This window comes from Strigops habroptila, chromosome 1 (assembly GCF_004027225.2).
Source record: "Strigops habroptila isolate Jane chromosome 1, bStrHab1.2.pri, whole genome shotgun sequence".
Lineage (NCBI taxonomy): Eukaryota > Metazoa > Chordata > Aves > Psittaciformes > Psittacidae > Strigops > Strigops habroptila.
The window spans coordinates 138,497,166-138,569,254 of NC_044277.2; the positions used below are offsets into that span (position 1 = coordinate 138,497,166).

Below are 72,089 nucleotides of genomic sequence, written 5' to 3' on the forward strand. Positions count from 1 at the left end.
CGCGGGAGCCGGAATTCAATCGAGCTGCTGGGAGGGGCTTTCTCCCAAGATAAGCGGGCAGGGGCATTTCTGACTCGGTTCCGGGAAACGGCGGGGACGGCCCCGCTGCAGCTGGGGGAGGCGAGCTGAGCTCCCAGGGCACTGCCCGGGGCAAGGGCTGAGCTCACACCTCACCCACAATCCCGCTGGGTGGCAGGGGAAAAGAGTCACCGTCAGACTTCGAACCAACCCGGGGGCTCAGAGCTTGGGGGAGGGGGGGACAGACCATGAGAAGAGAAACTTTGCAAGGGATGGCTAGATTTAGAGACAACTCAGGCATTATGCTCCCCCCTTCACCCAGCTGGGACACATGGTAGAAGCAAAGAAGAGGCAGCCAGCCACCCTTGCTACTATCCCTGGCACCAACCACATTTATTAAAAATTACTACTATGTACATAGAAAAAGAAAACATAAGGATGCTTTGTTGGGGGAAGTTTGTGTGCCAGTGCTGTAGGGCTGATCAGTTTAAACCAGCTGAAACCATATGCAAGAGGAGTAGGTTAAGTTACATCACTTCCAGTTTTGTACAAGGCAGCTGAAAAAGTCACTTCACATACACATAAATAGAAATCTCAATGTTCTTTGCAACACTTCATATGCTAGGTTTGATTAACCAAAAGAAAAAAGCATTTTGAACTTCAAAGCACCACTGGAGGTCCTTCTGACTAAACAGCTATAGATCAACTATTTATACATTATTCCACAATATTCTACAGTGTACCTAGACAAACCAACTGTACACTTGATTTTTGGCCACCTCAGTAAAGGTTAGGCTTTTGGGATGGAGGCTTTTTTTTTTTAATGCAAGTTCTAAACTAAGAAAAGTCAGATTTGTTCATTGTAACCCCATCATTGGCAACAAGTCCTTTAAGTTAAAATCCTGGCAAGCAAGCCTTATTTTCGTCACCTTCTGCCAAAGCAAGCCTTAGCTGAGCTAAGCTCCAGCTCAGCCAACTGTGCTACAGACAAGGATTGAAGAAGCCAGCTCAGTCTAAAGCAGAACATAGCATTTGTGCAGCTCCCTGCACCCAGCCCCCCTTTTATGAGAGAGGCAGGCAGGGAAGAAAAATTTGGGATCCTACGCCCCTATTCCCTTGCTCAGGAGTGCATAGATTTGATCGGGCCTCTGAGCCAAGCCAAACAGTACACTTTAGTGTCTCCAATAAATAAGCCACATTGTAAAAATCTAGACTTCTGCTTACAGCTTCTGCATGTGGTTCCTTCTAAAAGAGGGGAAGAATTTTACCATAGTTAGCTCTTTCCCTGCTTTGTTACCTGCAACAAGTCAAAAAGCTTTGGCACCTTCTTTAGAATTGCACACAATTCAAGGTGGAAGGCAAGAGTCTTTTCTGCAATTGTAATGCAAAAAACACCCAAGGCCACCCTGGAAAAAAAAAAACCAACAACTTAGCCAATTGGAATAACAGGATGCTTTAAGAACTAGTATAGAATGCATAGTAGCCCATGCCTTTTGAAGCGTCTTTGCTATAGTCCTCAGCACTAATGTCCTCACATTTCATAGTTGGGGAATTTTCATTGCTGGAAGTGCTAGGGGAGAGTCGTCTTCTCTTACAAGCACCCGTGTAGACTCCAGAATCATTTGAATCTAGAGACTTTATGGAGGGTGGAGTCTCTATCCAGGATGAGCCAAGTTCTTCTTTCACCTTCTCCTTGGAAAGTTGGTCTTCAGAGAAGCCTGGAGGACTTGTTCTGGAGGTCCAGGATAATCCTGTTGTCATTTTTCGCTGGTAAGAGCCCCTGCTCCCCCAGCCTGCCATGGATGGAAATGTCGGGTCAGGGTAGTACCCCAGAGCATGGGATGTCTGAAGGGGAAGGGATTTAATGCTGTAAGGGAGCAAGGTGCTAGAAGAATACTCTGTCTCATAGGAGTTCATGTCCAACTTGTTGGCACTGGGCTGCTGTACAGGCGTAACAAACCACCGCTGAGGAGGGCTGGCCACCTCTTCATTCTGCTGTGGTGAGAGCAAGCCATTTGTCTGAGGGACTGTTCTCTCACCATTGTAAAACCTGGCTGGGGGCAAGTTGTTGACAAACTGTTCTTGAAAGAATGGTTGCACGCTGTACCGAGCACCAGGGACAATCTGGTGGGATCTAGGAGAATCCGTGGGAGATGGAGTTAATCTGTCATTTTCTGAAGCTGTGTACATGCTACAACATAAAAGAGAAACACTGAGCATTGGTTCTTTACGATTCCAGTATGATAGCAAGACAACACAGAAACACAAACAGGAAATTAATTCTTGATTAGAATCACAACTACATCTAACTGGATGACTGTTCATTTTTTGTCCAGTTTAGGAGTTGCTTGATTTTCTTAGACTGGTATGAAAATTCTACTGTTACTGCTACAAGCATACACTAGCCAGCACATTTTACATGAGGCACAGCAGCTTCCTCCCAGAAACCACACTTCTATAATGTACAGATCCAGGTTTTCAAAGGCCATTTGATGCAGTGAGCATCAAGCCAGTCTGCTGCTGACAATTTAGAAAAGCTGCCTACTCTGTGGAGAAACATGGTACACTACTGACAATCCACAGGCCAAGTTTCCTAGCAAAGCTCAGAAGTCTGTTAGAAGACACATCATCAAGACAATATGGAAGCTATTCAGACAGGCATTTAACAGTTTAGACATTTAACATCTTTGAAAGCAGCAGATCAGCTAACAAAGCTGCCAGAAATATTACTACTCCTAACTCAAGTAGCATCTAAACAAAAACATCTCTCACACATTTTGGGCCAGAATCATGCCTCCTAGGCAGAGGTAGCAGCAAGAGAAGACACAAGCATACTTACGAGTCATAGTTGTCTCTGAAGCCTTTTGCAAAGGGATTATGGTCGATTTTGAGCTGGGTAATCTAAAAGTGAAAGCAGAATATAGTAAGAGAAAATGTTGAACCCACAAGAAAAATGCATTCTTAATGGTCATCTTTTTTACATCCATGCTTACATCAGTGTTTTGATACGCTGTAACTGCTATGAACTGTGTTTCAGGAAAAATAAATGTTTGAGTCTTTGAGGAATCATTCACATCTTCAACACCATCTTCAGTCACTTCCACAATGTGAAGTCGTGGCTGGTACTTGTGTAGAGATTGCAGTACTATCATCTAAAAGGAACCACGGAAGAGACAAGATTTTTAGACAAACTAGGTCTAAGATTTTATAGCCTAACATTTTCTTCCTACAACTTTGGCATAGGTAATTGAGTAATTTTAACTGTTCACAGGAGGAAATGATTCACAGCTTTTAGCCCCATTTCACTAGGTTACTGATATGCTAAAATCTGTGAATGCAGGAAATCAATAGCTACCAGCTACACTCCCACTTTTTGAGCAATTCCAGGGATAGATATATTGGCTAAAACCAAAGAAATTGATTCATCTATTTCTGATAATTAAAATTGCCTGAAGAAGCAGAAAAAAATCTATGATCCAGCTCAAGAAGGGTACAAGTCACAAGAACAATGATCTAGCAGCCCAATTAAATGCTGTAAAGCCCCCAAAAGCCAGGGATCCCCCTAGAGCCACCAAAAGCCTCTCCAGACTGACTCCCTCCCCACAACCCATTTACCTGCGCATTGTTGTTGTTAGCACCTTTGTTGTTCGTTAGCTTGAGCTTCCCAAAAGAAATCTCCTGCCTCATCCAGTGAGCCCCGGTGTTAGGCGACTCGGGGTGCACGTACACTTTGTTGCCTGGGGAAGACAAGTCCATAAGGCTCCGGCCGGGTACAGCCGCTGTTCCAAGCGCCTGAGAGGCAGCACCTCAGCTCTCTCAATGCCCCCTCTCCCGCACAGCCTCACCCACCGCGGTACGGAAACAGAGTTCCAAGGCGCCCCCAAAAGTACAGCTCTTCCCGCAGCCGGATGCCTGGGGTGGGGGAGACTCCGCAAAAGGGGAGCGAAACGGGAACCCTTTATGGGAAGCCGACCTGCTGAGACTCCGCACTTACCTTGCATGTTGTTGTCAGCTTTGCCGCAGGTAACCCACTTGCCCCCCTGGAAACGCCAGTGGTTGGGGTCTGCCAACACCACCTCCACGAAGACGTTGTAGTGGGCCGTGGGGTTGAGGCCGGTGATGTTAAAGCTCAGGAAAGGAAACATCCGCCTGGACAGGGAAGGAAAAACATACGGCGTGTGAGGCGGGTCGGGAAAGGCGCAAGCTCCGGCGTCAGCTGCAGGCGGAGTGCCCCGGCCGTTTCGGCACCGAGGAGGCCAAGAAGGCGAGCACGAACCCAAACCAACCCCCAGGCATCCTCGAGCCGGAGGCACCTCCTCCCCAGGGGAGCGGGCAAGCGCTCCCCGGCACAGAGCAGCCCCAGCCGGGCCCCCACATCTCTCCGTTTCGACCCACTCGCTGAGCACTTACCGGCCCTGTTTGGTGATGATCATCTCCGTCTGGTGCCGGTGGAACTTGAGCCAAAGAGGGCGGTTGCAGAGGAAGACCTGCGCCCGCAGCCCGGGGCCGGCGGCCGGCACCCCCAGCGCCCCTAGCCCGCCGCAGGAGCCCGGCGCCGCCGGGTAAGGCCCGTAAAGGGGTGTGCCGGCCGCCGGCTGCCCGTACTGGTAACCGCCGCCGCTGCCGAATTGCGCCCGGCCACCGGGAGGACAAACGGTGCCGGCGAAGCCGCCCGGCGATAATACCGAGCCGTAGGGGTAGCGCGGCCCGCCGGGCGGCTGGTAGACGGCGCCGTGCTGAGCCGCCGGCGGGTAAGGGAAAAGTGCGCAGGGGCCCCCTAGCTCGGCCCCGGGAGGCCCGGGGGACTGCAGGTAGTACCGCTCGGGGCTGAGGCTGTCCATGGAATAGCGGGCAGCGGCGGCTGGGGGCAGCTCCTCCTCCCCGCAGGGGGTGGCCTTGCGGCCGTCCGGCTTCGGGGCGGCGAAGGGCGGCTCGCCCGCGTCCGCCTCGCCCAGCATGGCGGGGGCCGCGCCGAACTTCTTGGGTGTCTTATCCATGTCGAGTCGTTGCGGCGAGCCCGGCTGGGGCGGCCCGCGGGACGCACCGCCCGCCCCAGTCCCGGCTCCGGTCCCACCGCCGCGCCCGCCGCCTTCCAGCGGGTAGAAGGGGGCTCCCGGCAGGGTCGCCGCTGCCGCCGCCAGCAGCGGCTCGCCCAGCTGCATCCTCGGTGGGCGGTCCGGCGAAGAGCCCTCTGTGGTCCAAAGCCGACCCCAAACCCGACCCGCGGCCGCGCAGCGCCGTGGCGAGGCTCCGCCGAGGCAATTTATACCGGCGCGCCGGGCTCCTCGGGCCGTCGGGGAGGGGCTTGCGCCGGGCTGTCTCATCGCCGCCCTCCACCCCTGCCGGCCCATTGGCTGGGCCGCGTGACATTAATTTAATTAGACAGCTACTAATTGGAACAAGTCACCTGTGACTCTGCGTGTGCCCTCCCTCCGCGGCCCCCCTTCCCGCGGCCGGCTACAGGAGGGGCTCCGGCCCGCCCCGCGCCGCTCCGAGCGAGGGGAGACCCCGCACACCCCGCGGTGGCCGCAGCGAAGGGACCGAATTCCCTTCCCGCCCAAAAAGACATCTCGCCGAGGTGGCACCGTCCTCCCGGGCACACTGTAGCTCGGAGGGGCACGAAGGGGAGGGAGGATCTCGGCGAGGAGCGAGGGACGGGGACGAAAGGGAAAATGGAGGGGAGAGCGGGTGCCAGCACCGGTACCCGACCGGGAGGGAGGGCGGTGATATGCCGGGACGGTGCGGGTGGCACTAAGCCCCCGCCACCCCCCCGCCGTTCAAACAATTCCTCTTGTGGCTCAGCTGCGCACAACAGCCGCCTTGCCCCGTCTCCGCTCCCCGGGCAGCATCGTTATCGTGGGGAGGGTTCACGTTTCACCTTATCGGGGACGCTTCTGTGGGAAGCTGCGGGTTTGATTCGCGTTTTCGGTTTTCAGGAACTCGGCAGTCGGTTTCTCGCAACCCGCGTTTCCTTTCGGCATCTCCCACCAGGAAGGCAGATTTATAATTCAGGGCCAGATCCGTCTGGCACTTTCTGTCAGGGCAATATAACCCGGAGCCTTTTGCGCCAGAGGATAAGGGGACAGCGCTCCGTAGGTGTCCGTGCGATTTTGCGGAGCGGACAGAGCCTTCCCGAACGATTTGCGGCTACAAATCCGCAGCCCCTCGCCCTCTGCTCGCCGTCAGCCCGCTCGCAGGGACCGCGGCAAAAACCTGCCTCCTCCTCACGGTTACATCTTGAACCAGACCCGCCGAGCGGGCAGGATTTCGTTGCCTGACGGAAGGACCAGGCCGGGCCGGAGCAGCTCCGCTGCTGGCCCCCTCGGTCCCGCCGCATCGGGGCAACTGAAAGAAATCGCGAACAACTGACGGAGGCAGCCAGCGCCGGGGCAGGGGCGCAGGCGGAGCGCGGCGGGACGAGGCTCTTGCGCACATTGGGTGCTGGTACGGTGATGGTGGGTGCCCGCAGAGGCAGGGGACGGGCACGGGCGGCTCAGGGGTCGGGGGGGGCTCAGTCCTTACACCCGAGCCGAGAGACAGAGGAACCGGCTCCTGCTGTGCCCACCTCTGGCCGCGGCCACACAGGCAGGAGCCTAGGAAAGGTTGATCACATTCTGTATCGAAATACCACCGCCAGCCCTAACCACCCGTTCTTTTCGGGATAACAGTTGGCCCAATATTTGAGTCGATCTCGACCGACCGAGGAAGACAACCAAAATGTGCCAGAGAAGCCAGGCGCTCCGGCACGGAGAGAAGCGGCCCCTGCACGCTGCTGCCCTTTCCCCGAGCTGCTCCCGGCGAGGTGTTCGTCACTCACAGCGGGGCCAGGAGGGGAGCGGAGCCCGGCCGGGCTGCCCTGCTTTCAGGGCAAAATCAAAAGAGAAGCATCCTGCCTTCCGCGTCCCCTTCCGTTCTGGCAGCCCGCTCCCTTGGGCTCTGCCTTTCCTGGCTGTGGTAGAGATAGAGACATTACAAAGCTACTGCATAGGGTTTAAGGGAGTTAATTTTACGATATTTTATAGACTGGAAGAGTCCCATGATTTAAAACACTCCCGCAGGACAGGTGCTGCTTAGTTCGGAGCTGCTGCGGGTTTTTTCCTCCAAAACTCGGCTAACCTCGCGTTTAACAGAAGGCAGAAAAGCTTTCGGTGTCACTTAGGTTTCCTGAGGATTGAACCGTCTCTGGTTGGGGAGCAGGAAAACCGTGGCCGCCCTGAGAAAGGGAGCGCTTTCCGTTTGGGTTCGAAATACGCCTGGGTTAGGAGACTCCCTAACGAACGAAGGATTCATCCAGCTCCCTCCCGACTCGGGGTTATTTGCAGCTCAGCTCGGCAGAGCAGCCGCCTGGCCTCGGTCCCTGCCGCGCATCCCGCTACTCCCGAGCCCCGGCGGCGGTGGAGGGGGAGGCCGGGGCCAGCCTCCCCTGGACCCCTTCGGGCAAAGGCTTCCCGGAGACCTCCAGTGCTTCTGCGGCCGCAGAAGCAAGGGCTTGAGGGAGCCGCCTGTACCTCGGGGGCTTGTTCATTCACTCTGTATATGCGGGCAGAGCTGTTATCCCTCCCGCATCCCGCAAATTAAAGTTACCACCGCAGACACCAGCCAGATTCTTAGGACCCAGTACTTGTCATTCCCGTAGCCTGCAAATCTCCCCCCCCCCGGGGGTCGGAGGGGCAACCGTGGGATTGCTTCCCCCGGCCCCCTGCAAGCCGGCTCCATCCTTGCCCCTTGTCCCGGACCTCCCTGGGTCTGGCCGAGGAACTTCGCCATAGGGAGCTACGGGATGTCTCAGTCCTGTGTGAGACCGAAGATTTCTGTATAGGTCCCGCAACCCCTTAGATGTTATCTTACAGATAACAGTGCAGAAACAGCAGAGTCTGGTGAAACAGAAAGAAGCACGTTAGCTTCATGAATCTCCTAAAGTAACCTTCAAACCACAGAAAGAATGTTGCAAGAAAACGTAGGTCTCTGAAGGGTTACGGATTATCTCATTTTGCTGGGTTTTATTCAAATATTCTGCTGGGGTTTATTCAGATTAGGAGTGTCTCTGACTCTAAGAAAGCTGCTCCAGAAGAACTCATTTTCTGCAGCCCAAGTTACAGGGGAGTCACACCGCACTGAGGTATTTCATCCTTTGCATTTGGGCTGGGATTGAGCCCTCTCCTCTTTTATCGGAGGTCAGCATACTGGAAAACAGCCCCTCTTCTTCAACAGATTGCTTGGACTTGTGGGAGTGAACATGTTCAACTGAAGTACCCTGCTCAGTAGGGCCTAAGAGGGGAAAAGAAATTGGGAGCCATAAAATCTATTCTATCAGGCTGTTGTAAACCTGTATCTGTACATATATGGAAATCCATATATCGCCATTTATAGCCGTATGTGTCCTTTATCCTTGTAAATATGGATATTTACACATACACCACTGAGTGTATATGGACATCTTAACATTTCTGATTGTCAGAATCATCTGCCACACTGTTCCATTTCTGTATCCTTCTCCTGAAGTCCTGCTGTCCCCATGGCAGCATTGACAGGTATTTTGAGAATGTGATTTTTGACTAGTTTGTGTGAGGTAATTTTTTCCCTTGCCTGGTTTTGGCTAAAAACCAGTTGTCAGTTTCTGGATGCCCTCTCCAGTTTGCCAGCATGCGGGTCCCTCAGGGCTCCAAGACTTTCACTTTTATGCCAAGTTTGTGCTGGGATTTTGCACATTTTCTGTATCTCCAGTCATTCAGCCTGGCTTCCCTCCCTGCCTCTCTTCAACTACATACAGACTACCTGGCCAAGCAAATGAAGGAGGATAATTTTCAAGGCATTCATGGGACTTCCACTCTCCCACCAGTTTTTAAATGTTACTTTTTAATTCACTAGATCAGAGAATTTTCAGATAAGGCTGGTCATGTGAGTGCTTCCTTTTTAAAATAATGATACCTTTCTTTTCATGGCTGTTGAGTGCTTACAGCACTCAGAAAATATCAAGTAGGTGTTCATATGCCTGTTCAGGTCTTGTTGCTTAACTTCAGGGGCTGTTCTTATCAAGAAGCCAGCTATACTCTTTCAGTGCTCAGGTTTTCATCTGCCAAACACAGACAACAGTCACCTCTTTCTTGGGGATGTCAGGAGACTGAATTAATTGAAAATGCTCTCTATTTTCTGATGAAAGGGAAGTCCGCTAAAGCTGCAAAGACCACTGATCCATTTTAGTTTATTTCAAGTGGGATTTTCAGTGTGCAGATGTATACAATCTTGGATACAAGTACAGCTTAAAATCTAGTTTGAGGTTGTAAAAATTCGAACCCAAAAGGGTTAAAAAGTAGAGTCAGTTGTTGTTGAAGCAGATGTATATGGACTTAAAATAGTCAATAGCCCTACAAAACCAAATAACTGTTATATTTAATATTAATTGGGGGTGGTATCACATTAACAGCAGTTTTACCCTTTGGTAATGAATTCAATCTAGCTGCCACTTTCTTAGCTTGCAAAACTGACTAAAGAAGGCAGCGTACAGACATATGCATTAAAAAATTAACACAAGCATGTATAAGCCCCATAGTATGAGGGTAATTTATGAAAAATGAGAAAGTAAAAAATAGCCTTTTCTAGCTGAGGTGTATGATACAGTAAGAACAGACACAAGTCAGTGAATCAAGAGCTGCAAGAAACAACTCAGTATTTAAAAGGAAAGTGGTATTCAAAGCAGCCTTATTGGGCACTTCCTTTCTCCTCCTTCAAAGGAAAATAACACCTACAAAATCTTTATCTTTAGCTGTGATTTTAAATTGAAGGGAAATGCAGTGGTTACTAAAAGCTAGTCAAAATCTGATCCTAATCAGTAAAATATGGTAGTATAAGCACAGACAAGGATAAACATATTTAGTGCTTGGAATTAATTCTTAGCAATGGATAATTTTGCTAGGTAAGACCACACAACAGCTTTTTGTCAATGGGCCTATGGTACCCTATTGGCTAAACAAAGGAGAAAAAGTGTGTTTGAGAAAGTGTAAGTCTTTGTAAAGTAGATGCTTTGTTATTTTGATAAATATTTGGGAAACCTAAAGAAGGTTTCCCAAAAGGGAAGGGAAAAGTCTTAAAGAAGGGAAAAGGCTTTAGCTTCCACGTGACTCCCTTGCTCCAAATTTCCAAAACTTAAGAGGCTGAAATTACGATCACAAACCCAACCATAACCAGGAGTAACATTTCGTATTTTGAAACATGGCTCATGGCTTGGATGGGTGTGCTATTTGCTGGGTAGAAAAGTGGCTGGATGGCCACGACCAAAGAGTGGTGGTGGATGGAGTTAAACCCAGTTGGCGGCCAGTTACAATTGGTCTTCCCCAGGGCTCAGTATTGGCACCAGTACTGTTTAATACCTTCATCAACTATCTAGACTAGGGGATCAAGTGAATCCGCAGTTAGCTTGCAGATGACACCACGTTGGGTGGGAGTGTTGATCTGCTGGAGGGTAGGAAGGCTCTGCAGAGGGATCTGGACAGGCTGGATCAATGGGCTGTGGCCAATGGTGTGAGGTTCAACAAGGCAAAGTGCCAGGTTCTGCACTTGGGCCAGGCTTGGGGAAGAGTGGCTGGAAAGCTGCTCAGTGGAAAAGGACCTGGGGGTGCTGATTGACGGAGCTGAACATGAGCCAGCTCGTGCCCAGGCAGCCAAGAAGGCCCACGGCATCCTGGCCTGTATCAGCAATAGTGTGGCAGCAGGGCCAGGGCAGTGATCATCCCCTGTACTGGGCACTGGTGAGGCTGCACCTCGAATCCTGTGTTCAGTTCTGGGACCCTCACTGCAAGAGAGACATTCAGGTGCTGGAGCGGGTGTAGAGAAGGGCAATGGAGCTGGTGAAGGGTCTGGAGCACAAGTCTGATGAGGAATGGCTGAGGGACCTGGGGGTGTTTAGTTTGAAAAAGGGAGGCTCAGGGGGGACCTTATCGCTCTGTACAACTATCTGAAAGGAGGATGGAGTGAGGAGGTGGCTGGTCTCTTCTCCCAAGTAACAAGCAATTGGACAAGAGGAAATGGCCTCAAGCTGCACCAGGGAAGGTTTAGATTGGATATTAGGGAAAATTTCTTCACCAAAAGGGTTGTCCAGGCTGCCCAGGGAAGTGCTGGAGGCACCATCCCTGGCGGTATTTAAAAGGTGTGTAGATGTGGCACTTCGGGGCATGTTTTAGTGGTGGACTTGAGAGTATTAGGTTAATGGTTGGATCAAATAATCTTAAAGGTCTTTTCCAACCAAATGATTCTACGGTTCTATGATTATTCATGCATAGGGATCTCCAAACAGCTCTTCTTAAATGCTCGCCTTTTCACCCTCTGATAAGTTTAATGAGGGACACCTAGCACTGTTTCCCTGGTTTTAAGGCAATATCTATTACTCACTTATAGTTTCATGCTCATTGCCAGCACGACAGTCATTCAACAGAGATGTGAGAACATAACAGGATCCATGACATGGGTGTGATGGCCACAGATCTGGTTGGTTTGATCCTATTTGTATTTACAGATCTGACAGTTTTAAACAGCTAATTTTGGCTTGCTTGCCCTGCTTCGTATCAGGGCAATTGAGACTATTGAGACAACATGACTATTGAGAGAGCCTGGATTCAACTGCACTGTTCAAATCACAGCAATTAAAATTAGCAGCTTGAATCCCATAAAATGATGTTCTGCTTTTTCTTCTAAACACTTTAAAAAGTACAATTTCATCATGTGAAGACCCTGATAAACTTCATGCTGCTCGGGGCTTATGATGTCAGAGCTATGAAATTTTTCCTGCTGATAACATAATAGCTGAGAAATAGTAGTTTCGGAGGGTTTGAGGTTTTTTTCGCTCTACATGCATGCAGTATGAGGCTTGCAGTGGGAAAAGAATGAACTCAAGGGACTGGAAAAGCGCGTAGCAGTGGGCTACCGTGTAATTGCAGAAACAATGAGGAATTTCACCTGATATCATTTGTGACAGCAATCAAACAGCAAGGCCTAGCAGGGAAACACATATTGAATAACTGCCGTGATGGACGCGTCCGCTATACAAATAAGCAGAAAGGAGAACGGGGACAACATATGCACTCTCTGGGAAGGTGAGAACGTAGCTGCAGGCTTCCCCTCCCGGGGAGTGCTCGGGTTTGCTGGCTGCTCGCCCCGCTTCCCATCAGCAGCCCGTGGCTACCAGCGGCAGGATGGACCCGGCATTTTTCCTTCCCGCTGGAAAAGGAGCGGGGTGTTGGCGCAGGGACCACGCGGGAGTCCAGCGGCGGAGGGGCCGCGGGGGACCAGGAGGTCTATGGCGGGGCCCGGCGGGGCCGGCTCCTGCCCCGCATCTCTCCCTCGGCCCCTCCCTGGCTGCGGAGCCGGAACGGGGCTGTCGGTGGTGCGGAAAAGCGCCCCGAGCCAGCGCCGCACCCGCTGCCCCTCCAGCGGTTGCAGGCTGGGGCTGGGGGGAGATGCCGGCCCCTGCCTCCGGCCCCGCTTTTTGAACCATTTTCTAAACATCGCTGCCACATCTTCCAAAGGCCAGGCAGCCCTCGCCGCCCGCATCAACCGCGGGGAGGGCCGGCAGAAACCTCCGCCTCCCGAGTAAATCCTTGCGGGAAGCAGCGCTGGCGGCAGCGGGCATGGAGCTGCCCGCACTGTGCCCAACCGGCGACAGGGGGCTGGCGGGCAGCCCCAGCTCCATTACCATCCTTAATTCCATGCCCATCTCCATCCCCATCCCAGTTCCAGCCCCAGAGCGAGGCGATGACTGGCAATCCAGCCGGATTAACGCCGGGCGCTTTGAAGTCCGCGTGTCGCATGTGATCCCACGTCGGGGTGCTTAGGGCTTCCCTTTCAGTTGTTAATCCCCACTAAGCGTTTTTAAGTACCTGAGCTCGCAGACCTCCGCGCCTTCAAAACAAGTTTATGCACGCAAATAGCTCCAAAATTACCCATCTGGGCAGCAGCAAGACCAAAGGCAAAGGCGAGCAGAGTCGTTAGAAAATAATCGGAGCAAAGGGGTCGCTCGTCGCCATGTGAATTTCGGCTCGGAAACTCGTTTGCAGGAGCGGCCCTTTCAAAGGTGCCCGCACCTGCGGAGCCTGGAAGGGGGCTGAAAAAAACCAAACCCCATAAAAATCCCTTTCCAGCAGAAAAATGTTACCTGAGGAGGAAACGGCTGCGGACACCCCGGTGAGGTGCCCCCTCACTTCGGGCAGGAAGTTGTCCCGTTACTACCAGCCTTGTAGAACTGCCCGTCTCGATTGTTTTCTCGATAGGTGCTTTGCAACCATAATTTGCTTTTCTGTGTCACAAGGACAACGTGAAAAGATCCCAGCACCGCTTCTCTCCAGTTAACTTCAGTGAGTGAAGTATGAGCACTGGTTTTTATACGGCGAACGTGGTTGTGTTGATTCGTAGCACGTTAGTGAGGGAAGATTTTAGCTTGAAGAGTTTGAGTTATACAATGAGAACAGACAAATGAGCAACATCACAAAGAACTTTAAACCACCTCACAAACCCATATTCCTTCTGGTTTTTGACTATATTCTTTTCTTTCTCCACTCTTGGTGTTTCAGGCAGTTACTGGTTTGCCTGTTGCCCACAGCTATGGGCTGAAGGGCAGGAAAGGAATGGATGTAATGAATATGAAAACGATGTGGAAAAAAAAGTCTTCTGATCTTTTGTTTTAGGTGCTGATCTAAATTAAAATACAACACACTTTAGTATGAGCCATTAAAAGTAGCAAGGGGCTTGTTGCGAGCAGTCAGACACTGATTTCCACACGTGGTGAGGCCTTGGTAAACGTAATACTATTGTGGTAACATTTCTGCCTAGTTTACACCTTATTCAGCCCCTATCCCGCCTTCTAATTTCCCTTATATATAGTTTCAGGCGTAGGATTTGACAGATGTGGAATGGAGCAGGTAAAATACAGAGTCCCTGCATGATGATAGAGGTCCAGGGGCTGTGTACACCTGTGCCATGGACATCTTCCTAAGCCTGTGCCCCTGAGGCCAGTCTGGTTGCAGGGGACAGCCTGGTACCTGCAGAATGCTGCTCCTTGGCTCCTGGGAGGAATTCCTGCCCCTCCTGCTCCAGGTCACTGTCCAGCCTTTTCTCCTAAATGACACATGGGAGTGAGTCAGAGCTAGGTGGTCAGCCTGTGAGGTATCACAGCAAGGTGAAGAACACAGCTTTCCTTCAGCTGAGGCAGCTACAAGAGTAGGAGCCTTCCACGCATGGGGCAGATGGCAACCAGGTGCTGGTTGCCATCTGCCCAAGCAGGGTATGGGCCATCCTTCCTTCAGTCACCAGCCCTCGGGAAAAGGAGCAGTACATAGCAGGATCACGGCCTGCACTGTTGTAACGAGAGTGGTCAGGGCAGGGAACAGTGATTTGCAAGTGGCAGAGCGGGGCCCAGAGTGACTTTGCAAAAGAGAGTAAGCTGTGTGGTATTTGCATTTGAACACCTGGTTGGTGTGGGATACTGGCACAGTCCCACCAGGCAAGAGCTCTCAGCGTCCACCCGGGGCCCAAGGACTGCCTTGACCCTTTATTTCATCACTTTTCTACATGTGGTATAGTAGGTGGGAGGTCCTAAGGGACAAATTTGTACTGTGTTGCCTATTTCTGAATGCTAGCAACTACTCTGGGGAGTATTTGATGACAGGTGGATGTTAGGAGCCCCTGAGTAGAATAAATGCTGCTAAAAATCCACCTTTGAAGCAGAATAATAAAAAAGCCTACTGTAAATGTGGAAAACCATCCCACCAGGCAGCAATTACACAGGTTTCAGGAAAAAAAGCAAGCAAAGCAAGCTTTCATTTCCATCTGGTAGCAAGACAGGTCTGGAAATAACTGTCCATTTGTTTCACCTTTCTCCTTCTGGGGTTTTGGGCCTTGCCTGTCACATTTCATAGCACTGTCTACCAGACCTGGTTCAAGTGCTTTGGGGCGGGTGGTGCCCCAGAGGGCAGGACCTGCATGGGGAGTACAGTGCAGGCCTCGGGGACACTAGTGGGCACCACTGTGAGTGCTGGCCTGGCTCCCCAAGTACTCCTCCTGTCCCTGGGGCTCTCTGATTCCATGCTTGGAGAAAGTGGCCAATTATTTTTCTGTCTGAAAGAGTCGGTGATGTGGCAGAGAATGACAGCTCCAAGGGAGAAAACACCTCTTCATTAAAAAGTGCTGCTCAGCACACTGAATATCCAGATCCCAGCACCCAGTTGCACAAAGGTTAGGATGAGAGCCAAGAAATTATGCACTTCCACAGATTTTTATATATACAAATATATATGTATGTGTAGAACGTACACGCAGGCACACACACAAATCTACAGGCTCTCTTTCAACACGGCGTGGCCAAAACTCTTTAAGTTTCTACTCAGGCAAAATTCCCACTAAAGTAAAGCTTTACTATCAGTTTTGATGTAATAGGAATCACCTAGCAAAAAAACAATGAATTTGGTTACCAAATGCACAAAGAGATTCGGCTTCACAGATCGGGAGTGTGTCAAGGGAAAGATTAAAAAGAAAAGAAAAAGCAATAATTTGTGTCTTACCCTCCTCTGAAAGGTTGCAAAGAAGAGAGGGCCAGGCGGCTACATTTTGCAGTTTCCATTTGATTTAATTGCCTTTTAAGTGATTTTAAAGATTGGACTCATTGATTTTAATGAATTGAAATGTATTTCTAAAAAAGATACAAAACACATATCAATCACGTGATGATGCAGAATTGAGCTTCTTGGTGAGGCACGTTGTGTTGTACAAGAGAACCACTCTACCACTGATACCAAAGAAAGCTCAAAATGGAAGCTGCACTTTGGGGTCTCGTTTTTAACAGCCTTTTCCTTCAGAAGTTCTGAAAGGCTGAAAGAAGAGAAAAGGAGGCACACTATGGAAAAGATGGGAGAAAAAGTGATGACATCCAGGGCTACAGCAGATCAGCAAGCTTGTGGAAGAGTTTAGGCTCTGAGGTGAACAGAAGCAGCCCTCACCTTCTGCCTAACTCCACAGCCACTTTCATTAGCCCCCTGTCTGCCTGCATTAGCACATTGAACTGCATGGGCTCTGTAGGTTGCTGTCCCTCTCCCACGGAGGCCCAGTTACAACCCAACTCTTCCTTTGCGTTCCCCAGGTGAGTGTCCCAGGTGTTGCTTTGCATCACCAAGGTTGCTTTGCAGATGAGCCCCGCTCCCACTTGCTCCTGTGTCTTGGTGAAGCAGGAAAACCTTGAGCCGGAAGAGCAGGGCAGCAAGTGAACCTCTGGTTGTGGCTATCTAATTTATAGGGGGAAATACTGACATAAATCTTTACCCACCAGTTCCCTTGGAACTCTGAAAATATTCCAGCTAAACTGTAACCCAGGGGTGCAGTGATGAATAAAGAAAGGGATAGAGTCACATATTTGACGTTCAAGGCTGGGCATCGATAAACGTGAATATCTTGTGGTGACCAAATGGATGAACCCCTGTGACTATGCCTTTACTTACTGACTTGACAGAATCATTAAACACTACCATTTTCTAAGCTTTCCTGCAGTTTTATTTTGAAATTTCCACCTCCCTGTGTCCTCTCATCTGACCATATAACAACGTCTTTCTCAGCATCCCAAAGAAGGAATCTGCAATAAGCCAGAAATGTTCACAATATGGAAAATAATTTCTTCTTTTCCTCAACAATTTACAGGGGATAGCCACATCTTTTCAGTAGAGATTTTAAGCCACAATCACATATTTTCAGTAGAACTTTAAATCGCACAATAGTGCATCTTTGTTTTCATATATTTTGATGCAGAACTGCTGTGCTTTGGTCCTGCAATGTTCGTATTTGATTGTTGTCTGCTCTAAATGCGCTGTAAGGTAACCATAACAATATACCTCTTTTCCATGCTTAGCATATTCATTACCTTGTCTTTGTCTCAACTTCTTGATCTGCATGCAAGAAATCTGTGTCAGAGAGAATGCAATGTGCAAAATAAATACAATCCTCTCCCATGGGAGGAAGGAGTCAAAGTGACCTGTGTAGCTCAGACAAAGAAGACAAAGTACATACAAGACTGAGGTCCTGCATCACACAAAAGGCCCATGGTCCAAGTGCAGTGTGCCAGGTATAGAACAGCTATTGCAAGAAGCAGTGAAAGGACCTGTCTTTATTATAAAAAACAGACCATGGAGTCTCCTGTTCCCTGGTGGTTGCCTGCCCGCTCCTATGACTCAGGTCTTTGCCCCTCAGGTCAGTCCGTATGAACATTTGGAAGACTGTGCTGTAAATCAAGCCTTGGGGGTAGTTCTAATGAATAACTGTCCCCTCCCAAAAGAGAGTGTTTTTAACCCTGCTTACTTAGTGATCAGGTTCAGTGTGCGGTCTTACCAACAGCTGCATCAGCACAATGAAGGCCACAAGCAGCATTACTAGAACAAAACCGGAGCTGTGGGGTAGAAACTTCCTCTGTTGGTTTCACAGGCGCCCCGCTGAACCCTCCCCAGGGCAGGTTGGCCAGGGTGCTGTTTGCCACTTGCCTGCCTGCAGCACCCAGGACTGGGGCACATGCACTGCTGGAGCACCCAGCGGTGCTCATCTGACCCAGTTTAGGCTCAGGCGTGTGGTCACATTTCTGTCAAACTGGCCCACGCACCCGGCAGAGGTGTACCCAGCACCCAGTTCAGTGTCAGGGCTGCTGGTGCAGAGCCAACCTGTTGCTGTGTTTTGAAGATATCTGAGCCCAGTGTGGGTGTACTGAGCAGCAATCTGAGGCATGTGGCCACAGCGCTTCTGATTTGGTACTAAGAATTTGAAAACCAGATGTGTTGAACCTTGGCCTGATGTGCTTTGCAGCTCCTGACCCACTGTGGCATTTTGAGGCATATGGACATCAATGATGATTTTTGTGAAAGTGCTGCACCCTCAGCTCTAGCAGTGTGGCATCTGGTCTGGCCACAGCACAGTGGTGTGTACGGCAGGGACTGCGGCAGTAACACTGACAGCCCTCCCAGCTCTAAGCAGAGCAGCTATTAGAGAGTTAAAGCAGCCGGTGCTGGTTTCTCTCTACAGATTTGATCTCAAACACCCAGGACAGAGGGTCTGATCCAACTCTCTGATCACTGCTCTGATCCAACCCTCAGCTGCCTGTCTTCCTCTATACTAGCTTGCATAAAATGCAGTCTGCCAGTTCAGAACTGTCATAGGCAGTGGCAGACCAAGTCTAGTTGCACGTTCTGGCTCTCTTGCCAAAGTGTAATCTGGTGGTATCTGATACGGCTAAGGCCTAGAATGGTGATTTACTGTGGTTGGTTAACATCAAGCAGCTCAGGCCACTGCATGTTCACAGGGTTTTGCTTTGGGGCATACCCTTTTCATTACTTCCATTCCCAGCTGTGACTAGTTCAGCTAGGCTGGTCCAACCACTGGTGGGATGTCCTTATCAGAAAGACCTAAATTAGCTCTTCAAATCCACACTTGTAGCCCAGATTCCCACGTGGTTGTCTTAGGGGTTATACACTGTGCTACATGGGAAAGGAACCCATGTGAAAGGAGTGAGGTGACTCCGCAAACCCATATGACTGCTAAAGCACACCTAACTGAAACCACAGCCTTGAAACTTCGGTAGCTGGACTGTGAGGAAAGGCTCTGGTTGTCTCTTAATTTGTTCCCCATTACCCATCGTCTCCTTCCAATAAGTAGGAGACTTATTTGGAAGTATCTCTGCCAGAGACTTCTCATTTCTCTGCAAAGATGTGGACCCTGTTCAGCGCTACTCAGCTGAAATTTGCCTCAATCTATTTATTCAGCTAGTGACCTACCTTAAAAAAACATCATTAGTTTTCAACTCATACACCTAATACACTCCGAAAACTTGAGTACAAAAGATACATTCAACCAGGTAGTATCTTCTATAAAACTGCAGGAGCTCCAGTAACAATTACTTTCTTTTAAAGGAGGTTGCAGTTCCCACAGAAAATGTTCAAAGGTCTGTGAATTGGAAAATGTGCCCACCTCTGCTGTAGAGAAGCCCCGAAAGACAGAGGTGGACAACCTCCTAAGGAAAGGAGCACAACGATGTCTATTACATTCTGATTCAACACTTGACTTACCATAGCTTGTTGCTTTTGGAAATTCTGACTTTATAGAGCTTGGGAACAGTTATAAAAAATGAGAGGTGGAAACGATGTTTGTAATAAGAAGCACTAAAAATATCTTAGTGTAATGCCATTATAAAAAATAAGTTGAAGAAAAAGATTATGCAAAAGTATTAGGCATAGACAAGCTGTTGTTAAGGCGATCTGCTTTAAAGCACACACAGAGAGACATTTGAACTGTGACAGCTAAAAAAAGTTCCACAATTACATCAACTTTGTAGGCTGAACAGTTACTGCCATTCACAGGAAAATAAACCAGTGACTAAACAAAAAAATTATGTCAAGGTTCCCCCCATCATATTTCTCAGCAGCAATGAGAACAGCTCTTCCCTGGTTGTGACTCGCGTGAAGCAGGCAGAGATTCACCAGGGCTGAAACATATGCTGTGTTTCCCCACAGAGTCCCTTCCCGCTACCTCCGTCCCTCAACGGCCCTCGGAATCATCTCCCCCAGTGTCCCAGCTCCACCTTTCCTGTTTCTTATTTTTCAGCCTGAGCAACTCTGTGGTACAGGCATCTTTACTATTGACTTGAGTGGTCCTGCACCAGCATTGGTCCTTCTTATCACTCAGGCTCAAACCCACTTCCCACCTTCCTAGGAGTGCTCTGGATACGCATCTCACTGCACCATGAGCTGCACCTTACATGCGTCCCCACTGCACAGGGGCACAGGGTGGCTGCATGCTGAAATGGACCCTAATGTCACCCCACAGACACTGGCACCCAGGAATTGCCCCATTCGCCTTTCAGCGCTCCACATCCAGGGAGCTACTGAGTGCTGGTTTATCTGACAGTGGTCATGTCCAGTTAGGTTTCCTGCAGCCAGCACCAGGGTACAGGGTATACAACATGCTTTTTATGGTCTCAACACTTTAAACTTCCACTGGAGGAAAAAGCAGAGCAGATGGTGTATGGGCTGGGAGCAACTCACCTCTAACATCTTCAGAAAGCACAGCTTGGCCAAAGGGCGTTACTGTGCTAAATAACCCGAGCACCTACATATATGTCCTTTCCTGCTATTATTCTGGTTCTTCTTGCACCAGCAGTGTCAGGAGGGGTCTACCACTGGTGCTGGCACTCTGGAGTTGAACATGCATAATATTAAAAAATTATTATGTTACAGGTGCAGAAATAGTCTCAGGTTGAGCTTGGCTACCTTACCTGGCCTGGCTACCAAATACATCTTATTGTCACCGAAACAGTGACAGACCTTACTAAACATTCCATTTATAGCTAAAGATTTTTCAGAAGTGGTGCAAGTGATGGTAGTTAGACTGCAGCATTTCTTTTTAAACTTGATCATGTAATTTGCTTACAAGATAAAAAAAATATTTTCCTACCTTCTTCTTAGCCCCTACAGGCTGTGATATTGTATGTGCAAATTCAAATTAACACTTCTCCCATCTGGATTCCTGTATATTTAAATTGGAGGCTTGGAATAACATTTTTCTTTTTAGAATAAATGCTTTTGAGAATCTACCATGTTCGAAGAGCGATGGGTTGGGTGGCTGGCCATGCTAGAGCCTGACTAGGAAAACCACAGCCAGCTCTGAAATTACTTTGTCAAGTTTTTTTCACGTTTAGACTTCATAGCCCCAGGAGAGATTGGTATCTTTGTAGGCAGGGCACATCAGCTGATAAATGTTTTTTCTGCAGCTTTGTTAAGTCCTTATCTTTGCCATAGGCATGACCCAACTCTTACTTTTTCCTTTTTCTTGGCCAGTCCCCTGCACAGCTGGGCACTGGCATCCTTCAGCAGCTTCACCTCCTGTCGCTGGGGCACTCTGTCCCATGAGGGAGCACGATGGCTGCTCCAGTTGCTCATTACTCAGATCTCCTCTTGTGAGGCAGGAGGACAGGGTGGGTACAAAGGCATGGATGCCTCAGGGCTGAGAGGAAAAGCAAAACCCAAAGAAGAAACCTCCCAGAATGATCACTGCATCTGTAACCAGGGCAGACGAGATCATCACCCTGGGCCTGGGCTGTATCGCTAGGTGGACGTCCTTGTGAGAACTGGCAACCCCGCCTGCCCACTTCACCCCGGCCGTCAGGGCTAAGCCTGTGTGAGAGCATGTGAGCTGCCTGCACATAGGCGATGGCTGTGAAATCCTCAAAACCAAAAGTGTCAGTAAGCAGCACCAGCCTGTTTGTTTGCAGCTTCCCCCAGCTTATCCTTATCTGCTTCCCAAGCAGATGCTCTGCCAGAAACCCATCAACAAATAGAAAGAGCTGCCCTTCAGCCTCCTCCTCACCCTCACAGGTGTGTTGGGGAAGCTTCTCTGCACAGGCAAATGGGAAGGAAAGGTCCTCTGGTCTCCATCTCCCATGTCCTTATCCTTCTCCCCCCAAATACCAGCACAAGGGGCAGGAAGCAGCAGTCACTCAGATCACTTCGGCTGGCTCAGAGGCAGAAAAGCTTCAGAAGTTAATTGGCACAGCTTGAAAGCAAATCCTAGCCCCCTGCCCACCCCAGAAGCCCTCCAGACTTAAAATGCTTGTCCCCAAACCCAAGAAGCCCCACAGCACTAAGCTGAGATTACTTTTCCTCCAGCTCAGCTGCTGGCAGCCCCATAGCGGACCCCTGGCCTGCCCACCCAAGGCCGAGGGGAGAGCTGGGCTTCCTGGGACTGTCCTGAAACACAGATGTGAGCAGCTGGAGGAAATGCTGCTGCTTGTGCTGGGGTGGTCATCATGGGCAGGCTGCAGTTTCAGCAAGAGGCTAGGGGGAATGGGATGGCTGTGTTTGCTGACATGATCTCAGCTTTCTAAAGCAAGCATATGCTGCAAAAGCCAAGACATCTCAGATGACACTTTTCAGCATGCTGCTGGCTGGTGCGGCAGCTCCCAACAAGTGCAATTCAGAGCAGCTCCACAGGAAGCCACACATGCACCAGAGAGCAGCTAAAAACCCAGGGCATGGTACTGCACCCTTTGGCCCTGGAGACAAAGCTGTGGGCGATGGGGCAGGCAACAGGATGAACCTACAGGCTTTCAAGGACTCTCCCTTCCTCCATCCCCACCTGCAGCAGCTCCGCACACTTCACTTCCACGTTGCAGTGGTAGCTTGCTCTCAGCTAAAGCTCTTCCCTGACCAGAAGGGGTGCCACATCCTCCCAACCTAAGCCGGTGCCATCCTGCCAATGGGAATCTGGTCTCACCTCCTCAATGCAGAATAAATCAGATGCTGTATCTATGGATGGCTGCCATTCTTCTCACTCCCAATGCATTTGGAAAGGCCCCTTCTCCTGTCTCATTGGCCAGGCTGTCACACTATAATGTCACACAGCTGTGAGCAGAGCAAACCCTCCAGCAGCTCTTGCCCCATGCTGGGTCTCAGCTGCAGCCACGCACCTGCAGTATGCAGACCCCAGGGTCTTGCCTACTTGTGCGCAATTAGGAAACTAATATGGGTGCCACATGCAGTGGGAGAGGAGGTAGCCTTTTCATATTAGTACTACCACCTGTAGAACATAGAGGTTCCTATGTCTTTCTAGAAATTACACAAGCAGACTTTTTTTCCCAAAACCAAAGTCCCCAAAGAAGCTGAAGCTGATCAGTTTCTGTCTCAAGTGGTGATCCCCATTCCTGCCACTCCCTGCTTTTCTCTTTCCCTGCTCACTGCCCTCCTTCCCATCTCAAACTGTTGGCTGGTCTTGGTGTTCACATGGCCCTTCACTTTAATTCACTCAGCTGATGGGGAATCATCCATGTTATTTTCCTGTGGCTGTTCACATGAAAATCACTATTTACTCTGTGTCAATATTCTACTGAGTTGAATCATAGAAGGGTCTGAGAAGCAGACTGGGCATGTGGAGAAGAGTAGAGATGAGGGGAAGGGAACAGGACATCTTCCTGTTGATGGCAGAGATCCACTCAGTTGCAGTGCCTTATTTCCTCTAATAAAAGGTATTTTATTTTAGAGAAACAGCTTTGTTACTCTTTTTTTCTTTCTTTTATAATTTTATCTTTTCAGATGGAAAGATCAGCTTACCAGACCCCTTGTCACTCTTCCTTCAGATTTGATGCTTTCCTTCAGAAAACACTCTTGATGAACAAGAAAGGCTGGGCTTGATGCTGGAATGACTGAAAAAAATCCTATGGCTTGTGTTGCTCAGAAGCCAGGTTAGAGGCGTTAGGTGGTTATTACAAGTCTAGCTAACCAAGAGCTCCAGCATGGGCATAACTCTTCCAAATGTGTTAAATACTTTGCCAAAGCCAGATCTTGGTGTCCTGCTCATGGTCCGCTGCACACTTTTAAAGCCAGCAGAAGCGTTTGCTGTTTTTCTTGGACTCAGATAAGTCTTTCTCTAATTAACCAAGAACATTTTGCACCTCTTGAAGGATGTGCTATTACCAGCACTCCATCAGTGTATCTTGCAGGCTGATTCAGTCTTCCATTTTTGTCAAGGGGAGTTGAGACACCAAATGTTGAGCATTGACATTATTGCTTATCATGTGTGGTTACTGTGCTTTGCGCTTGGGCAAGTCTGGGGTTAGAAACACGCAGAGGCACATTTAAAATGACTCAAAACAATCAAGCCCATCAACAATTTATCTACCTGTTTGTTAATACAATCGAACTTGATACAAAATAGGGTACAGTGAAAAGACCATATGTATTCAAAAGAATTTCCTTTGGACCACACACATAAATGTCAGATGATTTGATTACAGGAGTTGAGATTTTGCACTTAATTTATTCCTTGCCTACTGCATGTTTCATCACATGCAAACATTCAATTCTTTTCTGGGGACAAAGAGAAAGGTTTTTGCTGTGTTGTTCTATTCACTATCTCTTTAAGCAAGTTGAAGAATCATGTAGCTTTGCTGGGGCTTTGGATCGGGTTGCAGGAATCTGCTGATTTTATTGGGCATATTGGGTGTTGCAATAATTTAAAATACGTAATAAAGTTGCTTCTTTTTGTCTTGCTACCATCGAGGAGGGCTGTTCATATGGTACATCGTGGCATATATAATGCTCAGGTCTGACCTGACGGCTCATGGCTGTAGCTACGGTATTGTTTGGCTCTGGGGAAGGCGACTACAGTGCATTCAGGAGCAGGGAACCCATAGCAAAGCTAGCTGAAAAACAAGTATAGAGGTGGGGAGGATCAAGTTCATGACATAAGCAAATACTCTACAAATCACCAAGAGACTAACTAGATGGCCACAAAGAGATTTTTGTCAAGGGTTTTATACAGCTAAAATCAATTCATTCACTTCATCTGTTTTGAACATACTGGGGATGCAGCTAAAGATGTCACAAATGGTTAGAGTTGCCTGGAAACCTTCAAGGTGTCAATTGACCATATTTTTAGGCTCAGGAATGTTACATGGACATGCCACAATTTCACCAGTGATTTCTTTAAAAAACGAATGGAGTCAGAAATCTACAAGGGAATAAAAATATCAGGAGAGTGAAGCTGAGTTGAAGCAGGGTAACTCAAAATCAATATTTTGCTTTTAAACTCTTAAGGGGAGACCCAGGAGGGCTGCACTCACTTTGTCCTCTTTCCTTATTGTCCTGGGAGGATTGGCTGAGAAGTGACAAGGCTGCTCCATACTTACTGCAGGACATTCCTCACTAACAAGCCACTTGTTAGAGTATTCGGCTGCTGCCTCCCTGCCCAGCACCACGCTTTCACTGAACAGCATCAGACAATGGTCAAGTCAAACTTGAAACCAGAGGTGGAAAAAGGGCTTCTTTCCTTTTGCCATACACACGCATCGAATGCTCCTCTGCCAGCAAGACCAGCTTTGTACATGAAAACAGGTCACTGAATCCCCAGCATCCCCAGCTCAACCCCCAGGGTTTGCATCCAGGGAGTAGATTCAAGCTGAGGCCGCTCTAAAGACCAAACCAGTGGTGAGGGGAAGAACTGGCCACATAACTGTATCCTGCCGCTTTTACCCATGGTTCTTTATCTGTGGCTTTGCCTAACACAACTGGGAAAAAAGGTGACAAAAACTTGTAGGTGTTTTTCTAAGCAGAGGTAGACAAAAGACCAAGAAATTTCTGGGGTGCCTTTTTCTGTAGTTCTTACAGTGAAGAAAAATATGGTCAGGAAAGGTTATAAAGGCCTTTGGGTCTTGATTTCCAAAATGGCTTCTTAGGGCTGCACGCTCCAAGACAAAGCTCAACCACCCTGGGGGGGTGGGTTTCCGCAGGTTGAGAGGTACAGACAGTTCGCAGTGGTCCAAGGCAGACTTTGGTCAAGCCAAAGATGCTGCACTGAAATATGCAGAATCCATGTCCTCTTGTGGTTGTGTTTGCTGGACTCAAGCAGCCAAGAGCAAACTACCCATTCCTGCACCAGGGTGAATGAAACAGGAGCAAAGTTTTACTTTCTCTTTAAATGAGGAGTACTTTAGAGACCAGTGGCTGGCCAGCTGAAATTATGGATGGGCTGTTACAGACTCCAGCTTACCAGTATTGGCCTGTACATTCCCCTCACCTCTGCAAGACTCGAGGGACTTGTGGTCCGCAAGCTCTGATCTTGGCATTACAAAGGGGCTGTGCCGTGTCATGCCCTCTTCCCTGACCTGTGAGGCAGCAAACACACCAAACACAGCGCTACTGAGGATAACAGGGGGATGACAGCAGGATAACAGAGCACATAAATCCAGAAAGTGATCCAGCACCAAACTTCAAAACCTATTTTACCCAAATCCTAAGGTGGTGGGAGCTAAGGGCCTCAGGACCTAAATACCTATTAAAAAGTGCAGTGAGCCCTCAACCATTACTTCGGGCTCTTTGCAAGGCAATAAACCATCAGCACAAGCACAGGGTAGAAGAGTCATGGTCCTTGTCCCTGCTCTGCTTTGTTCATAGCTAGGCAGATCAGTAGAAGATCTGCCCTGGCTTCAAGATCACCTCTTAGGGAAACATCTCCAGATACATCTGTTGCGGAAGGTACAAACATTAGTGGACCCTGGGCCTTGAGATCAACACCAGAGTAGGGTGTGGAGGCTGGGTAGCATCTTGGGGAAGCCAAGTTTCTCATCTCCTTGCCCTGCAAAGGACAAGACAGTTACCGTGCTTGGCAAAGACAGTTACAGATAAAGCCACCAGATTGCATTCCTACAGACCATCAGGCAGCAGGTAAACTTCTTGGTACAGCTGAAGCACAGAGATACGCAGTCTTTGTCCACCCAACCCCTCCTTGGCTGTGTGTAGCTCAGTCGCCTTGCTGACAGGCCAGGCTGGGTTGTGCAATGCCAGCAGTCATTTCTCATTTGCCGTGTCCTGGGGATGGAGGGGTGCCATGGGACCTGGCTTCTGTTTACAGCAAAGAAAGCTCAACTCAGAGTGAGGATTTATGCTTTTCTGAAATGAGCCCTCCCTCAGCAGTGCTAACCACTTGAGATCCTCAAAGGACCAGCCCAGGTAATCCCCTCTGACCAGAGCTGCCAGCATCAGCATCTGCAGGAGGACCTTGCTGCTGCCTGGCAGAAAACTTGCACCAGCACCCTGCTCTGAGCAGCACAAAGTTTTCAGTCTTGCCCTGCTCTTTGTTCTTTTCTCTGCACATTTCCACTTGTTTTCTAAATGCTGCTTCTTCCCCTGGCTGCATAGATTTGTAAAATAGCAAATAACCTCAAATCCTATAAAGTGCTACATAAGTCTTTGTTTTATTCCCGTTTCATGCCTCTACCAGTGACACCAAAATGGGCAATGCGTTGGATTTCAGATCTTCCAGAGAGGACAGATGTGTGCACCAGTGTCACCTCATTAAGTCATTTGTTTAAAGCCCCCCAAACAATCCACTTCCATGCAGATGGAAATCCCAGCCTCCCTCTTTTCACTTAGATGTGGATTCTCCCCCGGCAGATACGTGTTGATCTGCTCAGTTAAAAAACTTCAAACCCCTAAAATTCTGGTCTTTGACCCTACCCTAAAAACTAATTTCAGCTATTCTCAGCTGATCTGGAGTTGAAGGAGGTGGCTTTTAACTGGAAATACCTTATCTTTAGACAAGTAATCGTTGTTAATTAAACCAGTAAAGAGACATTAGCCTTTGCTTACTTAAGTTTTAGCCGCTGGATTAACAGGCAATCCACGATGTCCTTTTAAAACGGGGATGTTCTCATGGAATTGGACAATCCCAGCACCAATGTCTTATTCCTGTGAGATCTGAAAAATAAACCTCGCAGTGTTGACTAAGAGTAAACGCTCCTGCACAAAGCACATGTTTCTAAAGCTTGCTTTCTCTCTGCAAAACAGATGTCCAACTCCTACAATTAAAAAAAAAACATAATAAATTAATAATTAGCAGTAATGGAAAAAAAATCTGTAACCAGTTGCTAATACAGAAGTTACCATGTGGAAATAGAAGGGGGCTGTGTTTGTACATGGAGCCTTCCCACACTGGCTCTCCTGAAATTCATGAGTAACAACACAGAGGTGCTGGGGTTGTAACAGCAAGAGCTTGGTAGAAAACAGGAAAGCAGCAGGCACAAAATTTGGCAGTGCAAGAGAAAACAGTATTTATGTTAAAATATTTTGCATTGTCTAAAGCCCTCAGCTGCCCCACTGCTCACTTGTGGAAAGACAATGATACGTGTGATAATTGCAAAAATGGTGTTAATGCACTGAGATAAATTGCTGGGGAGGTGGGAAATGGCTTGGAACAGCCCAGGTAAAATACACCCAGATGGGGCTGCCAGGCACATTCATGCAACACAGGGACTCCTTGCTTGCAGTGTGGTGCGCACACCACAGCCAAAGAGAAGATGGATGGACCTTTGGGCTGATCCAGCAATGTGTACACACATGTACCTATACAAAAGGTATTTAATGAGGTTTGAATCCACCAAATCATGTGCCTGTGTTAGCCCACTATAACTTCTCTATATTTAAAATTACCTTCCCCATGTCACATGGTTCATTTTTAAATTTCATGAAACATGGAAAAAACATTCTGTCTTCATGGAGAATTTTTCCTCCTCAACCACCTTTCTTTGTAATGAGGAAACAGTGCATCATAGGTCAAGTAAAGCTGGAAATTTACTACTTTAGGGAAGTTAGCAAAATTGTTGGAGCTTCTCCCATCAAGTTTTTTCCCTTCAAGCTCTTTCACAAACAGTATCAGTCTTTTTTCTCTCTCCTTCTCTCTCTCATATGCATACCTGATTCCAGTGATTAAATCAAGTCAGCAGAGGGACAGTACATCTTCTATGCCATAAATTAGCCTTTAAAAGTGGCTCTGAAATTTCACATATAGCAAAAAACCTGAATGCTATGAATCCCCAGCTATGATGCACTCTTCAAGAACAGTCTGTCATTTGAGTTACTGAGGAAAGGCAAAGATTAAGAGCACATATAAAGAGATCAAAGAATTTTTTTCCTCAGCCATTAAACCTCCTCCGTGTTTCTAGTAATGTTGCTGCTGACTTTGAATGTCCCATCCTACATTTGCTAAAAGAAAGCTACTAGAGGTCTTTTTCTTCCCATTTACCACCTTGGCTACTTTGGGTGGTCGTGCTTAGGGGATGTCTGGGGAGAGAAAAGCAGGGAGGGGGAGAATCAAAGCTTTAAAGTGCACAGACTGGCAGCTGCAGTCGAGACCTTGACCTGTCACATCACGCAGCTCCAGTCAGACGAGATGTGACAAGGAGATTGCACAGCACCCTTGAAGCGGGCACCTGCACCCAGGTCCTGCCTCTCACTCTATTTAGAAGGCACTGCAGCAGCAGGGTGAGAGCTGGGGCTTAATCCCTGTTCCCCAGACCCATCAAGTTCACACAGAAGAGAGAGGCGTACTGGCATTTAAAGGGGATCTGAAGCACATTTGTTGGTTTTACACGTCTGGCTCCAATTATGATATCCTCAGTCATAATAAGCAATACCTTACTCCAGGGGAAACCTCTTTGATTTTTAATTTCGCTTAAGTTGTCACATAGGTGTAAGACACCAAGACTCAGAAGTGCCTGGAGAGTTAGAGAATACTGGCATTTGCATCTGAATCTCAGCTGCTGATTCCATGTGTGAGGGAGGAGAGAGGGGGCAGTCTCCCCTCTTCTTCCTACTTACACTTCATGTGTATTTTATTTTAGCAGGAAAAATAATTCTAGAAGAAGAACAAATGCTGGGGTAGTTCCTGATGTTGTAAAGGCTATTATGTTAAAAACTGGCTTAAAATGTGTTCAGATTTTCTTAATTCACGCATTTATTTCTTCCACTGAATGACTTTAAAGTGTAGTTACAATTTGTCATGAGTTGCAGAACAGATCACAAGTAGTTTCTGTGTCTACCAGCCAAAGTTCCTGCAGATCCATTCAGTTTTACCATTTTGACAAGTACAACTGCGTATTAAAGATAGAAACTTTGTATAAGAGAGCATATACAGAGTCTCACCACAGCCTGTAGCAGTCAGAAATAACATCCAGAAGTCTGTCCTGACTCTTGCTTCCTGCTCTATCCAACAGGCCATGCTGCTTCTTTGCATGCAGTGAGAAGTTTTTGCTTTTTGAGTTTAGCACAAAACCTCAATTTTCTGCTTTAGTTCCAGCTCTACGTGCCTCTGCTCTTCCTTGCAGCATGTCCTTCATTCACCTCCACCCTACCCACGTGCTCCTGCACACACATTGTTCATGCCCCTGCAATACCTCCTGCTGCCCAAAGGCCTGCAGAGCTGTATGTGGATGGGGTGTCTGTATGGCTGCCACTGCTGCATTGTCCCCCGCATTGACTGAGGTGGCTCTACAGTTTTCCAGACTGAACGCAAAGCGGAGAATAAGGAAATTAGTGCAAATATTGGAGACTAGTGTGATTGCACAAATGTGTAAGAAAGTGTGTTTGAATTTGGTGGCCAAGTGGCCACCAAAGGAAGAGGGAAAACGAATGAACTCTGACCACACTGCATTACAGGCTGTAATAGCTACAGATAAGAGACTGATTTATACTCCAGTTTTTCCGAGGGCAATAAGGATTCACCTGTTTGAAAAGAGATAAGCAGGCTGGACCTTCAACTCTCCCATTTGGGAGCATCGCTGTTTAAAGTGAAATGTTTATTGGCCTTAATGAGGTTAATGCAAAAGGGTGTTGGGTATTTGCATACCAATTTCTGAACCTCCAAAAGAAAGGTATTGATGTCTGAAAGCATAGAATGACACCCAGCAGCAGGTCTCTGGATTTGCAGTATCACTATTTTAAAAAATGACATATCAGATACCTTTTTTTAAATTTAAGAGCAAGGAAATTTTCAAAGAAATTAAGAAGCAAATAACTTCAAAAGCTTTTAAGAGTTAAAATGTTGTTCTAGGGTTCTCTCCTACAACCTACCATTAAAAAAAAAGAATGAGACCTTTACATGGTGGCAGGCAGTGTGAGTGATTTCTTTCCTAGACAGTGAGACATACCAGGATAGAAACACTTTGACAATACAGCATAAACAAATTTGTAAATGATTAGCCAAAAAACCAAATCTGGTCAATTGTTTGACTGTTCCTTAACCATCCACTGCAAAGGATATAGCTATTGTCTCCTGATGCTGGAGCAGGGTGGTACAATAGCAATAATAAAGATAACAGACACAAGACCCATTGCGCTATGTGGATTGTGTGGTTGGTCTTGCAAAGCAATTTATGCATACCTTGCCCCATTTGCAAGTGATATCTGGAAGGTGAAGAGACAAAACAACACATATCTAAACCAAGTTGAATTAATCCAGAAAATAAGCTCACTTCCATTTTCTGATCCAGTGCTTGCCTAAGAAAAAACTAGCTTGGGGTCACAGTACAAATCTTAGTGTATTACACTTGTGTGTGCACACATGCAAATGACTTTGGTTCATGGTTAAGCACATGCCCAGCTTTAGACCTGCACTTAAGACCCGTTTATCACAACTAAACACCACTTACAGTAGTTTGCTGAATCAGGGGCCGGATTCAGTGTACCCATGGATAGGCAGCCGTATGTCATGCATGTTGTGGTATACAATGCTTAATTTCCCAGGTGAAAATAAATCTTGCAGAAATCATTCTTCATCAGGCCTTTTATTAGACACTGCTAGATCTGAGTCCCAGGAGAGCATGATTTCCTTGGCTGCAATGGCATGTGCACTCCTAGAAAATACAGAAACTATCTGGGCACACTAGTACCAGAACTGGTACCAATTCCAACAGCCAGCTAGACCCTTGCTTGCATCTTTATTAATAAATGATGAGGAAAATACAGATAAAATAGCATAACTGCACCTGGAAAAACCTTTTTGTGCCACAAGCCTGCCCATTCCAGCTGCCCATCAACCCCTTGCTTTCCTGGCCGTGGTTGTCCCCATGTGTTGGGACGCTGCATAGGAAGCAGCAGCTCACTGCCCAGGCAGGGCTGGCTGCAGTGCCATAGTGAGGACAGACCCATGCTGCCACCTTTCCCTCCCCTGCTCACCCTAACCTCTCGGCCCATATACTGATCACTCATAAAGGTCTCTGTGAGTTGAAGGCAACCTGGCATGGCCCTGAGGTGGAGAAAGTGGAGCCCACACCATACGGCTGCCAGAGCAGGTAAGCAGCAGAGCACATGAAGGGGAAATGCTCCCAGCATTGTGGGAGCAGGCTCAAAAAGATGCTTCTGGGTGGCTCACCAGGTAATTAGTGGGAGGAATATCAGCTTTGACTGATCAGTGAACCCACCCAAGCACCCCAGAGGGAAGGCTGCTGGGAAGGAAAACTGTTCACTTTTATATTTCCTCCCTTGCCAGATTTGCCCCTCTCCTTCTTTCATCTCTTCCAGATATGCTCTTAAAGTTTTGGTGTCTGATGGAAACCAAGGACAAATTAATGTGTTCCTTCTAATTGATGTACCAACTAATTTTCTGAACAACTTCCTTACTCTCCACCCTGGGAACACTATAATCCTGTCTAGGCATTACTATTACTATTTTACACAAGGAACAACCAAACTTACTCTTAAAAGATTTTGTCCATAATCTCCTTTCCTTGAAATGCCACACACTGCCAGGGGCACTCTCCCCTTACCACCAGCAAACAAGCAGTTGCCGCTGGTGTAGGATAAGATACTGGATGGAAAGCTGCAGACAGCTGAGACCTAGGTGCCTGTTCCCCCTCAACATCACCTTTTTCTTTTCTTCCATCTTCCATCATACACATGCAGTAAGAGTTTTTGATCCAAGATTTTTCTTATCATATTCCTCTGTAGCAGTTACGCTGGGTCATGCTGACAGATGTGCACTGGAGCCCTATGTTCCCAGAGGCAAAACTGAAACTAGTTTAGTCCATGATGGTTTATTTCTTACCCCGACGTTCAAGGAATGATTTGTTTTCCTGCTTTACACCTTCCCTTGACTTATCTTTTGCTCCACACAGCAGAGTCCCTCTCACACATTGCAAAGAAGGTCAATGTATTGGACCAAATAGCTTTCTTGCTCCCATCTCTCACATGTTTCTAATCTAAGACATTATAAAATATGAGACTGCTTTATCTCTACAAATGCAGCTTCCTTCAAAATGACAGAAAAAACTTTGTAAAAGAGTAACACAAATTAAATTGCATTTACTGCAGGAATTTATCAATCTGTATCACCAAGGGAGAAGACTAAGACAGACAATCTGTCTATGTCTAACATGCTGTAGTGAGAGAACTGTCGTTGTCTTTGGGTTCTTTATAAATAAAATAAATATAAAAAGACAAGCAATTTTCTCACCTAATTTTCCTGTAGAACTGATAATTAAGTGTTGTTGGCTGCATCACTAGCACACATTTGCAACAGTTGATATAGTGTCTCTGCATATTCAGAAGCTAAAAACCTTCTCTTTCACCGAGTAAAGATGCCTGTTTGGTGGCCTTTTCTCTCCTTCAAGTAAGAGGCCAGCTTTTACTTTTTAAAACTTGTCATCAATCGAAAAAGTCTTTTTTGAATCTTTCGTGTATCTAGAACCTTACTGAAAAGCAATAACTGTGTATGTTGTGGAATGAGTCTAAATATATTATCAAAGTTGTACAATGCTACTGCACGTATTTTTAAAACATGCATTAGAAAACCTAACACAGGGTCAAAGTTCGGAAGGACAAAACTCTGCTTGGGGTGGAAGTCCTTACTTCAGCTGCTGGCTTTACTTCACTCTGTGATGTTTTGCACATCCATTAATTTATCTTCTTTCATGTGAAGTGATGAAAATTCAGCTAAGACAATACTGGACATAGAAAAAATCACCAAGTATGAGGGAAGCATTTGTGGCTTTCCTCACAAGTATCTACACCCTCTAAGAGCAGTTCATTCCTCACACAGTAGCTCGGCAATATAGCATCACAGAGCCAGAACTTCATGGCCAAGAGCTGTGCAAAAGGAAAATTAACAGATTAGATACAAAAAAAAAAAAGATTTCATTTAAGATGCCCAAGTTGGAGATAAACAGTTGGAGTCTTTGACCAAAAGCTTTTGCACATCCTCGGGAGTTTGGTGCAGTTAAGTGAACTCCTCTGCTCTTGGCTCTTCCTCTCTCACTGGTCACAGCTCTGGTTCTTGAGAACAAATCCCTCACACTGTGATGTTACAGTGTGTCTGGGACTCACCTCTGATCTCTGTTTCATTTATTTTGGGTAAAAAAAAAAAAAAAAAAAAAATGAAAAAACCAACCCTCCCAAGAAGTGACATGAAAATAAATAGTGTTTAAAGTGAAACCACGTAATCGTACAGTTTTCTCCAGTATGAAACTTGTTTTAAGATAAACCATTGAAAGTTCCCTGAGTACACAAGGCTTGGAAGAGTGAGTACTTACTATACTTGACGCTGCAAATTTCCCATGGTAGCCCACGGTAACTCCCACTTCAACTTCCATGTCATGCACAGTAGTGCAGCGTTAGCAAAATTGCTCTTGTTTACCACAGTCACTGTACCTAATCGAAACCTGCACACGCATACAAAGCTCTGGCTGATGTTGATGTCATGCCACGGAGTGGTTTTTGCCACCCTGAGTTAGCAAGAGACATTAGAGGAGACATTAAAAGAGGCTCCCTTGAAACTGTCATGTGAAAATAGGGTTTTCTTGCTAAAGTGGAGAATGAGGTAGGACCAAAGTCCTAAGTTAACTCTTCTAACAGGATCAGCGCTGCTTCTGCAAACTCTGGTGTCTGCCTACTGCACTATAAATCCTTGAGGACCTGCTAGCTCCTGCAAGTCCCTCTGGGGTGATTTAGGAGCTTTGTTGTTTCTGCCTTTATATGGAGGCATTAGAAGAGGTAGGAAGCATGTGCAAGCATTTGTCACCACAATTTGCAACCTGGAAAATTAAATTGCTATTGATTCTTCCTTATGTTAATATTGCTGCCCATAGTCAATGGTATTTTGTGTAATCCAGCAATTATATACATATATATATGGCTTTCATTTTGGCAATTAAACATTAGGGACTGTGAATGGAAGCCCACATCTGCCTGCAAGGACAGAAGCTGTTTCACCAGCAGTGACCTGCATGGGCTGAGCATGGGAGCACCTTCCTGCCTGCCCAACCTTCACCTGCCTCTTGCCTGTTTGCCACCCAGTCTAAGTGCCACTGTGTGCAAAGCCCTGGTAGTAAACACATACACACCAGCGATGTATCAAACCCCAGTACTTTCAGGACCAACCACACCTTCTTATAAATTCCAGATAACATTCTTAAAGGCATATCTAATGAAAGGCTTGTAATTTTCCCAAGCACTGACAGGCAGCCCCAGCTTTCTCCTTTCTGCATCTTCCCTTTTTCCTCATCACCATTGTGTAACAAACCACAAGATACATGACATTTATCATAACAGTTCTCATCCATTCACCTGACAATTAGAAATGCCCAGTGGGTGGGCTGGAGGCCTTATATTTGTGTTTGTATTTTTGAGTTTCGTCATCTCTGTAACCCTTCATTACCACTAGTATAGCCAAAAGCCAGCTGCTACTTTGCTCAACAGACACATCCACATCAATAAAATACATGATCTTCTCAACAGATTGAAAAAAGAGCTTGGGTGTGTAGTGTCCTTTGTGTGAAGAAGCACCTCCGCCAGTACCTTCTGCTCAGCTGTTTCATTACAACCATAGCACATACTACCAGGAAAGGTTTGTCAACTTCTGCTTCTTGGAAGACAGACATCAGTATGGGGCGGTGATGAAATCTGCTGTTTCTCTGCATATGGACAGCTAAGGCCAGATCTTGCTTGCAGCAAAACCAGATTGAACTGCTGTTTATGAAAACATATCCTGACTCCACTTCTAAACAACTGATAACAATCTAGCTTTATTCATGCCTGCATAATTTTATTGATCGCAACACCACCCCATCGGAATTTGCTCATTACCATCACATATTTTGAGGCACATTGCATGGACACACGATGCTCAAGTAAATCAGGATAACTAGAATTTAATTAAACAGAGTTATTTAAGACAGAATTAAAATGAAATGACACAAATTATGATGGGTTTGTTTCCAGACCTAGTGCCAATGGAACTATGAGGATTATTAGTCCTGAATTTATTTGTAGAAAAAATAATTAAAAGAAAAGCAAGTTCTGACTTGCTTAGACATGTCTGCAAATAATGAAACATCATTAACTGTGCAGGAAACTTGTTATATTTCAGTGTATTTGATTTTTGAATACCCAGCTTGGATTCTTGCTTCCCAGTCTCCATAGCTCTGCCATCACCACTAGTTGCAAGAGGGGAGGTTTCGCAGGCAGTGGCATTCCCCTGCAGAGGCTGTAACACCACGCTGCCCGGAGGCACAGCGTGTTGATTGAAGCATGGTCTCTATGTGTCATGTGTCAAGGATGATATGTCACCAAATCATCTTTGCATCTCTACACAAGGTGTTGAGATTACACTATCAATTCATGGTCTCATGACTGTTTTTTAGTATCTAATATAATAAATCACTACAAGATCACTCTGGATTAATGTTGGTGTCATGAATGTGTTTACTAATTCCTAACAAAGCTGGGATCAATGCAAGGAAAGGATTTCAAGCTTAAATTTACAATGAAGTAGAAACACAGAGCTGACTTTCCCCCTCCAGCACAAATTACAAGCGAGTTTACGCTGCATTGTGCAGGGGCAGAGGGCAATATTTGTGATACATTATTAAGAAAACAAAGCTTCCTTTTTTCAATAGAAGAACAACTTAATTTTGACTATGTTGGTTTGCTACTCACAACTGTTGGATAAATCATGTTGTGAGCAAGTGTGACCTCTGGCTTGTTAGTGGACTGGTTACCACACGTACTTACAACTCCTGCTGGCTGACCTGATATCATCCAATTGGACATCTTAATTTTTCACTTGTCTTTTTTTCACGTTCTGTGATCAGACATGTCTTCCCAGGCTCTTTGAGATGGTCCATGACTGTGCCCAGTGCTAGAGCAGCAGATGCAGCAGTGTGTCACCATCCGTACTCATAATGATTCCTACCCTTTCCCACCAGGTTCACACAGCTGGTGTTTCACAGGAACCCATGGTTCAGAAAACCAACAGCAAATGATGCAATTTGAGGGCAGCATGCTGTTACTTTCAGTTTTAATGCTTTGCCACCACTGCTGCTTTGAATAGCTTTGTGAACTTACCTTAATAAAGTGCTTTGCTTCATCAAATGGCAATATTTATTTTAACAACAGGGTTTGGGGCAGATAGGTTTAAGGGTGATTCCCCCCCCCCCCTTCAATTCCTGTTTCCTGGAGGGATGGAGGAGATATACCTGCTTCTGCATTGGTACCTTACCTCTGCACAGGTCATTCCTGACCTGCTGGACATCACAACTCACTGCACAGGGTCTTCATCCCACTCCTCGACAGGCAGCAACACTGTGGGGTGTTTCGTGAGGCCAAGGCATACAAGAGAAAATGGCCAGATGCAATCTCCTTCCTCCTTCATGCACCCTCTCTGCAGCTGGGCGGTACGTGCTTTTGCACTACTATGTGCTGGATCTGACCTGAAGTATCCGGTATCCTCAGCGTTTGGTGGCAGCATGGCCATACCCCACATCAGGTTGCAACACGGGTGAGCCAGTGCCTAAGCCTCACGCATGTCTGTAGGAAGGTGAGCATTAATGTTTTACTTCAGCCTCATCACGGATACGTGTTTGTGCACGTGTGTATTTTCACAGCCTCGCGCACAAACAAAAAGCATGGTTATTTCAAGCAGTGATAGTCTCACAAGAAAGTGGTAGACTTGGGACACCAACACTGCAGCTTTAGTTTGACTATTGGCCTGGGAAACCCCCGCCCCTTTGCATCACTACATCCATCTGATCTCCGCAGCACATCCTGCTCTCCTCTTCGGTCCCGACAGTTGCAGCAAGGCCAGGACAACATACATAAGCTGGACTGCTGGGAGTTACGGACACCTGAGGTATGTTGGGGTTGAAAGTGTTACTCCCTCTGCTTTTCTGCCCTGACCCCAAAAGCAGGCAGCAGGATGCTGGCTTGCACCTCACCAGCTCTCTGGTTACAGCCACTGAGGGCAGAGAAAACCAGCTTGCAGAAGGGGGCTGGACTGTGAACTGTGGGTGCAGATGCTGGTCTCCACCTAGAGCTGCTGTGGCCAAGGAGCTACCCAGAGCAGCAGAGCAGGGCAGCAGCAGCCTGTGAGCTTTGCACATGGCTGCAGGCAGCTCTCCAAGCCCCTGTCTCTCAGCCAAGTGTCATAGCTGGGTTTGAAGCTTCAGGCAGGTTTAAAGCAAGATAGTGTAAGCAAAGACTGAAGGTCCTGGCTAGCAGTGCAACCACACACTACTCTGAGCCATTGCCCAGCTTGACCGGGCTTCCTCTCCTGTTGCTGAATGACGTGGGGTTGCTCCTGCCACAGCCCACCACCATGGTATCCCCATCTGCAACCCGGAGACCACAAGACTTCCCTTCCTTTGCGAGGCACTGCAAAATGTTTGGACACAAAACTCTAGCTAAGAGTCAGCGTTATTGCTGATGATGCTGAAGGGAAAATGGCAACAGCCTGGGACTTGGGGGAAGGACAGAAGAAAAAGAAAACCTTCTCATGCGGTCCCACAGAACAGCAGCACAGATGAATGAATAAATGAAACAATCTTCATTTGGAAAGGGTGGGTACACTGAGGCCATTGTAAGGCAAAAGAAAAGAACTGAGCTGTGACCAGCACTCTGGCAGCCACGACTTCCCCACTCGCAGCAAAGCGTTGATCACTGAGAAGAGCCGGCTGCTAAATGGCCTCGAAAGAATCTAAACAACAACTGAGCTTAGACCCAACTGCCTTTGCTACCAGCCAGTGCCAGAGGAGCAGCCAACATCCGATGGGCGCAGGTGCCAGACGCCTCCGCGTAGAGCAATGGGAGGGCAGTGCAGAGCCCGGGTCTGAGGAGATCTCCATGATTTGAAATGGCTCCTTGTCCAAAGGACTACGATTACCACTTTAACTGCTCCTCTCTGATATATTGTGGTTTCTTTTTCCAGTACCTGAGCAAACCAAGCACGGAGAGCACCGGAGGCTGCGTGATGTTTTTTCTATTAATCTGTGTTTGGGTAAATCAGAGAGAGCAACTAACCTTTTGATTTCCAGCATAACCAGCAGCTTGTGAACCAAGAGTGCCTGAATCGGAAGAGTACAAAACTTTAGCTTCAACCCCCCCACTTTAATTTCCTTCAGCAATTTATCACCTCTTTGCAGCTCACACATACACAACAACCAGGAAAATTTCTTAACACCCCTTTGGCAAGCCACATGGAAGCAACTGCCACAGTATTTATTAGTGTTTTCAGGGCCTACAGCAAAGCAGACCTAAAAAAACTCACCATCACCCAAAACCAAACTAGGGAAAAAAAATTAAGTACCTACCTTCCACAGGCAAGACACATGCAAAGAGCTTGAGAATCCACATGAAAGGGCAAAATAGTTTTTCTTCCAAACAGAATTACCCTGGAAAACATATTGAGAACAGTGTAATCTCCAAATATCTATTTACACTACCTACATAACCATATGTGTTTGTATGTGCATATATTATATATTTACACAAATTATTTTAAACACATTAGGGCAGAGTGTTGCTTGAAGTTTCACATAGAGGCAGGAAAATGGGAAGTAAAATTCACTCACTGCTCCAAATCCACTGGCACTGCATATTGATCTAACAATTTTCTATTCTATTGCTCTCCTTTTCCATTAAACTCTCAGCCAACCTGTGTAATTCTAGCATGGATGGATTTGCCCTTGTTATCTCCCATTCACACAGCAACTGATTCTCTAATGAAGTGAATACTTGGGGCTTGGTACTTTGCTGCTCCATAGCCTACACTCTCATTTTCCAGTGGTGTGAAGTGGTGGTAAAATGTTGCCTTACTAATTGGTAGTATTTTGCACCCACTAACCAAACTCTTGGAAGCCATGTTAATGACTACGCAGAGTGCGAAAGCAGAAGAATCAGATCTTAGAGGATTATGACCAGAAGAGGTGAAAGCAAGCACAGCTCGCCGGCCTTGCAGTGCTGCAGCCTTGCCTTGTAGGTGCTTGTGCAGCAAATTTAGTGCTCTATATGACTTACTCACAGACATGCAGCCTTCTTTGGAATAGGGCTGTAGCTATGCCTTCTCTAATTTGCAATTTCATTGACAGATTCTATGGACAGAATTTTATGTAAAGGCAATAACTGTTGTTCAAGAGTCATCTTCCCTCCCCATGCCCAGGGCAATGGAACAGTTAAGCCACATTAAATACCAGAGACACATCCAGCCCAGATTTGAGACCACCACACAACAGGCATGTCACTGCCTGCCCTGGGGCTTGTAACCCTCTTGCTGCTGAGATTCGTGCCTTTCATTCCACATGAGTGTGACCAGGTTAATTAAACCGCTAGAATTCACTCTTACCATTGTTAACTCTGTGCTTTGACAAGATGCGTTTCCACAAAGCTACAGCAAAGAGCAACAATTTCATTTCCAACCCACAGATGAGTAGGCAGCCAGACCACAGAGCAGAAATGCCCTACCGTTTCTGACTGGTTGGTGTACCTAGATCTCCATTCAGAGCTTCTTGTGCTGCTGTCAGACTGCGAATTCTCCAAGGTGAGGAGTGTCTTTCTGTGAGCAGGACATAGACCAGTCGTTCTCTCTCATACAGAGAGCATTAGAAAAAGAATTCCGCCCAAGCCCTTCCAACTAGTCTTCTCTGAAGCGTTCTGTTACACTACGTTTCACATGGGGCAGATAAATGCCCCCATCACCCTTTGCTCTTGAGACTCTTTTCATGCAACATGTCTACTGCAGAGGAGAAAAGCATTTGTGTAGCTGCATTTTGCTCTCTCAGCCTCTCAGGAGGGTGCAAAATCCTCTCTCTTCTTACCTTTGACCTTGATGGACTTGCAAAGTCCACTGGGAAGAGGTTGGCATGCAATCAATCCACTAAGTGCCAGCATCGCAGTTCCCCACTGCGCCCTATCTCCTGCATGTGCAGTAGACATTTGCCTGCTTACAAGCCGTGGTGTATTGGCACTGAGGTATCAATTCACCCTTTTGGAAATGGAAAATATAATGGTCAGGTTATATTTCTTCCTGGGACCACCTACCTACTGGTAGTCCTACAGCATCATTAATGCAGGATCCAAACACTGACAAATTTGCTTACAGAAGAGTTTTATGCCCCATGTGCTTCATATCAGATATGTATGAGTTTCTATTGCTAATATCAGAGGCATATACATAGACAGAATCATGATGCTTGCATAGTAAACCCTGTGTAATCCATAACTGAATATGGCATCAGTCATCTTGTCTCTCTCGATTTGTCTTTTTCTTATACTACATACAGTATACTTCCAGAACGAGTTCTTCCATTGCACACAGGATTTCCATGGAGAAGAAGGAGGATTCATTTATTTGGTGTTAGGTATCTTAATGAGACTTCTAAGCTTTCTTCATAGCCATGGGAGGCAGGTGAGATTTCACTCCCCCATGAGAAGCATATCTCCACTGGCTGCAAAGACACTCTATTTGACTTTCACTTGTCTCTAAACATCTAAGATGCAGTTTGATGCTGCAGCTAAGCTGACCCAAGAGCTGCCAAAACTCCTGCCCCTATGCCCCCTTCACCCCGTGCAGGGGATCTAGCAGTCCTGTGGCTGCTGGAGACCCCATCCAATGCATTCATCTGCGACAGGGTGTGGGAAAGAGGCCTTCCCTTTCAGCAGCACCCTGCAGTAGAGGTAAGGACGAGCTGTGTCCTAGCACTTAGATGAAAGGAATTTTACCATTATTTCTACTTTCCTACTCTATTTAATTGCTTTTAAATATCCTCAAGATCCGCCTCTTCTGTTTTCTTCTCCTGTCTCTAGCCTATTCCTTTATTTCCCCCTCCCCTTCCTACTTCCTTTCTGCAATTTTTCTTCCCTCAACATACAGCACTGTATTAGGAAGACTGGCAGATAAAACATTCTTACATGTGGGATAGGGCATAGCCCTTAACGACACATCTCCTTGGAAATGGTCTCACAGTGAACCGTAACTTTTACTTATACTCAGCTCTAAAGTCCAACTAGACTAATTCAGAAGGCAGTTGGCTGAGAGCAGCAAACTGTCTTACTGGGATTTAAAAAAAAAAAAGTTTAAACTTTCAAAAATGTTTCTAATTTGAATATTATTAAAAGGAGACTCTGATCCAATTTTTGGACCATTTCTGAACAACACTATACCCATCCAAATACAAATACCAAGGCCCTGCGCTGAGCTTAGGAGTGGGGCTGAAACACAATTTGTTGAGGTTGAGGAAGTCCTATGAGAAAGGATCAATACAGGCTTTCCCTGGTCTCATATCCTTTCCCTGAGCATCTGCTGCTGGAAGATGGAAAACTGGCCTGGATGGAGCTTTGGTCTGACCCAGAGGGTGTAGCACGTTATCAGCACTTCGGAGAAACTTCTATATCAGCCCCCCATTAGCATTTACCACAAATGAAAAAGTTGTTCTTTGGTGAAATAACTGAAAATCCAGCATAACGAGTGTTTTTCCAGCCTTTGCAGCTAAGGCTATGTGAGCAAATGCTAACTGAACTAGCTTCACCAAGTCAGTAATTCACACCATTCTTTTAATTCAAACACTCATGTAGCTCCAAAATCAGGTCATAGGCCCCTATTTATTTAATTAAAGAACTCTTAATTTTATTTACTTCTGTCTTCGCTCCAGCCTGATCTCAGAATAACTGTTATACCTGAGTTTAGAGTGAAAAATTAAGCAATGCAATTTTGCTGCAAAGCAAACTCAGAGTAAATGACCCCGTGGGGCAAGGCCTAGTGAGGGACTTGATCCTATCCACTCAGGGAAAAGGGATGCTGCCATGTGGCCAAAGCTGCAGTGGTCATGAGGTATGGGGAGAAAGGCAGCAGCCCTCAGCACCTCCTTGTGCTCAGACCATACCCATCACTGGATTGGCAGGGAGGGTCACTGGAACTGACACCACTTTGGGAACAGACAACTCCTTACAACCACACACGGAAATTCGTATAAAAATGGTTTATAATGGAAAATTCAGTAGTCCAGCAAAGAGAGGATAAATCTGTGCTAGAAGAAGAATGCCAGGCAACATTGGCCAGCGTACCTGTGCCCTTCACACGAAGAGCTGCTTCTACCTACAGTACCAGGCATTTGCCAGCACAGCTTACACACATACCCCAAACTAAGCAAGCTATGCTGGTCTAAGCTTTTACTTTTCCCTTAGCATAACTGCATCCACAAAGGGGTTTTGGTAGTATAGAAATGCTCTTAAAAAAAAAAAAAAAAAAAATCACACTTCTAATCAAGAGTATTTTTCTGGTAAGAGTTGCTGGAGTGTGATCTTAAAGCACTTTACACTTGTGATTCTCCTCTGTCATGCTCATACCGCACCACAGCCCTGCAGGAATCAGGAGCACTCACACAACATCAGCAGGCAATCTTCCCTGGTCACAGCATGTGCCCAAAGTGTATATTAAATACCCATAAATATTTGGCACGAGAAGCTATTCACCATCCCACTGTCAACCAAAGGCATTTCAGCCTTAAAACTGTACCTGTACAGCTTTAAATTAAACCTGCACCTGTACAGCTTTAAATTAAACATGCTGGGGACTGCTCTTGGCCACCGAGGCCAGGCAGCACAGTATGGCCTGCATCTACGCTACCGGCTACTCTTCTCTTCCAAAACCATGTGGCTGCCTCCGGTCTGGTCACTGGGAACAGCCCACGCTGGCTCCCAAGCACTGCCTGCAACCCACTGGGAGGGCTGCTGCCTGCTTGGACTGGGTACCAGCACAGATGACCGAGTTCTCGTCGCAGGGATTTTCCCTGCCGCTGTGTTTTGACTCAGATGGACACAGTCAAGGCGTCTGCACAGAACGCAACATGCACTGAAGATCTTCGCTTAGGTTATTGCACAGAAGGATTAGGACTCTATAGGGTCAGGTCAGCAAACGGTCTTCACAAAGAACAGTTCAGAAAAGCATTTACACATACGCTTAGCTATAAATCAGCTGAAATGGTGATAAGCAAGTTGTTTCTGTGCTTTGCCACAGCAAAGTGGAAGACCAGTAGGAAATGCAGGTCCTCAGGATGCCTCCAGCAGCCTTGCAGCATACGGGTGGTACATGTCATGATTTCCACATGGCATATAACCAGAACCTGCTCCACTTTGACCATGAAGATGGTGGCCCTGCAGGTTTGTCATACACCTCCAGTGAGTTGACATATCTCCCAGTGATTTGTTAACTCTGAAGAGATGAGGAAATGGAGAAACCCTGGAAGATTGCAACAGCCACAGCTACTGTGAGCAAGGATAGCTATGCAGGTCTGAGTCGTGATTTTTACTAGACTAATTAAGACAGCTGGCAATAACAGGCTCAAAAAAATAATTAAAAGACATGTCCAAAAGCTTATCCCCTGTTTTTCTGACTACCATTTGAGCCAGTAACAGGTATTGCCTTGCTATTTCCTTAGACCAGCCTAGCTGTTATTGTTAAAATTACTTTTGCTCTCTGCAGAGGAGCGGATCACCTAAAAGAACCAAACCCGCTGCTTCTAGGCATGATGTAACTTCTTCATACCACTGTCAGAGCAATCTGCCAACCTTTCCATGGTGTAATCCCTGACACCAGAAATTGAGGACTAACCAGCACAAAAAGCTATCAAGACACATGTCTAAAGCAGGGAGTAACTTCCCAAGCCATTGTCTGAGCATCACGTCTGCAGATAGCATAACAAACTCCTACTGGCTGGACAGAGATTAGATCAGATCAAATCAGATTTGATTAGATCAGAATTAATTCAAGATGGGTGCCTTATCTCTTGACAGGGGTCTTGCTCTAATGCTGGGATTTTAGGAATCCCTGAAACATCTTGTATGGTTAGAAAATATAAATACATTTGTATTCTGCCCACAGTTTGTGATTTTGTTATTGTTACAGATGTAAGAGGTGACTGAGGTGTGAAACCAAATTATAATCTTGTTCAGGACAGACGTACTGTATTACCAACACTGTTGGAAGTACTAAATGACAATGCCACATGGACAATTTTTAGCTGGGAAGGAGAAATGAAGTTTAAAAGGATAAATAAACACTGCATGTTTAAAGATTCTCACAGTAAAAAATAAATACCTTCTGAACACAATGATTCCTCTCTCAGGATACGGATACCTGTTTGCACCACACAAAAGTAACAGCAGCATAATGTTCCCAACCCAAAATAGCTGCTATGCTTCTGTTCTGAAGGTTGTTAGACATGATTTTTGCATATCCTAGAAGTCTGAATGCACCAGTGAATGCACAGCTGACTTTCCCTATGTTCAGCATTGTGCAGACTAAGTGCTAAGGATGTGAGGATTGCTCAGCCTCCTCTTGCCATAATTATTTTCTTCTGAAAGAAGGGCTCGAATCCAGACACCTTAGGCTCTCAGCAGGTCTGGAGGCTCTCACTCCCCTCTGTGCATGTGAGAGGAAATACCACCCTCCTGGTTTTTGCATGGGAACATTCAATGAAACGTTGAGGGAAATGGCAAACTGGACACATTTCTTCTCATTAGGAGAAGTAGGAACACTGAGCTGTCTCAAGAAAATCTGCTTTATATACTTACATAGCTGGAAAGTTTTAATTGCCATATATAAGATGTAATAGCTTCATTCTTGTGTTCTTCTTATCTCCTCATTCCTCTAAAGTCTTTCCAGAGCTAAATAGGGAATGGTTTCAAGGTTCATCCACAAACCATTGCTTGTACCGGGGGAGGTGGCCATTAAATGCCTGTACAGAAAAGTGGAATGAAGGACAAGGCTGGAAGGTTCCTCAATTTCTCAGGCTCCCCACTGTCTACATTGTGAGAAGGTATCACAAAATCAACTTAGGCATGACTCAAAAGGCAAAAGCAAAATACATTGTCCAAACACCACTGATGTACAGTGATGGAGCCACTCAATCAAGCCATCAGTGGCCTCAGGTTTATCCTGAAGGCATACCAGATCCAATCAACTTCCTAACTGCTATTGCTTTTTACAGATTTCTTACAGGAATCAGAGGAATTAGGCATGTTGATGCTAAGACTTCTCTTTTTTGGGAGGTGCCTCTCCCATTGTTTGAAAAGTTAACTGCATGGTACAAAATGTTTCTCTGTGTTCTTGGAAACCCATGGTCACAACCACAGTTTTAACTGGGTTTTAAATGCAAAGGCATGTTGCATTTTTGTGTCTAAGAATAATCAGTTAGACCTAATAACAGGAAAAAAAAAAGAAAACAGAAAAGCACCCAATTTAAGGTATTCCTGGGTTTTCTTCTACTCTGGACTTTGTTTTACTGTTTGCAGTGCTCCTACATCATTTAGTAGTATTGGAGTGGATAAGGCAGACTGAATCATCACTCAGCAACACTTGAGAGGAGAAATCACTACTGAGATGACACACCTGAAAACATCCATCCTTGGGCTGTCTCTTCAAACCTGCCACAGAATCACAGCTGTGGCTTTTGTACCATTCTAAACAATTTATCCTGTCATGCAAAAGATACAGAAGAGGGATGTGAAGGCTGACACCATTCAGGACACTACCTTACTGGGCTTGTAAGCAATGTCAAGAAGCTTCCTTTGGACTCCCTCCCCATAACCTCCTGCCCTGCACAGCTTGGTTCACATCCATCGGATACCCGCATACAGCTCTCTTGTCCATGCCTCATCTTTATTGATGCTAGTTGTATTTCTAGGAATTGGGTATTAATACTACTTCCATGGACTTAACTTTGTTTGCAACTCTCACATTGTCTTGGATAATAGGATAAATATTTCTTGAGATGTATTTAACTGTTTTCACATGTCCTGGTGAAATACTGCTGTCAGATTCTCCCCTCCATCTCTTCTGTGTATAGTCCCAGAGGTACTGAAGAACAGCAGCAATGACAGAAGTACAGATATAGAGATAAAATACAGTAATCTCAAAACCTGGCATAACTATTGTCGATTGAAACCACAGAGGTTGCTTCCAATGAGCATGAAGAGGATTTCAGATATGACATTTTAAAAGCACAAGCAAAAAGCTTTAAACTGTAATGTGTTACTAACACAGCTAAAGCAGTCCGACAGCCCCCAGCAGACGTGAAGCAGTCTGGGTGCTCCACCTTAGGTGCTTTCCTTGGTATCTGCCTCATAGCAGCAGCCCCTGAGCCTCAACAGATACAGACAAGTTCTCTGGGGAGATGTTATTGGGAATGGTTTTTGCTTTTGTCTCTGTTTCAGGATAAATGCTTTTGCCTTAAGCACCCATGTTAGCAGGAGGCAGGTTTTCCTTTATTTTGCCTTAGGTGAGGATACCAACTGCTATGTTTCAGAGGCAGCAGATCTGTGACCTGGGTCACCACAACAGCGCTTAGTTTAGGCTATTTTGTCATGACTGTGCTTCTGAACTCTGGCGGCATAGCTAAAGCCCAAGAGGCACAGAAGCCTGGCCCTAAGTAAATGAAAGGACTATGAAAGGCAAATTCATTGCCCATCAGCACTGGCAAGCTGGAATAAGGCCACAGCAGAGCTAAACTCTAGGCTGATGGTGTTACTTTAATTGGTTCACATTTATGAAAACACAACCCAAAACTGACCCCTGTGTTATGCTCTCAGAGTTTTCATAGAAGTTATTTCACAGTTGTTTGAAGCCATTCTGTTGCAAGGATGCACAACCTAGAGAAAAAGAAAGCAAAACCCAATAGAAAAGTGGCCAGGGTCTAGAGACAGATATGACATGTAGATCAACAGCTGGTTCCCACACACCTACCCATGCAGCCAGGTCTTCTCTCAGTTCTTCTGAAGCTTGGTCTAAACCTGGAAGTGGTAACCACACTGGAGGAGTCTTGTTTTTTTATAGGCGGATACATCAGGAAGATCTCATATGCAAATGATAGAAATTCTCCTTGCACGGTAAATGTTATTTACCCTCCTCAACTGGAGTCACGACAAAGCTTTTAAAGCCTTTATTCTGACTTGAGTCTCGGCAGGGAGGCATATTACTTTAGCTAGACAAATTGACCTTATTATACTCAATACACTCCAGTAGCTTAAGCACCTTGTCAATGAGATTTTAGCAGCAGAGGGCTCTTTAATTTAGTTTGCAAAAGACACAACACAATGCTACAGCTAAGAGCTGAGGGAAGGTGCTTTTGGGAAAATACCCACTAAACAAGACTGGATTACCAATGTCCACTTTTCATAGTATGCTTCTTTTGCTCATTTATCACAGTTTTAAGAGCCCTCTGGCCACACACTCCTCTCTGTCCCCTGGGTAGAACTGGGGTGGAGCATGAAGTCTAAATCAGATCTGCCCATGGAGGAGATTGCTACTCCAGCCCCAGCTGGGCTGGTGGAGGCAAATCCCACTGCTGCAGCAGAAGTTTCTGCTCCCTTGGTTGTGCCAAATCCTGCTTCAACCCACATGCTAACCAAGGAGGTAGAAACCACTGGTGAAAGACTGGGAGAAGAAGGGACACTTCAGTCAGGTTTTGGTTTTGCTTTGTTTTTTTTCAGGCAATAGGCAAAACTGGTGACTTTCATTCAGTCTAGGCACATACTCTTTACAATAGGGAAGGTAATGAACTGAAAACATACTCAGTTTTTCTCCTCAAAGCTTTAAATCAAGAACACTCTGCTCTCGTGAGACCTCACTTGGAGTACTGCGTACAGTTCTGGTGTCCTCAACATGAAAAGGACATGGAGCTGTTGGAGCGAGTCCAGAGGAGAGCCACGAGAATAAGAGGACTGGAGCACCTCCCGTATGAAGACAGGCTGAGAGAGTTGGCGCTGTTCAGCCTGGAGGAGAGAAGGCTGCGTGGAGATCTCATAGCAGCCTTCCAGTATCTGAAGGGGGCCTATAAGGATGCTGGAGAGGGACTCTTCAGTAGGGACTGTAGTGGTAGGACAAGGGGGAATGGCTTCAAACTTAAACAGGGAAAGTTTAGATTGGATATAAGGAAGAAGTTCTTTACAGTGAGGGTGGTGAGGCACTGGAATGGGTTGCCCAGGGAAGTCGTGAATGCTCCATCCCTGGCAGTGCTCAAGGCCAGGCTGGACAGAGCCTTGGGTGACATGGTTTAGTGCGAGGTGTCCCTGTCCATGGCAGGGGGGTTGGAACTAGATGATCTCAAGGTCCTTTCCAACCCTTACTATTCTATGATTCTAACATACTGAAAAACGTGCACTAGTTCAAACAGATATTAGAAGCCTCTTCAAATTAATGCTCTTCTGATGTAACATCTATTAATCTAAGGGGAACTAGCAGATATGGGGAAACCTTCTGATGCTGAACCAGTTTCTGCAACATTGAAAATGTGTGTTGACAAAACCTTGAGAAAAACAACTGTGAATTTGCAGGTAATGGCTGAAGAGGTCCATCCTAAATCCCTGGCAGCGAATGTGAAGTGCAATGAGCCTAATGCTGCTGTAACTTGCTCCTTCAGAAGAAACTAGGCAGCTGAAGTGCAGCTTGCCCCACTTTAGATGCTTCTCAGCCATTCTAGGCTAATTTCTGAACTTGACCTCTAACCCCAAGCTCAGCACAAAGCTGAAGTGTTTGAAGACTGGACACAATTACCAGCAGAGAGTTCAGAAACTGAATGTCGTGGTTTGAGCCCAGCCGGTAACTCAGAACCACACAGCCGCTCGCTCACTCCCCCCCTTCCTCCCCCCGCTCCCGGAGGGATGGGGAGGAGAATCGGAAGAATGTAACTCCCACGGGTTGAGATAAGAGCAGTCCCGCAACTAAGGTATAATACAAACCACTACTGCTACCACCAATGATAATAATGATTAGTGAAATAACAAGGGGAGAGGATACAATTGCTCACCACCCGCCGACCGATACCCAGCCCGACCCGAGCAGTGATCTGGGCCTTCCGGGTAACTCCCCCCGGTTTATATACTGGGCATGACGTGCTGTGGTATGGAATACCCCTTTGGCTAGTTTGGGTCAGGTGTCCTGTCTCTGCTTCCTCCCGGCTTCCCCTGCTCCCTGGCAAAGCATGAGACTGAGAAAGTCCTTGGTTGGAATAAACATTACTTAGCAACAACTAAAAACATCGGTGTTATCAGCGTTGTTCCCAGGCTGAAAGTTAAAAAACACAGCACTGCACCAGCTACTAAGAAGGAGAAAAATGACTGCTATAGCTGAACCCAGGACACTGAACTACCCCAGCAATGTGTGTGGGGTGGCATGGAGGGAGGTTCATACAGCGGGATCTTTCACAGGTTATGTTACTGGTTTCAGTCAAAAGGTTATGAGTGGGTGTAGAACTTAAGATTTAAGAAAGCTTGTCTTTTTCCTTTTCTTTCATTATTCAGCAATAACCAGTAGGAATATATTGCGTTATAGAAGATTCTGAAACTTGTAAGAACCTTACATCTGTAAAAGAGTAGTAATGGAAGAAGATCAGTAATGGAGGGGAAACCAAAAGATTTCAGCCCTCCTTTCTCTTTGAGATAATTCTCATTGGGCTCACTTCTCAGGGTAGGTCCCAACCATTCTTGGCTCATCCCCACCTTCCCCTCACAACCTCTGAGCTCCCTTACAAAATAAAGCACTTTCTGATGGCACCAAGCACAGTGATGTGTTTCCACAATAGCAAGCATTTAGTTATTTCAGATGCCAACTTTCCAGGTCCCACAACTTCTCCACTTTGAGCTGCTTAGTAGAAGTTTCCTCAGTTATGTCTGAAAAGGTTGCTTTTGTATCAAAGTGAAGTTTTCAAAAGAAAACAAAGCTTTAATGGTATTGCAAAAGCTCTTCAGAGCTATGGATATCTTCAATCACCAGTCCCTCCTCAAAGATATAAAGATGCTCAGAAAGCACATCCAGGCAAAAAGAATCATGATGACAGACTGAAAGGACAGAAGGACTAGCATTAAACTAGAATCTGGATTATTCAAAACTCAGGGCTAGGAACTAGCTGCTCTCAGAAGCTTTCAGACTCAAAAGGCAATGAAACCAGTAAAGGATTTGCCTTGGAAAACAGAAACACAACATCAAAACTATTTCAGTCAATATGAAGCCCTATATTGAGGAAAATTTGCAGAACTATTGGTTTGGGGTTTGGTGTCTTTTTTCTTTTTCATCTGCACTTAAACCAGAATCAAAACCATAGAGAAAAAAAAGTAAATTAGAGAGTGTTTTCAGCTTCCAGAAGCTTCAATACATGACCCAAACAGATGTGGAAGCAGAATTAAACCAGTAAAAAAAAAACCCCATTGTCAGTCTTTCTAATTTAAATTCATCCCTTGCTTAAAGGATTCTAAACCAAAGTAGATTCTTAATATTCCTAAACTGTTTGAAAGTTTCCAAACCAGTGTGCCACTTTCTCATAGACACAATGAAGTTCAGAGTGCTGCTTCTTGTTTTGTCTCTGACCAGTTAAAAGACAGACCTTGCCAGAAGTTTGGCTGTTTCCACAACAAAATTAGAAACAAAAACCTCCATGTATTTTTCAAGTAGATTTGAAGCAATTAGATTCTGTTGTATCAGCTAGAATGGAAGATTATCAGTAAAGTAATAGCATCACATGTTTTTTCACCCCAAATCTATTCCGCTTTATTACCACTTATACATATTTTGGCTTTTTGTATGTAAAGAAAGAAAAGGAAAGAAAAGAAAAAAGGCTATTTGGCCTCACATCTCAGATTCTTTCAAACTACAGGATCACTGGGAAATGAATGGAAGCAGATACCCATACAAGCCAAAGAGCTTAATGATTGTTTTGTGAATAAGAATTGACATGAGAACATTATAAAGCCTGTCCTGGGTTAGACTGTATTTAGCCAGTATCACATAGACTGTTAGGAAAGTGCATAAGAAGAGGAAAATGCAGTGATATTTCCTGAGACTAGTTTCCTAACGATCTGAAGTTCAGGGAACGTGTAAACCAGAAGATGGGGCTTTCTCTTTAACAGCCCCAGATGGGTTTATATGCTATGGATTTGCCTGTTCCCCCTTTCAAACTCACGTAAAAAAAGAACGTTTCCCCAGGATTGCATGCAATAAACTCTGACCAGTAATATAAACACCTGCTTACTGCGTTCACACAACAGTCTCATCACTGAGTTATGACAAAATAGCATGTAATACTGTAGTGCAGGTTAACTGCATTCAAAATACATTTCTCTAAACCCTGAGGTTAGAAAATTTCTATCATTCATCACAGGAGACACACGAGAAGGGAGACACCCAATTCCTGCAAAACAGGACCTTAATTAGAAAGTCTACAGTCTACCATGTTTTTACTTTTAATACTTATATAATTTTAATGCTAGATTAGCACTTCGGAGAAGGGATATCTTTCTTAGAAATGCACCAGTCTTAACACTTTAAGGTGACACAGATCACACTAGAACATGCTTTTAAGTAATAACAGAGCATCCTCAGTCTTTCTCCAGAGAAAAAGGCAATAGGAAAATTGGGAAAACTGAAAGTTATCTCAATGTATCCTACAGCAGTGACACAGAAAGACCAAGTAGCCCAGATCTTCACAGCTAATTTTAATGGGCTGGAGATTAGCACAAAGAAAAAAGAAAAACAAAAAGTAGTGAGCTCTATGGCAGGACAATTTAGTTCAAAAGAAATTTCCAAGTGCTGCAGACGATGGGTATCCAGTTTAAATTTGGTCTTTGCAAACAGGTGATGTGAAAAGGACCAGACACACACAGTCCCTGCATGAACAGAGTAGTTTCTGAGTGTGCCTTTGACTGATGGGTCAGCAATGCTCCTCATGCCTTTCAAACACAGTAAAAGCCACAGGGGCTGGGTGCATGGCAGAGAGGTGTATTGTTCTGTGCCAAACAGGCAGGGCAAAACCAAGGTGGGGAGGAGGGGGAGGGAAATCATTAAACCAAAATGCAAACCATTTACACAACAATATGTGAAAAATCCTGGTGTTAAAAAAAGCTGACAGAAACCACATCTCTTTCAACTGGCAGTGTATCAAAATGTTTTTAAAACTAATCGGAGAGGTGTAAACCACCAAGGGGACCCTGCTGCTTGCAAACTGGAAAGCAGCATGTACTTCTCAGGATGTGACTGATTTCAACCCTCTTGCATGTGAGCATACTTCCCACGAGCCCAAGATGGGAATCTCTGCCAACTGGTACAGACAGGACCAGTCCCTACAACTGCCTGATTGCAAATCCAGTGCGAGCTTTCAACCACATGGTGCCTGGCAGCTCTCCTCCTTGTCAGTGATGAGGTGATGTTCAGAAGATCATGATTTTCATGTAGTTGTAGGTTTTGGGCCATCAGTGGTGACCTCAGCACCCCTCACATTTCAGGCAGGGCTGGAGCTCCCCATGGGCACAAAGCAGGATGATGTGGTCCCACAGCAGGCCTAGGGCACCAGTGCATTCCATTTGGGCTATATGGGAAGTGTTGGCTTTTTCCTTTTCTTCCCCAAAGTTACTCCCAGCAAGAGTATGTAAACCCAAGGATGTGCAGTCCATCGTAAAGGCTCAACCCTGAAGGTAACCCAGAGCCGGGTCTCAGCTTCACCTCCCACAGCTGTGATTTCATGGTATAGAATCATAGAATGGTTTGGGTTGAAATGGACCTTAAGATCATTTAGTTCCAACCCCCCTGCCACGGGTAGGTCTGATGTGTTTGGCAACGCTGGGGTGGTGAGCTGCAGCCTCCCTGGTTTGCTGCTCCTCTGCCACCCTCGCAGCTCCTGGGGCAACTGGCACTCATCCACAGGGCTGGCAGGGTTCTCCCTGCCCTTCCCTAGTGACCACACAACAAGGTGGTTGGGGGGAAGGAGCCAGCCCCAGCTGCAGAGCAGCATTTTGGCAGACAGTGTGGCCAAGGCCAGCCATCGCCATGACTCCCATCAGTCCAGGCACTGCTGGGCTTTGGATGTGCTGAGCAAAGGGACCCGTGGCCAGCTCAGCCTCCTTCCATAGGTTCCCACGCACACTAGCGAAGCTGATGAACAACAGAGGATGCTCTGCTAGGGCTGTCAGAAACAAAAAGCACAATTACCCTCTGCCGGATTGCTTCAAATTGCAAACAAAAGACGACAAACAAAACACACAACAGATCCCCCTCCAGGCCCGCAGGGCAATCACGAGAAGGCTGACAGTGGCAGGGCCCCTCCAACCCTGTGCCAAAGACACTCACCCCTAAGGACAAGCACACTCTGCTGCTTGGAAGAGTCCCTGGCTACTCTCCAGCCCTTTTGTCTAGCACGTATGGAACCCATCCTTGCTTGCAGACCACTCTGGCTATGCCAAAACTGCATCTACCACCAGCCTTCTTGCCAAGTGTTCAGCTCCTCTCCCCCTTGCAATCTAAACCCTCCGGTACCAGCTCCTGCCTGTGCACCACCTCCTTCCTAGGGAATAGAAACGCCTGTCTGAGCTGGATGTGACTTGGTGTAAACACCTGGCACCCAGAAATGAGTCAGCAAGTCCCTTGCCCCCCGCTGTCACCGCCTGGTTTCCAGAAACGCTAAGCATTTCCAGATCACCCCAGCAAAAATGTGACTCTGAGCCTCAAGAGTGGAAGAACACACAGTTAAAGGCAGCATTACACTCTTCAGGGCAAGGCTTCAGAGCGGTAGGACGGAACTTGAGATCACTTTCTGTCCAACACCAGTTTGGCCACCAAAGCTCTTCAGTTGGATGCTGTATGTCCATGCAACTACTGACAGTCATTCACTGTAAGCTACTGCCATAAACTGCCCTACAGCACCTCTTTTTCTTAAAAACACTACACAAAATAGAAGCACAAGTTTTTGACTTAATAGCAAAAGCTTTTGCTCTTCTTACACCTAAATATGAAGATGTGATGGCCAAGGCTGATAGGATTAGGAGGTTATGGTTAGTCTGGCTGAGAGCTGGGGCACTTGAGCGCTTCTCCACATGGCTAACCTCACCCCTCACAGCTTCTAAGCAACACATGAAGACCAAAGAAGAGAACACTATTTGTAAGCTGTTTGTTGAGAGGCAGGAAACACCGTAAGAACAGGTTTTCTCTGCATACATCAATATGCCCACTTTCATACCATGAGGAAGTCCTTCATAGAAAGGCTTTAAGTTGAAATGCTCCATCAGTACACAACAGCTCATCAACATTTATAGGACTTCAAGGAACACAGCTAATGGCCCCAGTAGAATGGGTTTCCTTACTGTTTTTTACTTGATTATGAAGAGCTAGAGGCAAATGTTCACATTACTATGTTTTCCCAGGGAACTAAGCACTCTTTTAGAGACAAATGCAAATATAAGTACTCTGATGAAGAACCTAAAGTTTGAAATGAGCATTTTGGTCCATTAGCATCCATATATCACAATCAATGCGTGCTAACTTTAAGCACTGTCAACCTGCACAGATTATCCTAAGTCTCACGAATGTGGCACTTCTAAAGTTCTACATCGTAAAATCGTGTCATTTGATAACAAGCTCAGGGTTTTGGGGAAAAAAAGAAAATCAAGCAGATCCACATTCACTCATGCTAATTAAACAGCCCACCCAGAATGTTTGTAACATAGCAAAAAGCATTCTATGTCTCTGTGTAATTTTTTTACTGATTTTTTTTAACAAATTCTTTTTGTTGATGGATTCTTTTCTTCCCCAGTTTGTCCATTTCTCCCTGCTTACTCTCATTCCGAGAACTAGTCACCCACATTACAACTGGTTGCTCACTTAACATAACCTGTCTTACAGCCATTTAGATTTAAATTCTGCTTATTAAAACTGATTCCAAATGACCATTTTCATTTTGGCTCACCCATTCAGATAAATTTCATTTCTGCAACATTAAGCTCAAGCAGTCCCCGCTTGTAGCTTATGAGTAATTCTTAATTTACTTTTACCACCAGCAGAAAAAAAAAAGCCCACTAGTTTATTCAACCAAGTCTCCATTAGTCATCATGAACCATGTAACTAACCAACATGGTTTTCACTTCACATACTCATTGGCTGCCAGGGTGAGGGTGGAGGTATGTGAGCTACGAGTGGGAGAAAAGAGGTTACTGAGGTTAAAAAGAGGAACGTATGACTGTGTACGCCCCTGGTACCTCTGCAGCTTATTCCCTCTTTGCTTTGCGTCTTATACTGGTAGGCACACAGCCAGCACTCTCACCCAAAGATCAGTTGCTTAAGTAGCGATTTCTCCAGCATGTTTTAGCTAATGGATGTGGTTGTGTATGTGGTTTTGTTTCAGCATGTGCAAGTCCAATGCAATATAATATCTGGCATATGCCTGTATTTTCCCCACAGTATTTACCTAACACACTTAGCTATGTTATATGGGATGTGTGTTACTAGAGGTTCCCCTAAATTTGTGTTGAATTCATTTATGCCTAACATGCATGCACAAAGGCAAACACACCCAAACACATGCCTATAATATGTAAAATATATTAAAGATGTGGATCTCCCCAACATGTTCTCCCCTGAGTATTATCTGTATAGAGAGCTCTGCATGGCTGAGAAGTCATGCTGACACCAGGGACTTAACGCCCTGGCCTGTCTGAGCTCTTCGCAGTCAGCAAAGCAATTCAGGGCACGCTCAAAGTCATCCTGCCAGTTCTGTCATCTTCCTGCAATAAAGCGGTCACAGTTCTCAATATGCTGTGTGCCTCTGCTCCTGTCCGAAAGCACGGTTCTTGCTTTTGCAGAAAATCGCTGGGCAAGACACTCATTGACCTCCTGCAACCCCAGTGTCACCCGCTGGAGATATTCCAGTTGTCACTGGGGACACTATGATTTGAATTCAGTGCTTGCTTCAGAGCTTTGCATGAAGGAGCTTCATGTGATGGTGAGCTGCTCCTTTATGTCAGGCAGATCAGATGGTGGCTGCAGCTGCATCAGCCAAGGGAGATGCATGTCAAGGCTGTCTCTCACAGCAGGGTCAACCAACTTGTATAGGTTGGAGGGAAAGTTTTACTCCAAGATCATCTGACATATTCACCCAGTACTATCTCTAACAGCACTGACAGGTGTCTTTAAGCCCTGTCCCATCCCAAAACACACAAACAGCAATGCCTACACAGGATCAGCACAGAGACTAGTCAGCACTCCCACAGAAACCTGTGGGAGGCACTCAGCTGGAAGGGCTGCCCCCATGGAAATCTCCACCTACACTGGAAAGAAGGGGCAGAGGCTGTCTTTTCCTTCTTTCCCTGCTTCCTCATACTTTTTCTGCTCAGCTCTAGTGAGCTTTCTTCTTTCCCTATTTATAATTAGGGAGTGGAAAGCACTTACTGCCTTCCCGGTTATTCATACTCTGAAGCAACACTTCAAGAATGGAGATACAGCTGAAATGAAGGCCATTTCAAAACCAGATTAAAAAGCAGTCCTATTTACCACACCTGTCCCTGAATCCCCCCTAATAATGTTTGTGGTTTTGCATCACATTTTCCTATGTTGAAAAAGATAATATTAAAATTATAACTTTTGTTACCAGTTGAACAACCGCAAATGGGCAAATCTGACTAAGTGGTTAAGCAGAGAAAACAATGGAAATGTGTATGCACTGAAGACTGTCAACAGGCCCACAGAGAGAATTGGAAAGACAGAAAAAAATTCTCTAAGCTCTTGTAACAACAAAATGTCAAAATCAAACAAATAACAAACAGAAGTGGGAGCTAAGTGTTGAACATGCCTTGTTAAGAGTTTAGCAAACAAAGCACTTGGACCATCCTGTGGCTTCAAGAGAGTTTGCCCCTTCAATCCCCCCACCAGAAAAACTGTGACTGACTCCAGAGATCTCCTGACTAAGGCGCTAGATGCTGCTCTTCATGACAGCAAGTAGTGACAGGACAAGGGGGAATGGCTTTAAACTGAAAGAGGGGATATTTAGATTAGATATTAAGAAGTTCTTTACTGTGAGGGTGCTGAGGTGCTGGCACAGGTTGCCCAGAGAAGCTGTGTCTGCCCCATCCTTGCAGGTGTTCAAGGTCAGGTTGGACGGGGCCTTGAGCAACCTGGTCTACTGTGAGGCATTCCTGCCCATGGCAGGGGATTTGAACTAGGTGATCTTTGAGGTCCTTTCCAACCCAAACCATTCCATGATTTTAGGATGGCTATCCTATGATGGCTAGAATGGCTATTCCATGATTTTAGGATGGCTATACTACGATGGCTAGAATGGCTATTCCATGATTTTAGGATGGCTATCCTCCTGCCCCTCTCCTCCAACCCCAATTATTGTTAATACAATTTGACTGAAATTCTGTCCTGACATTCAGATGCTGGTATTTGTAGTGCCTTTTTTTTTTTTTTTAATCCCCTTTTTTATGTTTTTATGCTTTAACCTAGAATAGGTTATGAACTTCCTGGCTTCTGTGGGTTAGATAGGAAACTCAATGTTACTATTTTGATGTAGAATGCAGTCATTTTTGTGGTCAAAACTTATCATAGCTGAGCTAAACTCAACAGGAAATGGCATTTCTATTTGCCTGGTGGCTCAGGGTGCATATTCCACAACTACAGTGTAGAAATAACTGATCGACTGGTGGGAAACCCATGGAGGCCAACTTAGAAAGAAAGAACCGGCAGGCGATATGCCAGTGATTCAGGTACAAACCATACCAAGAAAATACACTGCTGCTTTGCATTCAGACATTTGTACAATGACAGGACCAGCTGCAAAGTCTTGGTTACCAAACTGGGATTGTTTTTATGCCTGGGGGGAGGCTTCAGAAGGGAGACCTCCATGAGGAAGCTTAGAGCTTGCGCTCTCGCTCATTGTTTTCTTTCTCAAGTAGCTGTCACAGATGCTACTTTTCTGTCATAGTCATTCTAAGATTAAGACATAGTTACTGAAAATCCAACCTAAGGAGTCAGAAAATGCCCATTTATACATTTGCTTGTTTACTAGAAAAACTCGCATGTTCACATGCAGCAAGGGGACTGTGGGACTGCTGCAGCTTGGAAGTTGGAAAGGACAGAAGACTTCAGGTAACCAAATAGGTCCCTTCTGTCCCTCAGACTAGGAAACTGTGGCAAGGATACTAAAAAAACAGCTATGGTTTGGGTGGGTATGGATCTGCGTCTCAAGCTGCAACATTTTGAGGGGAATCTGTGGGAAATGGTGCTGCCCACCTTGCGCTGACCCCAGTACTGGCCTCACCTTGCATTTTTTAAAAGAGAATGATTCTCTGCGCTTGTCCTCTATGGGCTCTAGCATCATTATTAAACTCAAAGACAAATATAGTATTTGAGTGACTATATTTGTCAATGACAATACCATTGGAGGTTTATCTCATTCTTAGTCTGTTCAACCACAATTCACTCATTCTTCCTCTGATATACTACAGTTTTGGGACCTCAGGAACTGCCTGTACCCCCTTGCTTGGGTAGGCAGGGGGTGCAAAGTGGCATCTGGGGCTGTGGTATAGTAACACTCCTCATTTGTCCCTTTCTGAGCTGAAACTCCCTTTTCCGAACTTGGAAGTCTTGTTCAGTATGAGGATCTTGGGAGGCTCCGCACAGCCCTTTTTAGGTTTTATCTGGGTGGATACCTTGTGTTGATAAGGTCCAAGGACTTGCCAGGCTTGAAAAAGTCTCGAGAAAAGTTGAAGCTCGCTTTCTATCAGGCAAGTCTTTATTCATAGCAATAAAAGGCAATACTGAATATTAGCCTCAGCAGGGGAGACTGTTAGGTTTCCATTTGTGCATGCCGTGCATCTGGCAGCACTTCACGTACCATCAATTTCAAGTTCCCCCACCCCAGCCGCTCCGTCAGCGTTGCCCACCATTCATGTGACTTCACACAGCAACAGGGGAGAGAAAAGTGTATTAAAAATAGGAAAATGTGACTATTAACATCCCAACCTCGACAGGAGAAAATCAGAGGGTAAAAGCAATCTCCAAGACCACATAACTCCATTTTGCAATGACTGTCTTCTAAATCTTCCTTTTCCCCACACAATCCTTCTGTTAAAGGAAACCTGGGGTATCCCAGGGGTGTTTCATGTCCTAACCAATTAGTGCAATTTGATTGCCACATCATAACCACAGCTAAAAGGACCCCTAGGGAACAGGTTCCTCTCCAAGAATGATGACAGACATTGGGCAGCAAATTTAACTTGCACAGCCAGTGCTGGTTTTGTTTGCAATAGTTCACCCTACACTAGTGTCTGCTGATCTCAAAATACAGCCATCTGATCCACTTATGAACTAGCTCCTGAAGGACCACTTTGGCCTACTACAGCACATCAGCTTTTTTCAGCCTTAATATACTGGTGGTACTGCTGCTAGGTGATCAAAATCAGATATTCCTGGGTAGATGCTTAAACACAGAGTCATAGAATACTTGGAGTTGGAAGAAACCTTTAAAGGGTCATCTAATCCACCCCCCCTGCAATGAGCAGGGACATCTTCAACTAGATCAGGTTGCTCAGAGACTCATCCAAACTGACCTTGAATGTCTCCAAGGATGGGGCATCCACCACCTCTCTGGGCAACCTGTGCCAGTGTTTTACCACCCTCATTGTAAAAAAAATTTATTCCTTCTATCCAGAATAAATCACTCTCCTTTTAGTTTAAAACCATTACCCCTAGTCGTATTGCAACAGGCTCTGCTGAAGTGTTTGTCCCCATTTTTCTTATAAGCCCCTACTGAAAGCTTGCAATAAGATGTCCCTAAAGCCCTCAAGTCCAGAGGAGGCCACGAGGATGATAACGGGGCTGGAGCACCTCCCAGACAAAGACAGGCTGAGGAAACTGGGGCTGTTCAGCTTGGAGAAGAGAAGGCTGCGTGGAGACCTCATAGCAGCCTTCCAGTACCTGAAGGGGGCCTACAAGGATGCTGGAGAGGGACTCTTCATTACAGACTGTAGCAATAGGAAAAGGGGTGATGGGTTCAGACTTCAACAGCAGAAGTTCACATTAGATATAAGAAAGAAGCTCTTTACTGTGAGGGTGGTGAGGCACTGGAAGAAGTTGCCCAAAGAAGTGGTGAATGCTCCAACTCTGGCAGTGTTCAAGGCCAGGTTGGACAGGGCCTTGGGCGACATGGTCTAGGGTGAGGTGTCCCTTCCCATGGCAGGGGGTTGGAACTAGATGATCTCAAGGTCCTTTTCAACCCTAACTATTCTATGATTCTCTTCTCCAGGCTGAACAGCCCCAGCTCTCTCAGCCTTTCCTTATAGATGTTCCATCCCTCTGATCATTTTTGTGGTCCTTCTCTTAGACCCTCTCCAGCAGGCCTGTGTCTTTCCCATGTGGAGGCCTCCAGAGCTGGATGCAGTACCCCAGGTTGGGTCTCACCAGAGCAGAGCAACGTGTCAGAATTACCTCCCTCAACCTGCTGGCCACGCTTGTTTTGGCACAGCCCCAGGATACGGTTGGCCTTCTGGGCTGCAATTGCACACTGCTGGGTTATATCCAGCTTTTTAACTACCAGTACCCTGAAGTCCTTCTCGGCAGGGATGCTCTCAATCCTTTTATCCCCCAGCCTGTATTGACACTGGCATTGCCCTGACCCAGGTGCAGGACCTTGCACTTGGCCATGTTGAACCTCATGATGTTCACATGGGCCCGCTTCTTGAGCTGATCCAAGTCTCTCTGAATTGTGTCCCTCAGATGTGCCAACTGCACCTTGGTGTTGATGTGTCAACTGACTCAGCTTGGTGTAATCTGCACACTTACTGAGAGTGCGCTCAATCCCACTGTCTATGTCATTGATGAAGACATTTAACAGTACTGTCCCAACACAGACCCCTGAGGGACACCACTTGTCACTGATCTCCATCTAGACACTGAGCCATTGGCTGCTGCCTTCTGGATGCGACCATCCAACCAATTCCTCAACAGTCCACCCATCAAATTTATATCTGACCAATTTAGAGAAAAGGATATTGTGGGGGACTGTATAAAAAGCTTTACAACAAACATCCAGTAGAAACGCCAGGTATGTGGCTAGGAGAAGTAGTTGCTTTAGGCAAAGTCTAGAAGCTCAGAAATACAACTTCATAACTCTCCTCAACCACTTGAACTGACATACTGTTTGTAAGGCAATGTGATAAACCAGATGAGAAAACTGACCCCGCAGAAAAAAAAAAAAAGAAAAGCTGTATTGACTGTATTGGGATCTTATTCCAGGTAATTGTGTTCCTGTGCTCGAAGCCATACCAGGACGATACCAAGCTCAGCATGCGAGTAGTAATGAGGTGTTGGAGGTGGGAACAGCTTCGATGTCCCTGTTGCCGAAGACACAGGCTGCCCTTGGCTACACCACCACTGCAGCAGCTTCACTGTGACTTGAAGCAGTTAGCAAATGCCTCGTCTCACAGAATGCCAATTTGCAACCACTAAACTTTTCATGGACATCTGCTGGGTTAGTGAAACTTTCTACTCATTCATAGCTGAAAACCCTTCAGCATTTTCTACTACAAGCAGGTATATATCCATCAGCTGTAAATTAATTTAAGTTAAACAGATTCTGCATGCCTTGTTGAGAGAATCAATATTATTATTGTAACTTCTCTTTTCCATTTCACCTTAGTGGTGACCACTGTGGAAAAGTCATTAACTGTTATGTTGGTGATTTTAAGTCTTTGATGTCTTTTTTTGTCTGAGGAAAGAAATCCATCTGCCCTTCTTGATCCTGAGCTTACCTTTGTTTCTCACATTTCCTGTCTTTGTAAATCTGCTTATTAACACTTTCACTATATTGCCCTATATTCAACACTGTCTCAGTCGCACTTCTGCTGAAAGTCTTATTCACACTTTTGTCTTCTCCAGGCTTGATTATTGTAATTTTCCATCTCCATGGCCTTTGCTAGGAGTTTGCTTTCTTTAGAAGGTACAAGAAAGATCATAAAATGAGAACAACTCACACTTTGTGTCGTACAGAACAGGAAGAATAAGGTGATTAAGAAATTACAAACCCAAGTCCTTCGCTTGCATTAAGGGCCTGTACCACAGCTCCTCAAGGCCAGTGCTGCAGCAAGATAGAATGTACATTCACTTTTATTTTGAGCTACTACCTGGAAACAAAATTTGCCCCATTTCTCACTGTCTAGCTCAAGCACCCAACCCTTATTCATCATTACGCACCATCTGTGTTGATCACCAACAGCAGTGGATAAAACCACGGTGCAGATAAAACTGAAGTATTTTGATCACTAAAATTTCTGCCTCATAGATAGACTATAACTCCTAATCTGCCAATAGGACTGCAGAGGCCAGACACTAGGTACACAGCATCCTGAGCAATGCAGTGCCTATAGAATGCGGGTCCACGTAGAGCTGTGTGCACTGTGATGCCCCAGGTTATAATGGCATGTTCCTGTCGAAGTAGAAAGCAATTCCCAGGCATCACTGTGAGCAAAATGACCAAGAATGGGTCATACATTGCCACAGCAAATTGTAATACACTTGTCAAACAAATAGATTAAATGGGGATTCCCACATCTACACTAATAGTCATAGAGTCTTCAAATGGTGACAACTACACAAACAGGAGCATGATAAATTTCGTTCTTTTGCCAGCCAGAGTTGTTCCAGCATTTCGAGTCTCAATGCAGTAGATAAGACTCAGCTGTAGCAGAGCTGTAGAGGGGCATGGGCCAAATCCCATTCTGAAGTAAATGCGCTCATGAGGTCTTTACACACAGATGTAACCAAACTGGTTTACACCTGTCTCTGCACATAGTCCTGCACTGTGCAAAAGACAGTATGAGGCTGCTCATCTAGCTGACAAGTATTTGCAATAGATTATTTACAGATTTTAAGGCTACCATACCACACATTCACTTTCTGTATAACATTGCTTCAACGTTACACCTAAATTGACTCCAGGAACATTCATTTGACTAAACAAAAGTCTAAAAATTGCCTAAAGGGATATTTGGCCTCGGTATGAGGACACCAAGAAACCAGAAGTCCACAGCTGCTGCTGGTGGGTTCAATCAATCATCTATCCTCTTTGCAATTCAACCAAACAACACATCTTATTTCTAGAGTAAATGTACTTGGCTTTCCTTTTCAGTCACTGAATCTTTTTATGTGTCCCCATCAATGCAGAGAGACCTGAGCTTAGCTATGTTTTGATGTTTCCAGCTAGCGATGACACTCCAGAGCTTAAAGCTTGCTTTTCTTTTCCCCACTTGAGTTAGCAACCTGCTCGCTTTGCAGTACAGCTGCCTGCTAACCCATTGGAATGCTAACAGTCCTCCAGTGCCTTCCCACAACTTTCCCTATATGTCAACACGAGGCACGTTTTACAGCAGTTTGTTAGCAAAGTCTCCCAGAACAGACCAGCTTCCTGCAGGGCCAGGAAGCCTGGGACAAGCCCTATAGGACCAAACAGGTCCCTAGCAATACCAGGGAGGAGTGAATTGTTTGTCTGGGGTTTTGCAGTGTGATTGCTCATATGTGAGCAATGTTGAGCCTGCTGCCCAGATTAAGGTCACGGCTACCCATGGTTAGCTCCACTATGAAGCTACGCTTGGGAAAACTCAGAGATTGTTCATATATAGATGAAAAGCCTATTGTTTACAAACATACCTAGAATCTAGAAAAGGGTTTTCAGTTAGTATTACTGGTAAATTATTCCTGCTAAGGATGCACTATCTAAGAGGCATTCAAAGGGCTTGTTCTTTTTAGCCTCTGTTGAAATAAAATTATAGGCTGCCTGAAGTGCTGTTGCCTAGAAGGATTAAGAATAGTGAAAAAGTAATTGAAGCTGAGATTTTTTTTAGCCTGCTTCTTGTCCTGTAGTATCAATATGAGCTTGCTCTCTTATTGGCTACTGTTCCAATCATTAGCATTTCTTAGAAAACTCTGTTTAATAAAAGAGAAAATATTAAACATAATATGGAATTGTGCTATTTTACTAGCACAATTTTACTCCAGTTTTAGCTAACACCTAAAGCTACTGTCATTAGAAACATATGGTAAGTATACTGGGTACTGCCCAATTTTCACTCTTCTGGTTTTCCCGTTTACTTGCTTTCTGCTTTTCCTTACACAGTTCAGCTTTCCAATAAACAAAATATTGTAGGTCTCCCTCATCATGATTTTTCTCCATTTACAAGGAGCTTCCCTAATTAATGTAATTATTTCCATAGAGAGCTAATGCCTTATTTTATTTTGCATAAAGATCTCACACAAGAGTGGAACCAGTCTAATGGAAGATGAACATTGCATCAAGGGCTACACTAAAATATGTTACTGTAATATCTGGGTTTTTTCTTTCTTTTCATGGAGTGGCCACACACCACTGAAAGCAATCTATGCGTACCCACAGTGACTCAAGAGCCATTTTTAACACTTAGTTCAAAATGCCACAAAGTGAAAATTAAATGCTTTTAATAGCAGGTAAACTGTAGTTCAGCTAAAACCATTCTAAGAAAAATAAACAAGAAATGCAAATTATCAGCACTAGACTACCTTGAAACCAAGAAAGCTCTACAGAACATCCATGGAGGTGTGAGACAGTGCATAGAACACAGCTTCATTTCTTTTTTTCCCCCTCCTTATATTGGTAAAGTCAGGTAAAATCCTCTCTTTCTCACTGTTATGTTTTTCCTGCCACACTATTTTTGTTAATGATTAGTGAATTTTAAAGCAGCTTCACACAATCAACAGTGTGTTTATAATTCCTAACCTGTAACAAAATATTTTAGGATTCATGGCAGTGAGGGGTGTGAAAAAGATATTTTCAGGTCTTTTCCTTCAGTTGTCCAGACACCTGAGTTCAGAATGCCTCTTGGCTGGGATTTAACAAATATAACACCGATTTAAACTATCAAAAAGGAAATAATACCATCAATGTCTAAGGCAAAATTATGGCATTTAACACCACTGCTCTGTGGCAAGGAATGTTTCTGAGGAAAAAGGAATTATGCAATGAAAAATTAAATGGTATAGCAAAGTACTCACATAATTTCAGGCATCAAATTGAGGTTCTTTGTATGTTCAGTGGAGAGACACATGCTCCTCCAGCGCTGGCGATTTAAACGTTAGGGAAAATGACTCCTTCCACCATTCACAGGGGGTCCCTACTGCAACTAAGCTTTTTAGTCTTTTGTCTTAAGTGAGCCAAAGTCTACTTTTAGCAAGCAAAGCAATGCGAAAACTAAGGACAGCTAGCTTCTGTTCTTGGTTTTGTATCCACTTCCCAGGTAATCTGAGTTTGTATGTAAGCTGTGCTTGACTTCCACCTGTTCATTAAGGAAGGGTGTTGCTTTCCCTTTTTACACCTACGCAGGTGGTGTAAGGCTAAGCTGCAGCTATTACAATTATGGTGTAATAGCGCATGAGCCATCCCTTGCAAAAACTGGATATATTTACTGATCAGTTTGTAACTACACTGCTTCCTGTGTTTCCTCATCTGTTTCTGATCTGATGGATCCCTCTCTGTGGAAGTTCTCCATTTTCATGAGAGACTTTGTACTGAGAGCTACTGGAGAATGACACCATCAAGCTATTACTGGATGATCAAAACCAGATCTATAGCCAGAATTCTACAAAAGCATCTACAAGTTTATCAAATCTTTCTAAGGATGTTAGGATGTATTATTTGTAAAGTAATTGTGTTATGTGTAACCAGTACGCATAGGTGAAGAGATTTCAGTCCAAATGAAGTCTTCTGCTCTTTTGCATAAAGAGACAACTGAAGTACAAATATGTGACTTGCCCAAAGACTAGAAACCTCTGGGATATCAAGAAAGCAAATCCAGATCTTCTGAGCTGGTCCTTGTTGAGTGTTATAACCACTTCCCATCTTGTTGCTCCCCATCTTGTTGCTCAGTTTAGTTTCTCTTTTGTTTCTTTGCTAATTTAGTCCTTCCCTCTCTTTTACAAGAAGTCACTATTTAAAAAGTATAGTGTAAAGACGTTTCTTCTCCCCTGATTGTACCCCTGCCCTCAACAAACCGTATCTACATGATTACTTACTTCTTAATTACATTCTATGCCATGAAAGATGTATCTTAATTCTCTTTTCTCTGCTTTATACTTCCCTGCTCTCTGTGCTTTTTTATTAGGTTATAAATTAATGTGATAGTCTGAAAGTTCCTGAAACAGCTTTTCTTACCAGATTAGTCTAAGAAACCTGTATGTTAGTGTACGGGGAATGGCAATTCCATGCAAGAGAGAAGCAATTCCTTAAAGATCGCTTACACAGTGGAAACTTTTCTCATTGCAGGACTAGCATCCTTAATTCAACGAAGGTTGTGCACACAGCTGAAATCTAAAGAATACTAGATCCTTTCCTCGGTGCTTAGGGACCTGACTGTAACTCTTAGTCATACCGATGAATACTGAATCACCCAAGGACCTCCTCTAGTCAAACAAGATATTACTCACACAGATGCTCCCCAACACGAGTAAGGACTGGAAATTTGTAACTTAAGTGTTAATAGTTTAAGCATGGTTTTACCATACTTTGGATCAGTCCTAAAATCTCTCATGTATGAAACACTTATTTCAAGCTACTTGGTTTTTTTACCTTACTTTCTTTCAAGGTCAGTGGGGTTAAGTGAAAAATGTATACAAGTAATAAGAAAAATCTTCCTGGGTTATTCCTTAACTGCTGCTGTAGGTGAACTCCAACCTATATGACAGCAGCTAGCTAAAGAAACCAAGTTTCTTGGCTTGTCTGGGCCTTTTTTCTGTTTGCTTTATGCTCACAATAAACTGCTCTCACTGAACTGCTTTACTTTTGAAGTCCAACAGGTAAGAATACACCTATAGTGCAGAGAAAACTGCACTGTATATGGGGGTGAGCTTGAAGGAACGTTTTCAAGTAGGAAAATAAAAGAATTCACTTCAGCTAAGCTCATTTCAGCAGTGCAGTTACCGCATTACTCAGTTCAAAGGAGGGTTATGTCAGTGGCACATGTTACAAGATTTCACAGCCATGCCTGTGTGCTTGATTGCTTGGAACTCCAGCCTGTGGTCAGTCACTGTGAGCTGGCAAAATGGAAAATATAACACCACAACAATAGGTAGCCTATTAGCAGATTTTCTTTTGGGTTTGTTTGACATTTTCCTTATGGGAAGAGGGAAATGGGATAACCCAGTCAAGAAGCAATCTTCCACTGTAAGAAACCAGCTACATGCAAGATCATTTGTATTTGAAACTTGGTCTGTGTACAGTGTAAGAGAGATTAGTTGTCCCTGTATAGAACCTCATATGTCTGCTTCATTCCTCCCTTTTCCACTTCTCTCCCCTAAAAATATTCTTGGTAACTGACACTATTTGGTTTCTGTGTTAGCAGAGCTAACAGACAAGCTGACAATTAGATTGAATAGAATTACTTTCTGTTTACGCTAGATAAACTAGCCAGTGCTAACAACAGGTGGCCATAGTACCTGTAGATGGGGAAAAGCTCATGCTGCTGCACAACCCTAAGAAGCTGTACTACACCCCACTGTTTCAAACATGCAGAAGCTGGCAGGATCAAATTGGCCTTAGCCAAACGTAACCAACCTCAGCAGCAGCAGGATGCGACTGCTCACCTGGGATAGTCTCCCTGACACGAAACATAAGAATGGTCTTACCAGCTCAGACCCAAGTCCACTGAGCCCACTTTCCCAGCTCCAATAGTGGCAGCAGTGGTTACCTAAGGCAGGGCATAAACATCATAAAGCAGCCATTCTTTCCCCAGCAATACAAAGTGCAGAGACTCTCTGAGCCAGAAAGGCTGTGCTTGAATTTAAGCAAAGTGCCATTTGCAGGTAGAGGTAATGCACTACACCTGTTTGAATGCAAACTAAACATTTTGGAGATGCAAGCAGTGAAAAGGGAAAGCTGTTTTGGTAAAAATCTAGTATTATCATATTCAGTTTTTCTCAGACAGCATCCAGATGCTAGCTTAGATGTGCTGTTTTGTAGAAATGCAGATGGACAGGCTACCCAGAAAGAGAGCACTTCTGGGACAAGCAAAGTCAGTGGGGATTGTAAGAGATCTTATCTGTGCACCTGGTTATTTAAAGGCAACTGATGAATTTCAGTCTCCTAAACTGTCTACCTAGGCATTTGTTACACACACTGATGGTATCTGACTTCAGGGAATTCACAAGCTATGGCGCGAGTGTCATGGGCCTGGCATTTTCCTTGCTCAACACATCTTTTTCCCTCCCCACCTTAGAGCCCAGTACTGCTTGGCACAGTTAAGTATTCACAAGGAGCTGCCTCAGACTGGTCCTAGCAAATCCCCAGAGCTGGGGACTGACTAGGGCTCAGCTCCCTGACCTTGTGCCACTTGCTATTGGTTCATGCTCAGAGTTGCAGGATTCTTTCTCCCTAACACTTTGGTGACACTTGTGTAGCTTGTCGTGACAATAAAGCCTCATTTTAACTGAGCTGAAATCACACTAACAAGATGCAGAAGAGGTTAACAGTACCTGTAGAAATGAGACTTCGGAAGGAAAGATAGAGAAGAAATTCACTCTTCAAAATTATGCATCAATTGCATGAAAACGTTAACTACTATTTCTAGCAAGGGTACTTCTGTGACCCTAATGACAAGCATTATGTGGGTACAAATTCAACATGGGATAAATCAAAATTAGGTCTATGGAACAAGTATGAAAAAAACAAACCCAGTAGAAAAGAGATAAAGACTACAAGCATCGCCAAAGCCAGCTGTGGACCACCAGCATTAAAGAGCACTTGACCTGTGATTCCAGTATTTAGATAGCTTAAATTTGAAACCTACTCCTCCAAGAAGACATGCCAGGGCTTGTAGCTGTACTAATTAAATATGTTAGGTGCAGGTTTCTGATATGATAATCAACAACGAAACAGCAGCTTCAGCATTTAAACTGTCTTAATGAGGTGTTAGAACCGAAGCCCTTTGAGGTGAATGGGGAAAGTTTATACACACTGCTATTGTTTCAGCCTGTCTGGCTCCCCTCCCAAAACAACAGTGCATTTTACCAGTGATTACCTTAACAGCCAGGTGGATAAGAAGTTGAATTCCTGGGCTGGTGTTTTTTTCTTTACACCCTCCTAATTTTCAAATGCTAGGAAATGTAAAGACAATGAGAAAAATAGTCTGACATTGGAGGTACGAGGAGAGGGAAGAGCCACTCCTTAAACCAATTTAATGCACCTTTGGTTTTACCTACAAGTTATTTGAAGCTCCAATCTATTCAGACAGTGGGGGAGTAAATGAATAGTGTGTTTTTAATAGCTCCTCATTACCGTTGTTTTGGGGTAGGTTTTTTTTTTTTGTACAGAACAAAATGCTTTCTTTTCAAAACGATGGCCTATCAGGCGCTCATCAGTGTGATTAATCAGTTCGTATTTGCACAGGACTTTGAAGACAGAGGAGGCTGTAGAAGTGCTGCGGGTCATTACTGCCAATGTAAAACTCCCTGAATTCCACTTCCTCACTAAGCCAGTCTTGCAAACAACCGCCACCAAACAAACAATTGAAGACATAAGTACATCACTTCATTCCCCTCAAAGAAATATTAACTTCAAAGCCAAGTTAGGACCATTTAAATGCAAGTAACTCTAAAAGGAGCAGGAGGCTGAGCAGCAAGTGATGGTGTAGTCCCACACGAAGGGACCGCTGTACACAAGCATCAGCCAAGATACCGCATGTCAGTTGCTTTTCTACCAGCAGCATGGAAAGCAGGCTTATCTTCTCATGCAGTGCCACAGTGCTATACATGAGGAAAGTTTCAGAGGAATAAAGACTCCCTCTTTTCTTCCATGAGATCACCTCATGCTTCTCTGACAAGCAGATGTCCAACCCCCTTTAAAGTAAAGCACTCTGTTCTCCAGATGTTCTCATGCACCACTTCTTATTGTAGCCAAAGGCCAGCATCTCCACCCAAAGACTTTTAACTGCCTAGCAAATTTGGAGCCCCACCTGAAGTCCACAGAAGGTTCTGAATAACTGCATTTGCAGCCTAAGTAGAACTGATATTTGACCTTCTTTCAGTTGCGCAATCAGTTTAATTGTGCTGTTAATCTATTTGTTGGATAATTTGCCATTAATCAAAACACAAAGGACAATTCTGGTGCATGGCTAGCCCTCACAGAGAAATGAATGCTTTGATGTTAGACACACATTTTGTTCAGCATTAGTAAAAAATATTTACTGGTGTCCTTTGCCCAGTGTGTAGGTGTCAGGCAATGGAAAATGTTAAAGGTATCTCCCAGAATAATTTTTCCCTTTTGTGTGCTGTTGTTTGGGTTTTTGTTCTGTTTAAAATTAATTGACTGACTTAAAGCAGGCAGTTGAGTACCATAAAAAGGTTTAAATGATGTCCTTAGAAAGGAAGAAAAGGAGCTTATAATAAATTATTTAGATCATTGAAGATCTCAGTAAAAGACTTCTTGTTTTGTGCAAGCAGAAGACCAGGCGATTCAGAGGCTTACCTGTACCTTTTGAAATTGCTCCTGGAGGAAGCTTTGTTGAAGCCTTTGGTCATTATCTTTTGTTTATTATTATGAAAACAGATCTCTGTACACATACATGGTCTAATGGAAGTAATCAAGATTGTACCTTTTTCAGACACAGACAACTCTGATATATTTTCAGTGCGAAGGTCTCTTCTCTCATCTAACCCTAAAGTTATTTCTCTCTACAGTAACCCGTTCTTCAAGACTCAAATGAAAACAATAGCACTTGGGCTAAATCCCTCAGAAAGGCCTCTAGTAGAGTTGGACTATTGGTTAATTCCTGAAAACATAGAATTAATTTTCAGGCTCTAGTGAAAATACTGAGAACCAGCACTGCACAATTACTTGCGCAGGTTTGGTACTACTATAATTGTACTATACTTGACTTGCTGGACAGAAAGTGGAAGAGATTAGGCTCATTTTCTTTTTGTAAGCAGATGTATTTCACATGACAAGTATGGAGAAAAAAGGAAGAAACAAGAATAACTGAGGTAATGTAGACAGTGAATAGTTTTACAATTGCTAATGACAATTATATATCTTTAGTTGAGAAGAGAAGGTATTTCAAAAGCATTTTCCTCTCTAATTTTCCTACCTGATAGGAATTCAATTTACCGGGCTGCAGCCTCAGCCCTGCTTAGAAACAGAGGCTGAATGCAAGAATGCCAGTCAGACAGCGAACGCTTCAAGTCTGCCTTCCCAAAGGAAAACTTCCAGTGAGACCTGGTGAAGGCATCTGGGTGAGTACCTCATCGAGGAACTTGATGTGATTGACTGGAAGGAGAGGGGAAATAGGGTGCTGTAGCCTACCCTTGCTCATGCTTCCTGCAGCAGAGGTGCTGTGCCTCGGTGGCAGTTCTGCACCACAGTTTGTTCTGCAGCCAGGCAGGACATTGGGGCTCCATTCCCAGTTGCTGCTGACAGCAGTTGTTCCAGAAGAAGGGTTTGCTGAAGAAAGTGTGCACAGCTAAGAACATGTTGCATGCCAGCTATGAGGTTTGACAGGCCTTTGAGAGGACAACATACACCTCCTTACACCTTCACTATTTTCTTCAACTTCACACATTTTTTTTTTATTTTTGGCTAATTTTGAAGAGTGTGGAAGAAAGATGAAGGACATTTTGCTTGTTTGTTTCAATGTGATGAAGTATCCCCTCAC

General features: G+C 45.3%; 1 protein-coding gene across 2 annotated transcripts; it reads right to left on the reverse strand.

Moving 5' to 3' along the window:
* Positions 1 to 400: 400 nt before the first annotated feature.
* On the reverse strand, positions 401 to 38,991 carry EOMES (eomesodermin). 2 transcript variants are annotated; one of them, XM_030512436.1, is made up of 6 exons: positions 38,930 to 38,991; positions 4,013 to 4,167; positions 3,634 to 3,755; positions 3,012 to 3,170; positions 2,858 to 2,919; positions 401 to 2,209 (listed from the first exon to the last, which is right to left on the reverse strand). In XM_030512436.1, the coding sequence occupies exons 1-6, from the start codon at positions 38,947 to 38,949 to the stop codon at positions 1,474 to 1,476; spliced, it is 1,254 nt and encodes a 417-aa protein (XP_030368296.1). In that variant the 5' UTR covers positions 38,950 to 38,991; the 3' UTR covers positions 401 to 1,473. The 2 variants fall into 2 exon arrangements, with proteins under 2 accessions (XP_030368296.1, XP_030368286.1); XM_030512426.1 differs by lacking the exon at positions 38,930 to 38,991 and adding an exon at positions 4,429 to 5,251.
* Positions 38,992 to 72,089: the final 33,098 nt, after the last annotated feature.

Coding starts and splice junctions, on each gene's coding strand:
- EOMES (XM_030512426.1), bottom strand. CDS start 5,180: ATGCAGCTGGGCGAGCCGCTGCTGGCGGCGGCAGCGGCGACCCTGCCG. Junction 3,756..4,012: donor AGCTGACAACAACATGCAAG/GTAAGTGCGGAG, acceptor TGTCTTCCCCAG/GCAACAAAGTGTACGTGCAC. Junction 2,210..2,857: donor TTCAGAGACAACTATGACTC/GTAAGTATGCTT, acceptor TTTATGTTGTAG/CATGTACACAGCTTCAGAAA.